Raw genomic sequence first — 69,770 nt, 5'->3', positions numbered from 1 at the left:
GGGTCAGTCTGCTCTTTCCTGGGTGTGTTACATTGACAGAGTGGGGTCAGTCTGCTCTTTTATGGGTGGGTTACATTGACTGAGTGGGGTCAGTCTGCTCTTCCCTGGGTGTGTTACATTGACAGAGTGGGGTCAGTCTGATCTTGCCTGGGAGGGTTACATTGACAGAGTGGGGTCAGTCTTCTCTTCCCTGGGTGTGTTACATTGACTGATTGGGGTCAGTCTGCTCTTCCCTTGGTGTGTTACAATGACAGAGTGGGGTCAGTGCGCACTTCCCTGGGTGTGTTACATTGACAGAGTGGGGGTCAGTCTGCTCTTCCCAGGGCGTGTCACATTGATAGAGTGGGGTCAGTCTGCTCTTTTATGGGTGCGTTACATTGACTGAGTGGGGTCAGTCTGCTCTTCCCTGGGTGTTTTACATTGACAGAGTGTGGTCAGTGTGTTCTTCCCTGGGGGTGTTACATTGACTGAGTGGGTTCAGTCTGCTCTTCCCTGGGTGTGTTACATTGACAGCGTGGGGACAGTCTTATCTCCCAGGGTTTGTTACATTGACAGAGTGGGGTCAGTCTGCTCTTCCCTTGCTGTGTTACAATGACAGAGTGGGGTCAGTGTACACTTCCCTGTGTGTGTTACATTGACAGAGTGGGGGTCAGTCTGCTCTTCCCAGGGTGTGTTACATTGACAGAGTGTGGTCAGTCTGCTCTTCCCAGGGCGAGTCACATTGACAGAGTGGGGTCAGTCTGCTCTTTTATGGGTGGGTTACATTGACAGAATGAATTCAGTCTGCTCTACCCTGCGGATGTTGCATTGACAGAGTGGGGTCAGTCTGATCTTCCCTGGTTGTGTTACATTGAGAGAGTCAGTTCAGTCTGCTCTTCCCTGGGTGTGTTACATTGACAGAGTGGGGTCAGTCTGCTCTTCCCTGGGTGTGTTACATTGACAGAGTGAGGTCAGTCTGCTCTTCCCTGGGTTTGTTACATTGACAGAGTGGGCTCAGTCTGTTATTCCCTGAGTGTGTTACATTGACAGAGTGGGGTCAGTCTGTTCTTCCTTGGGTGTGATAAATTGACTGTGTTGGGTCAGTCTGCTCTTCCCTGGGTGAGTTACATTGACAGAGTGGCGTCAGTCTGTTCATCCCTGGGAGTGTTACAGTGACAGGGTGGTGTCAGTCTGCTCTGCCCTGGTTGTGTTCCATTGACAGAGTGGGGTCAGTCTGCTCTTCCCTGGGTGTGTTAAATTGACAGAGTGGGGTCAGTCTGTTCTTCCCTTGGTGAACTACATTGACAGAGTGGTATGTGTCTGCTCTTCCCTGTGTGTGTTACAATGACAGAGTGGGGTCAATGTGCACTTTACTGGGTGGGTTACATTGACAGAGTGGTGTAAGTCTGCAGTTCACTGTGTGAGTAACTTTGCAGAAGAGGTCATTCTGCTCTTCTCTGGGTGTGTTACATTGACAGAGTGAGGTCAGTCTGCTCTTCCCTGGGTTTGTTACATTGACAGAGTTTGGTCAGTGTGCTCTTCCCAGGGCGTGTCACATTGACAGAGTGGGGACAGTCTGCTCTTTTATGGGTGGGTTACATTGAAAGAGTGGGGTCAGTCTGTTCTTCCCTGGGTGTGTTACATTGACAGCGTGGGGACAGTCTTATCTCCCAGGGTTTGTTACATTGACAGAGTGGGGACAGTCTGCTCTTTTATGGGTGGGTTACATTGACAGAGTGGGGTCAGTCTGTTCTTCCCTGGGTGTGTTACATTGACAGAGTGGGGTCAGTCTGTTCTCCCAGGGTTTGTTACATTGCAAGAATCGGGTCAGTCTGCTCTTCCCTTGCTGTGTTACAATGACAGAGTGGGGTCAGTGTGCACTTCCCTGTGTGTGTTACATTGACAGAGTGGGGGTCAGTCTGCTCTTCCCAGGGAGTGTTACATTGACAGAGTGAGGTCAGTCTGCTCTTCCCTGGGTGAGTTACATTGACAGGGTTGGTTCAGTCTGCTCTCCCCTGGGTGTGATACATTGACAGAGTGGGGTCAGACTGCTATTCCCTGAGTATGATACATTGACAGAGTGGGGTGTGTCTGCTCTTCCCAGGGTGTGTTACATTGACAGAGTGAGGTCAGTCTGCTCTTCCCTGGGTTTGTTACATTGACAGAGTGGGGTCAGTCTGCTCTTCCCTGGGTGTGTTACATTGACAGAGTTGGGTCAGTGTGCTCTTCCCAGGGCGTGTCACATTGACAGAGTGGGGACAGTCTGCTCTTTTATGGGTGGGTTACATTGACAGAGTGGGGTCAGTCTGCTCTTCCCTGGGTGTGTTACATTGACAGAGTGGGGTCAGTCTGATCTTCCCTGGTTGTGTTACATTGACAGAGTGAGTTCAGTCTGTTCTTCCCTGGGTGTGTTACATTGACAGAGTGGGGTCAGTCTGCTTTTCCCTGGGAGGGTTACATTGACAGAGTGGGGTCAGTCTTCTCTTCCCTGGGTGTGTAACATTGACAGATTGGGGTCAGTCTGCTCTTCCCCAAGTTTGTTACATTGACACAGTGGGGTCAGTCATTTCTTCCCTGGGTGTGTTACATTGACAGAGTGGGGTCAGTCTGCTCTTCCCTGGCTATGTTACATTGACAGAGTGGGGTCAGTCTGCTCTTCCCTGGGTGTGTTACATTGACAGAGTGGGGTCAATCTGCTCTTCCCTGGGTGGGTAACATTGACAGAGTGGGGTGAGTCTGCTCTTCCCTGGGTGTGTTTCATTGACAGAGTGGGGTCAGTTTGCTCTTCACTGGGTGCGTTACATTGACAGAGTGGGGTCAGTCTGCTCTTCCCAGAATGTGTTACATTGACAGAGTGGGGTCATCTGTTCTCCCAGGGTTTGTTACATGGACAGAGTGGGGTCAGTCTGTTTTTCCCTGGGTGTGCTACATTGACAGAGTGAGGTCAGTCTGCTCTTCCCAGAGCGTGTCACATTGACAGAGTGGGGTCAATCTGCTCTTCCCTGGATGGGTAACATTGACAGAGTGTGGTCAGTCTTCCTCTTCGCAGGGCGTGACACATTGACAGAGAGGGGCCAATCTGCTCTTTTATGGGTGGGTTACATTGACAGAGTGGGGTAAGTCTGCTATTCCCTGGGTGTGTTACATTGACAGAGTGGGGTCAGTCTGCTCTTCCCTTGGGGGGGTTACATTGACAGAGTGGAGTCAGTCTGTTCTTCCCTGGGTGTGTTACATTGACAGAGTGGGGTCAGTCTGCTCTTCCCTGGGTGAGTTACATTGACTGAGTGGGGTCAGTCTGTTCTTCCCTGGGTGTATTACATTGACAGAGTGGGGTCAGTCTGTTCTTCACTGGGTGTGTTACATTGACAGAGTGGGTTCAGTCTGCTCTTCCCTGGGTGTGTTACATTGACAGAGTGAGGTCTGTCTGTTCTCCCAGAGTGTGTTACATTGACAGAGTGGGGTCAGTCTGCTCTTCCCTGGGTGTATTACATTGACAGAGTGGGGTCAGTCTGTTCTTCCCTGGGTGTGTTACATTAATTGAGTGGGTTCAGCCTGCACTTCCCAGGGTGTGTTACATTGACAGAGTGGGGTCAGTCTGTTCTCCCAGGGTTTGTTGCATTGCAAGAGTGGGGTCAGTCTGCTCTTCCCTTGCTGTGTTACAATGACAGAGTGGGGTCAGTGTGCACTTCCCTGTGTGTGTTACATTGACAGAGTGGGGGTCAGTCTGCTCTTCCCAGGGTGTGTTACATTGACAGAGTGAGGTCAGTCTGCTCTTCCCTGGGTGAGTTCCATTGACAGGGTTGGTTCAGTCTGCTCTCCCCTGGGTGTGATACATTGACAGAGTGGGGTCAGACTGCTATTCCCTGAGTATGTTACATTGACAGAGAGGGGTGTGCCTGCTCTTCCCAGGGTGTGTTACATTGACAGAGTGAGGTCAGTCTGCTCTTCCCTGGGTTTGTTACATTGACAGAGTTTGGTCAGTCTGCTCTTCCCTGGGTGTGTTACATTGACAGAGCTGGGTCAGTGTGCTCTTCCCAGGGCGTGTCACATTGACAGAGTGGGGACAGTCTGCTCTTTTATGGGTGGGTTACATTGACAGAGTGGGGTCAGTCTGCTCTTCCCTGGGTGTGTTACATTGACAGAGTGGGGTCAGTCTGATCTTCCCTGGTTGTGTTACATTGCCAGAGTGAGTTCAGTCTGCTCTTCCCTGGGTGTGTTACATTGACAGAGTGGGGTCAGTCTGCTTTTCCCTGGGAGGGTTACATTGACAGAGTGGGGTCAGTCTTCTCTTCCCTGGGTGTGTAACATTGACAGATTGGTGTCAGTCTGCTCTTCCCAAAGTTTGTTACATTGACACAGTGGGGTCAGTCAGTTCTTCCCTGGGTGTGTTACTTTGACAGAGTGGGGTCAGTCGGCTCTTCCCTGGCTATGTTACATTGACAGAGTGGGGTCAGTCTGCTCCTCCCTGAGTGTGTTACATTGGCAGAGTGGGGTCAGTCTGTTCTTCCCTGGGTGTTTTACATTGACAGAGTGGGATCAGTCTGCTCTTCTCTGTGTGTGTAACATTGACAGAGTGGGGTCAGTCTGCTCTTCCCCAAGTTTGTTACATTGACACAGTGGGGTCAGTCTGTTCTTCCCTGGGTGTGTTACATTGACAGAGTGGGGTCAGTCTGCTCTTCCCTGGCTGTGTTACATTGACAGAGTGGTGTAAGTCTGCTCTTCCCTGCGTGTGTTACATTGACAGAGTGAGGTTAGTCTGCCCTTCCCTATTGTGTTCCTTTGACAGAGTGGCGTCAGTCTGTTCTCCCAGTGTTTGTTACATTGACAGAGTGGGGTCAGTCTGTTCTTCCCTGGGTATTTTACATTGACAGAGTGGGGACAGTCTGCTCTTTTATGGGTGGGTTACATTGACAGAGTGGGGTCAGTCTGCTCTTCCCTGGGTGGGTTACATTGACAGAGTGGGATCAGTCTGATCTTCCCTGGTTGTGTTACATTGACAGAGTGAGTTCAGTCTGCTCTTCCCTGGGTGTGTTACATTGACAGAGCGGTGTCAGTCTGCTCTTCCCTGGGAGGGTTACATTGACAGAGTGGGGTCAGTCTTCTCTTCCCTGGGTGTGTTACATTGACAGATTGGGGTCAGTCTGCTCTTCCCCAAGTTTGTTACATTGACACAGTGGGGTCAGTCTGTTCTTCCCTGGGTGTGTTACATTGACAGAGTGTGGTCAGTCTGCTCTTCCCTGGCTGTGTTACATTGACAGAGTGGGGTCAGTCTGCTCTTCCCTGGGTGTGTTACATTGACAGAGTGGGGTCAGTCTGCTCTTCCCTGGGTGTGTTACATTGACAGAGTGGGGTCAGTCTGCTCTTCCCTGGGTGTGTTACATTGACAGAGTGGGGTCAATCTGCTCTTCCCTGGGTGGGTAACATTGACAGAGTGGGGTCGGTCTGCTCTTCCCTGGATGTGTTTCATTGACAGAGTGGGGTCAGTTTGCTCTTCCCTGGGTGTGTAACATTGACAGAGTGGTGTCAGTCTGCTCTTCCCTGGGTGTGTTATATTGACAGAGTGGGGTCAGTCTGCCCTTCCCTCGGTGTGTTCCATTGACAGAGTGGGGTCAGTCTGTTCTCCCAGGGTTTGTTACATTGACAGAGTGGGGTCAGTCTGTTCTTCCCTGGGTGTGTTACATTGACAGAGTGAGGTCAGTCTGCTCTTCCCTGGGTGTGTTACATTGACAGAGTGGGGTCAATCTGCTCTTCCCTGGGTGGGTAACATTGACAGAGTGTGGTCAGTCTGCTCTTCCTAGGGCGTGTCACATTGACAGAGTGGGGCCAGTCTGCTCTTTTATGGGTGGGTTACATTGACAGAGTGGGGTAAGTCTGCTATTCCCTGGGTGTGTTACATTGACAGAGTCGGGTCAGTCTGCTCTTCCCTGGGGGGGTTACATTGCCAGAGTTGAGTCAGTCTGTTCTTCCCTGGGTGTGTTACATTGACAGAGTTGGGTCAGTCTGCTCTTCCCTGGGTGTGTTACATTGACTGAGTGGGGTCAGTCTGTTCTTCCCTGGGTGTATTACATTGACAGAGTGGAGTCAGTCTGTTCTTCCCTGGGTGTGTTACATTGACAGAGTGGGTTCAGTATGCTCTTCCCTGGGTGTGTAACATTGACAGAGTGGGGTCAGTCTGTTCTCCCAGGGTTTGTTGCATTGACAGAGTGGGGTCAGTCTGCTCTTCCCTTGCTGTGTTACAATGACAGAGTGGGGTCAGTGTGCACTTCCCTGTGTGTGTTACATTGACAGAGTGGGGGTCAGTCTGCTCATCCCAGGGTGTGTTACATTGACAGAGTGTGGTCAGTCTGCTCTTCTCAGGGCGTGTCACATTGACAGAGTGGGGTCAGTCTGCTCTTTTATGGGTGGGTTACATTGACAGAATGAATTCAGTCTGCTCTTCCCTGCGTGTGTTACATTGACAGAGTGTGGTCAGTCTGATCTTCCCTGGTTGTGTTACATTGACAGAGTGAGTTCAGTCTGCTCTTCCCTGGGTGTGTTACATTGTCAGAGTGGGGTCAGTCTGCTCTTCCCTGGGTGTGTTACATTGACAGAGTGAGGTCAGTCTGCTCTTCCCTGGGTTTGTTACATTGACAGAGTGGGGTCAGTCTTCTCTTCCCAGGGTGTGTTACATTGACAGAGTGAGTTCAGACTGCTCTTCCCTGGGTGTGTTACATTGACAGAGTGTGGTCAGTCTGATCTTCCCTGGTTGTGTTACATTGACAGAGTGAGTTCAGTCTGCTCTTCCCTGGGTGTGTTACATTGACAGAGTGGGTTCAGTATGCTCTTCCCTGGGTGTGTAACATTGACAGAGTGGGGTCAGTCTGTTCTCCCAGGGTTTGTTACATTGACAGAGTGGGGTCAGTCTGCTCTTCCCTTGCTGTGTTACAATGACAGAGTGGGGTCAGTGTGCACTTCCCTGTGTGTATTACATTGACAGAGTGGGGGTCAGTCTGCTCTTCCCAGGGTGTGTTACATTGACAGAGTGTGGTCAGTCTGCTCTTCTCAGGGCGTGTCACATTGACAGAGTGGGGTCAGTCTGCTCTTTTTTGGGTGGGTTACATTGACAGAATGAATTCAGTCTGCTCTTCCCTGCGTGTGTTACATTGACAGAGTGTGGTCAGTCTGATCTTCCCTGGTTGTGTTACATTGACAGAGTGAGTTCAGTCTGCTCTTCCCTGGGTGTGTTACATTGTCAGAGTGGGGTCAGTCTGCTATTCCCAGGGTGTTTTACATTGACAGAGTGAGGTCAGTCTGCTCTTCCCTGGGTTTGTTACATTGACAGAGTGGGGTCAGTCTTCTCTTCCCTGGGTGTGTTACATTGACCGATTGGGGTCAGTCTGCTCTTCCATGCGTGTGTTACATTGACAGAGTGGGGTCAGTCTGTTCTTCCTTGGGTGTGTTATATTGACAGAGTGAGTTCAGTCTGCTCTTCCCTGGGTGTGTTACATTGACAGAGTGGGGTCAGTCTGCTCTTCCCTGGCTGTGTTACATTGACAGAGTGGTGTAAGTCTGCTCTTCCCTGCGTGTGTTACATTGACAGAGTGAGGTTAGTCTGCCCTTCCCTATTGTGTTCCTTTGACAGAGTGGCGTCAGTCTGTTCTCCCAGTGTTTGTTACATTGACAGAGTGGGGTCAGTCTGTTCTTCCCTGGGTATTTTACATTGACAGAGTGGGGACAGTCTGCTCTTTTATGGGTGGGTTACATTGACAGAGTGGGGTCAGTCTGCTCTTCCCTGGGTGGGTTACATTGACAGAGTGGGATCAGTCTGATCTTCCCTGGTTGTGTTACATTGACAGAGTGAGTTCAGTCTGCTCTTCCCTGGGTGTGTTACATTGACAGAGCGGTGTCAGTCTGCTCTTCCCTGGGAGGGTTACATTGACAGAGTGGGGTCAGTCTTCTCTTCCCTGGGTGTGTTACATTGACAGATTGGGGTCAGTCTGCTCTTCCCCAAGTTTGTTACATTGACACAGTGGGGTCAGTCTGTTCTTCCCTGGGTGTGTTACATTGACAGAGTGTGGTCAGTCTGCTCTTCCCTGGCTGTGTTACATTGACAGAGTGGGGTCAGTCTGCTCTTCCCTGGGTGTGTTACATTGACAGAGTGGGGTCAGTCTGCTCTTCCCTGGGTGTGTTACATTGACAGAGTGGGGTCAGTCTGCTCTTCCCTGGGTGTGTTACATTGACAGAGTGGGGTCAATCTGCTCTTCCCTGGGTGGGTAACATTGACAGAGTGGGGTCGGTCTGCTCTTCCCTGGATGTGTTTCATTGACAGAGTGGGGTCAGTTTGCTCTTCCCTGGGTGTGTAACATTGACAGAGTGGTGTCAGTCTGCTCTTCCCTGGGAGTGTTATATTGACAGAGTGGGGTCAGTCTGCCCTTCCCTCGGTGTGTTCCATTGACAGAGTGGGGTCAGTCTGTTCTCCCAGGGTTTGTTACATTGACAGAGTGGGGTCAGTCTGTTCTTCCCTGGGTGTGTTACATTGACAGAGTGAGGTCAGTCTGCTCTTCCCTGGGTGTGTTACATTGACAGAGTGGGGTCAATCTGCTCTTCCCTGGGTGGGTAACATTGACAGAGTGTGGTCAGTCTGCTCTTCCTAGGGCGTGTCACATTGACAGAGTGGGGCCAGTCTGCTCTTTTATGGGTGGGTTACATTGACAGAGTGGGGTAAGTCTGCTATTCCCTGGGTGTGTTACATTGACAGAGTCGGGTCAGTCTGCTCTTCCCTGGGGGGGTTACATTGCCAGAGTTGAGTCAGTCTGTTCTTCCCTGGGTGTGTTACATTGACAGAGTTGGGTCAGTCTGCTCTTCCCTGGGTGTGTTACATTGACTGAGTGGGGTCAGTCTGTTCTTCCCTGGGTGTATTACATTGACAGAGTGGAGTCAGTCTGTTCTTCCCTGGGTGTGTTACATTGACAGAGTGGGTTCAGTATGCTCTTCCCTGGGTGTGTAACATTGACAGAGTGGGGTCAGTCTGTTCTCCCAGGGTTTGTTGCATTGACAGAGTGGGGTCAGTCTGCTCTTCCCTTGCTGTGTTACAATGACAGAGTGGGGTCAGTGTGCACTTCCCTGTGTGTGTTACATTGACAGAGTGGGGGTCAGTCTGCTCATCCCAGGGTGTGTTACATTGACAGAGTGTGGTCAGTCTGCTCTTCTCAGGGCGTGTCACATTGACAGAGTGGGGTCAGTCTGCTCTTTTATGGGTGGGTTACATTGACAGAATGAATTCAGTCTGCTCTTCCCTGCGTGTGTTACATTGACAGAGTGTGGTCAGTCTGATCTTCCCTGGTTGTGTTACATTGACAGAGTGAGTTCAGTCTGCTCTTCCCTGGGTGTGTTACATTGTCAGAGTGGGGTCAGTCTGCTCTTCCCTGGGTGTGTTACATTGACAGAGTGAGGTCAGTCTGCTCTTCCCTGGGTTTGTTACATTGACAGAGTGGGGTCAGTCTTCTCTTCCCAGGGTGTGTTACATTGACAGAGTGAGTTCAGACTGCTCTTCCCTGGGTGTGTTACATTGACAGAGTGTGGTCAGTCTGATCTTCCCTGGTTGTGTTACATTGACAGAGTGAGTTCAGTCTGCTCTTCCCTGGGTGTGTTACATTGACAGAGTGGGTTCAGTATGCTCTTCCCTGGGTGTGTAACATTGACAGAGTGGGGTCAGTCTGTTCTCCCAGGGTTTGTTACATTGACAGAGTGGGGTCAGTCTGCTCTTCCCTTGCTGTGTTACAATGACAGAGTGGGGTCAGTGTGCACTTCCCTGTGTGTATTACATTGACAGAGTGGGGGTCAGTCTGCTCTTCCCAGGGTGTGTTACATTGACAGAGTGTGGTCAGTCTGCTCTTCTCAGGGCGTGTCACATTGACAGAGTGGGGTCAGTCTGCTCTTTTATGGGTGGGTTACATTGACAGAATGAATTCAGTCTGCTCTTCCCTGCGTGTGTTACATTGACAGAGTGTGGTCAGTCTGATCTTCCCTGGTTGTGTTACATTGACAGAGTGAGTTCAGTCTGCTCTTCCCTGGGTGTGTTACATTGTCAGAGTGGGGTCAGTCTGCTATTCCCAGGGTGTTTTACATTGACAGAGTGAGGTCAGTCTGCTCTTCCCTGGGTTTGTTACATTGACAGAGTGGGGTCAGTCTTCTCTTCCCTGGGTGTGTTACATTGACCGATTGGGGTCAGTCTGCTCTTCCATGCGTGTGTTACATTGACAGAGTGGGGTCAGTCTGTTCTTCCTTGGGTGTGTTATATTGACAGAGTGAGTTCAGTCTGCTCTTCCCTGGGTGTGTTACATTGACAGAGTGTGGTCAGTCTGATCTTCCCTGGTTGTGTTACATTGACAGAGTGAGTTCAGTCTGCTCTTCCCTGGGTGTGTTACATTGACAGAGTGGGGTCAGTCTGCTCTTCCCTGGGAGGGTTACATTGACAGAGTGGGGTCAGTCTTCTCTTCCCTGGGTGCGTTACATTGACAAAGTGGTGTCAGTCTGCTCTTCCCTGGGTGTGTTCCATTGACGGAATGGGGTCAGTCTGTTCTCCCAGGGTTTGTTACATTGACAGAGTGGGGTCAGTCTGTTCTTCCCTGGGTGTGCTACATTGACAGAGTGGGGTCAGTCTGCTCTTCCCTGGGTGTGTTACATTGACTGAGTGGGGACAGTCTGTTCTTCCCTGTGTGTATTACATTGACAGAGTGGGTTCAGTCTGCTCTTCCCTTGCTGTGTTACAATGACAGAGTGGGGTCAGTGTGCACTTCCTTGTGTGTGTTACATTGACAGAGTGGGGGTCAGTCTGCTCTTCCCAGGGTGTGTTACATTGACAGAGTGTGGTCAGTCTGCTCTTCCCAGGGCGTGTCACTTTGACAGAGTGGGGTCAGTCTGCTCTTTTATGGGTGGGTTACATTGACAGAATGAATTCAGTCTGCTCTTCCCTGCGTGTGTTACATTGACAGAGTGTGGTCAGTCTGATCTTCCCTGGTTGTGTTACATTGACAGAGTGAGTTCAGTCTGCTCTTCCCTGGGTGTGTTACATTGACAGAGTGGGGTCAGTCTGCTCTTCCCTGGGTGCGTTACATTGACAGAGTGAGGTCAGTCTGCTCTTCCCTGGGTTTGTTACATTGAAGAGTGGGGTCAGTCTTCTCTTCCCTGGGTGTGTTACATTGACCGATTGGGGTCAGTCTGCTCTTCCCTGAGTGTGTTACATTGACAGAGTGGGGTCAGTCTGTTCTTCCTTGGTTGTGTTAAATTGACAGTGTTGGGTCAGCCTGCTCTTCCCTGGGTGTGTTACATTGACAGAGTGGGGTCAGTTTGCTCTTCCCTGGGTGTGTTTCATTGACAGAGTGGGGTCAGTTTGCTCTTCCCTGGGTGTGTTACATTGACAGAGTGGGGTCAGTCTTCTCTTCCCTGGGTGTGTTACATTGACAGAGTGGTGTCAGTCTGCTCTTCCCTGGGTGTGTTTCATTGACAGAGTGGGGTCAGTTTGCTCTTCCCTGGGTGTGTTACATTGACAGAGTGGTGTCAGTCTGCTCTTCCCTGGGTGTGTTACATTGACAGAGTGGGGTCAGTCTGCTCTTCCCTGGGTGTGTTACATTGACAGTGTGAGGTTAGTCTGCCCTTCCCTGGGTGTGTTCCATTGACAGAGTGGGGTCAGTCTGTTCTTCCCTGGGTGTTTTACATTGACAGAGTGGGATCAGTCTGCTCTTCTCTGTGTGTGTAACATTGACAGAGTGGGGTCAGTCTGCTCTTCCCTGGAGGGTTACATTGACAGAGTGGGGTCTGTCTTCTCTTCCCTGGGTGTGTTACATTGACAGATTGGGGTCAGTCTGCTCTTCCCTGGGAGGGTTACATTGACCGAGTGGGGTCAGTCTTCTCTTCCCTGGTTGTATTACATTGACAGAGTGGGGTCACTCTGCTCTTCTCTGTGTGTGTAACATTGACAGAGTGGGGTCAGTCTGCACTTCCCTGGAGGGTTACATTGACAGAGTGTGGTCAGTCTTCTCTTCCCTGGCTGCGTTACATTGACAGAGTGGTGTCAGTTTGCTCTTCCCTGGGTGTGTTACATTGACAGAGTGGGGTCAGTCTGCTCTTCCCTGGGTGTGTTACATTGACAGAGTGGGGTCAGTCTGCTCTTCCCTGGTTGTGTTACATTGACAGAGTGAGTTCAGTCTGCTCTTCCCTGGGTGTGTTACATTGACAGAGTGGGGTCAGTCTGCGCTTCCCTGTGAGGGTTACATTAACAGAGTGGGGTCAGTCTACTCTTCCCTGGGTGTGTTACATTGACAGAGTGGGGTCAGTCTGCTCTTCCCTGGGTGTGTTACATTGACAGAGTGGGGTCAGTCTTCTCTTCCCTAGGTGTGTTCCATTGACAGAGTGGGGTCAGTCTGTTCTCCCAGGGTTTGTTACATTGACAGTGTGGGGTAAGTCTGTTCTTCCCTGGGTGTGTTACATTGACAGAGTGAGGTCAGTCTGCTCTTCCCTGTGAGGGTTACATTGACAGAGTGGGGTCAGCTTGCTCTTCCCTGGGTGTGTTACATTGGCAGAGTGGGGTCAGTCTGTTCTTCCCTGGGTGTTTTACATTGACAGAGTGGGATCAGTCTGCTCTTCTCTGTGTGTGTAACATTGACAGAGTGGGGTCAGTCTGCTCTTCCCTGGTTGTGTTACATTGACAGAGTGAGTTCAGTCTGCTCTTCCCTGGGTGTGTTACATTGACAGAGTGGGGTCAGTCTGCGCTTCCCTGTGAGGGTTACATTAACAGAGTGGGGTCAGTCTACTCTTCCCTGGGTGTGTTACATTGACAGAGTGGGGTCACTCTGCTCTTCTCTGTGTGTGTAACATTGACAGAGTGGGGTCAGTCTGCACTTCCCTGGAGGGTTACATTGACAGAGTGTGGTCAGTCTTCTCTTCCCTGGCTGCGTTACATTGACAGAGTGGTGTCAGTTTGCTCTTCCCTGGGTGTGTTACATTGACAGAGTGGGGTCAGTCTGCTCTTCCCTGGGTGTGTTACATTGACAGAGTGGGGTCAGTCTGCTCTTCCCTGGTTGTGTTACATTGACAGAGTGAGTTCAGTCTGCTCTTCCCTGGGTGTGTTACATTGACAGAGTGGGGTCAGTCTGCGCTTCCCTGTGGGGGTTACATTAACAGAGTGGGGTCAGTCTACTCTTCCCTGGGTGTGTTACATTGACAGAGTGGGGTCAGTCTGCTCTTCCCTGGGTGTGTTACATTGACAGAGTGGGGTCAGTCTTCTCTTCCCTAGGTGTGTTCCATTGACAGAGTGGGGTCAGTCTGTTCTCCCAGGGTTTGTTACATTGACAGTGTGGGGTAAGTCTGTTCTTCCCTGGGTGTGTTACATTGACAGAGTGAGGTCAGTCTGCTCTTCCCTGTGAGGGTTACATTGACAGAGTGGGGTCAGCTTGCTCTTCCCTGGGTGTGTTACATTGGCAGAGTGGGGTCAGTCTGTTCTTCCCTGGGTGTTTTACATTGACAGAGTGGGATCAGTCTGCTCTTCTCTGTGTGTGTAACATTGACAGAGTGGGGTCAGTCTGCTCTTCCCCAAGTTTGTTACATTGACACAGTGGGGTCAGTCTGTTCTTCCCTGGGTGTGTTACATTGACAGAGTGGGGTCAGTCTGCTCTTCCCTGGATGTGTTACATTGACAGAGTGGTGTCAGTCTGCTCTTCCCTGCGTGTGTTACATTGACAGAGTGAGGTTTGTCTGCCCTTCCCTATTGTGTTCCTTTGACAGAGTGGCGTCAGTCTGTTCTCCCAGTGTTTGTTACATTGACAGAGTGGGGTCAGTCTGTTCTTCCCTGGGTGTTTTACATTGACAGAGTGGGGACAGACTGCTCTTTTATGGGTGGGTTACATTGACAGAGTGGGGTCAGTCTGCTCTTCCCTGGGTGTGTTACATTGACAGAGTGGGATCAGTCTGATCTTCCCTGGTTGTGTTATTTTGATAGAGTGAGTTCAGTCTGCTCTTCCCTGGGTGTGTTACATTGACAGAGTGGTGTCAGTCTGCTCTTCCCTGGGATTGTTACATTGACAGAGTGGGGTCAGTCTTCTCTTCCCTGGGTGTGTTACATTGACAGATTGGGGTCAGTCTGCTCTTCCCCAAGTTTGTTACATTGACACAGTGGGGTCAGTCTGTTCTTCCCTGGGTGTGTTACATTGACAGAGTGGGGTCAGTCTGCTCTTCCCTGGCTGTGTTACATTGACAGAGTGGGGTCAGTCTGCTCTTCCCTGGGTGTGTTACATTGACAGAGTGGGGTCAGTCTGCTCTTCCCTGGGTGTGTTACATTGACAGAGTGGGGTCAGTCTGCTCTTCCCTGGGTTTGTTACATTGACAGAGTGGGGTCAATCTGCTCTTCCCTGGGTGGGTAACATTGACAGAGTGGGGTCGGTCTGCTCTTCCCTGGATGTTTTTCATTGACAGAGTGGGGTCAGTTTGCTCTTCCCTGGGTGTGTTACATTGACAGAGTGGTGTCAGTCTGCTCTTCCCTGGGTGTGTTATATTGACAGAGTGGGGTCAGTCTGCCCTTCCCTGGGTGTGTTCCATTGACAGAGTGGGGTCAGTCTGTTCTCCCAGGGTTTGTTACATTGATAGAGTGGGGTCAGTCTGTCCTTCCCTGGGTGTGTTACATTGACAGAGTGAGGTCAGTCTGCTCTTCCCTGGGTGTGTTACATTGACAGAGTGGGGTCAATCTGCTCTTCCCTGGGTGGGTAACATTGACAGAGTGTGGTCAGTCTGCTCTTCCCAGGGCGTGTCACATTGACAGAGTGGGGCCAGTCTGCTATTTTATGGGTGGGTTACATTGACAGAGTGGGGTAAGTCTGCTATTCCCTGGGTGTGTTACATTGACAGAGTGGGGTCAGTCTGCTCTTCCCTGGGGGGGTTACATTGCCAGAGTTGAGTCAGTCTGTTCTTCCCTGGGTGTGTTACATTAACAGAGTGGGGTCAGTCTGCTCTTCCCTGGGTGTGTTACATTGACTGAGTGGGGTCAGTCTGTTCTTCCCTGGGTGTATTACATTGACAGAGTGGAGTCAGTCTGTTCTTCCCTGGGTGTGTTACATTGACAGAGTGGGTTCAGTATGCTCTTCCCTGGGTGTGTAACATTGACAGAGTGGGGTCAGTCTGTTCTCCCAGGGTTTGTTACATTGACAGAGTGGGGTCAGTCTGCTCTTCCCTTGCTGTGTTACAATGACAGAGTGGGGTCAGTGTGCACTTCCCTGCGTGTGTTACATTGACAGAGTGGGGGTCAGTCTGCTCTTCCCAGGGTGTGTTACATTGACAGAGTGTGGTCAGTCTGCTCTTCTCAAGGCGTGTCACATTGACAGAGTGGGGTCAGTCTGCTCTTTTATGGGTGGGTTACATTGACAGAATGAATTCAGTCTGCTCTTCCCTGCGTGTGTTACATTGACAGAGTGTGGTCAGTCTGATCTTCCCTGGTTGTGTTACATTGACAGAGTGAGTTCAGTCTGCTCTTCCCTGGGTGTGTTACATTGTCAGAGTGGGGTCAGTCTGCTCTTCCCTGGGTGTGTTACATTGACAGAGTGAGGTCAGTCTGCTCTTCCCTGGGTTTGTTACATTGACAGAGTGGGGTCAGTCTTCTCTTCCCAGGGTGTGTTACATTGACCGATTGGGGTCAGTCTGCTCTTCCCTGCGTGTGCTACATTGACAGAGTGGGGTCAGTCTGTTCTTCCTTGGGTGTGTTAAATTGACAGAGTGAGTTCAGTCTGCTCTTCCCTGGGTGTGTAACATTGACAGAGTGTGGTCAGTCTGATCGTCCCTGGTTGTGTTACATTGACAGAGTGAGTTCAGTCTGCTCTTCCCTGGGTATGTTACATTGACAGAGTGGGTTCAGTATGCTCTTCCCTGGGTGTGTTACATTGACAGAGTGGGGTCAGTCTGTTCTCCCAGGGTTTGTTACATTGACAGAGTGGGGTCAGTCTGCTCTTCCCTTGCTGTGTTACAATGACAGAGTGGGGTCAGTGTGCACTTCCCTGTGTGTATTACATTGACAGAGTGGGGGTCAGTCTGCTCTTCCCAGGGTGTGTTACATTGACAGAGTGTGGTCAGTCTGCTCTTCTCAGGGCGTGTCACATTGACAGAGTGGGGTCAGTCTGCTCTTTTATGGGTGGGTTACATTGACAGAATGAATTCAGTCTGCTCTTCCCTGCGTGTGTTACATTGACAGAGTGTGGTCAGTCTGATCTTCCCTGGTTGTGTTACATTGACAGAGTGAGTTCAGTCTGCTCTTCCCTGGGTTTGTTACATTGTCAGAGTGGGGTCAGTCTGCTCTTCCCTGGGAGGGTTACATTGACAGAGTGGGGTCAGTCTTCTCTTCCCTGGGTGTGTTACATTGACAGATTGGGGTCAGTCTGCTCTTCCCCAAGTTTGTTACATTGACACAGTGGGGTCAGTCTGTTCTTCCCTGGGTGTGTTACATTGACAGAGTAGGGTCAGTCTGCTCTTCCCTGGCTGCGTTACATTGACAGAGTGGGGTCAGTCTGCTCTCCCCTGGGTGTGTTACATTGACAGAGTGGGGTCAGTCTGCTCTTCCCTGGGTGTGTTACATTGACAGAGTGGGGTCAATCTGCTCTTCCCTGGTTGTGTTTCATTGACAGAGTGGGGTCGGTCTGCTCTTCCCTGGGTGTGTTACATTGACAGAGTTCGGTCAGTGTGCTCTTCCCAGGGCGTGTCACATTGACAGAGTGGGGACAGTCTGCTCTTTTATGGGTGGGTTACATTGACAGAGTGGGGTCAGTCTGCTCTTCCCTGGGTGTGTTCCATTGACGGAGTGGCGTCAGTCTGCTCTTCCCTGTGAGGGTTACATTGACAGAGTGGGGTCAGCTTGCTCTTCCCTGGGTGGGTTACATTGACAGAGTGGGGTCAGTCTGCTCTTCCCTGGGTGTTTTACATTGACAGAGTGGGATCAGTCTGCTCTTCTCTGTGTGTGTAACATTGACAGAGTGGGGTCAGTCTGCTCTTCCCCAAGTTTGTTACATTGACACAGTGGGGTCAGTCTGTTCTTCCCTGGGTGTGTTACATTGACAGAGTGGGGTCAGTCTGCTCTTCCCTGGCTGTGTTACATTGACAGAGTGGTGTCAGTCTGCTCTTCCCTGGGTGTGTTACATTGACAGAGTGAGGTTAGTCTGCCCTTCCCTATTGTGTTCCATTGACAGAGTGGCGTCAGTCTGTTCTCCCAGGGTTTGTTACATTGACAGAGTGGGGTCAGTCTGTTCTTCCCTGGGTGTTTTACATTGACAAAGTGGGGACAGTCTGCTCTTTTATGGGTGGGTTACATTGACAGAGTGGGGTCAGTCTGCTCTTCCCTGGGTGTGTTACATTGACAGAGTGGGGTCAGTCTGATCTTCCCTGGTTGTGTTACATTGACAGAGTGAGTTCAGTCTGCTCTTCCCTGGGTGTGTTACATTGACAGAGTGGTGTCAGTCTGCTCTTCCCTGGGAGGGTGACATTGACAGAGTGGGGTCAGTCTTCTCTTCCCTGGGTGTGTTACATTGACAGATTGGGGTCAGTCTGCTCTTCCCCAAGTTTGTTACATTGACACAGTGGGGTCAGTCTGTTCTTCCCTGGGTGTGCTACATTGACAGAGTGGGGTCAGTCTGCTCTTCCCTGGCTGTGTTACATTGACAGGGTGGGGTCAGTCTGCTCTTCCCTGGGTGTGTTACATTGACAGAGTGGGGTCAGTCTGCTCTTCCCTGGGTGTGTTACATTGACAGAGTGGTGTAAGTCTGCTCTTCCCTGGGTGTGTTACAGTGACAGGGTGGGGTCAATCTGCTCTTCCCTGGGTGTGTTTCATTGACAGATTGGGGTCAGTTTGCTCTTCCCTGGGTGTGTTACATTGACAGAGTGAGGTCAGTCTGCTCTTCCCTGGGTGTGTTACATTGACAGAGTGGGGTCAATCTGCACTTCCCTGGGTATGTTACATTGACAGAGTGTGGTCAGTCTGCTCTTCCCTGGGTGTGTTACATTGACAGAGTGAGGTCAGTCTGCTCTTCCCTGGGTGTGTTACATTGACAGAGTGGGGTCAATCTGCTCTTCCCTGGGTGTGTTTCATTGACAGAGTGGGGTCAGTCTGCTCTTCCCTGGGTGTGTTTCATTGACAGAGTGAGGTTAGTCTGCCCTTCCCTGGGTGTGTTCCATTTACAGAGTGGCGTCAGTCTGTTCTCCCAGGATTTGTTTCATTGACAGAGTGGGGTTAGTCTGTTCTTCCCTGGGTGTGTTACATTGACAGAGTGGGGTCAGCTTGCTCCTCCCTGAGTGTGTTACATTGACAGAGTGGGGTCAGTCTGCTCTTCCCTGGGTGTTTTACATTGACAGAGTGGGATCAGTCTGCTCTTCTCTGTGTGTGTAACATTGACAGAGTGGGGTCAGTCTGCTCTTCCCTGGGTGGGTTACATTGACAGAGTGGGGTCAGTCTGCCCTTCCCTGGGTGTGTTACATTGACAGAGTGAACTCAGTCTGCTCTTCCCTGGGTGTGTTCCAATGACAGAGTGGCGTCAGTCTGTTCTCCCAGGGTTTGTTACATTGACAGAGTGGGGTCAGTCTGTTCTTCCCTGGGTGTGTTACATTGACAGAGTGGGGTCAGTCTGCTCTTCCCTGGGTGTGTTTCATTGACAGAGTGAGGTTAGTCTGCCCTTCCCTGGGTGTGTTCCATTTACAGAGTGGCGTCAGTCTGTTCTCCCAGGGTTTGTTTCATTGACAGAGTGGGGTCAGTCTGTTCTTCCCTGGGTGTGTTACATTGACAGAGTGGGGTCAGCTTGCTCCTCCCTGAGTGTGTTACATTGACAGAGTGGGGTCAGTCTGCTCTTCCCTGGGTGTTTTACATTGACAGAGTGGGATCAGTCTGCTCTTCTCTGTGTGTGTAACATTGACAGAGTGGGGTCAGTCTGCTCTTCCCTGGGTGGGTTACATTGACAGAGTGGGGTCAGTCTGCCCTTCCCTGGGTGTGTTACATTGACAGAGTGAACTCAGTCTGCTCTTCCCTGGGTGTGTTCCAATGACAGAGTGGCGTCAGTCTGTTCTCCCAGGGTTTGTTACATTGACAGAGTGGGGTCAGTCTGTTCTTCCCTGGGTGTGTTACATTGACAGAGTGGGGACAGTCTGCTCTTTTATGGGTGGGTTACATTGACACAGTGGGGTCAGTCTGCTCTTCCCTGGTTGTGTTACATTGACAGAGTGAGTTCAGTCTGCTCTTCCCTGGGTGTGTTACATTGACAGAGTGGGGTCAGTCTGCTCTTCCCTGGGAGGGTGACATTGACAGAGTGGGGTCAGTCTTCTCTTCCCTGGGTGTGTTACATTGACAGAGTGGGGTCAGTCTGCTCTTCCCTGAGTGTGTTACATTGACAGAGTGGGGTCAGTCTTCTCTTCCCTGGGAGGGTGACATTGACAGAGTGGGGTCAGTCTTCTCTTCCCTGGGTGTGTTACATTGACAGATTGGGGTCAGTCTGCTCTTCCCCAAGTTTGTTACATTGACACAGTGGGGTCAGTCTGTTCTTCCCTGGGTGTGTTACATTGACAGAGTGGGGTCAGTCTGCTCTTCCCTGGCTGTGTTACATTGACAGAGTGTGGTCAGTCTGCTCTTCCCTGGGTGGGTAACATTGACAGAGTGTGGTCAGTCTGCTCTTCCCAGGGCGTGTCACATTGACAGAGTGGGGCCAGTCTGCTCTTTTATGGGTGTGTTACATTGACAGAGTGGGGTCAGTCTGCTATTCCCTGGGTGTGTTACATTGACAGAGTGGGATCAGTCTGCTCTTCCCTGGGTGTGTTACATTGACAGATTGGGGTCAGTCTGCTCTTCCCTGGGTGTGTTACATTGACTGAGTGGGGTCAGTCTGTTCTTCCCTGGGTGTATTACATTGACAGAGTGGAGTCAGTCTGTTCTTCCCTGGGTGTGTTACATTGACAGAGTGGGTTCAGTATGCTCTTCCCTGGGTGTGTAACATTGACAGAGTGGGGTCAGTCTGTTCTCCCAGGGTTTGTTACATTGACAGAGTGGGGTCAGTCTGCTCTTCCCTTGCTGTGTTACAATGACAGAGTGGGGTCAGTGTGCACTTCCCTGTGTGTGTTACATTGACAGAGTGGGGGTCAGTCTGCTCTTCCCAGGGTGTGTTACATTGACAGAGTGTGGTCAGTCTGCTCTTCTCAGGGCGTGTCACATTGACAGAGTGGGGTCAGTCTGCTCTTTTATGGGTGGGTTACATTGACAGAATGAATTCAGTCTGCTCTTCCCTGCATGTGTTACATTGACAGAGTGTGGTCAGTCTGATCTTCCCTGGTTGTGTTACATTAACAGAGTGAGTTCAGTCTGCTCTTACCTGGGTGTGTTACATTGTCAGAGTGGGGTCAGTCTGCTCTTCCCTGGGTGTGTTACATTGACAGAGTGAGGTCAGTCTGCTCTTCCCTGGATTTGTTACATTGACAGAGTGAGGTCAGTCTTCTCTTCCCAGGGTGTGTTACATTGACCGATTCGGGTCAGTCTGCTCTTCCCTGCGTGTGTTACATTGACAGAGTGGGGTCAGTCTGTTCTTCCTTGGGTGTGTTAAATTGACAGAGTGAGTTCAGTCTGCTCTTCCCTGGGTGTGTTACATTGACAGAGTGTGGTCAGTCTGATCGTCCCTGGTTGTGTTACATTGACAGAGTGAGTTCAGTCTGCTCTTCCCTGGGTGTGTTACATTGACAGAGTGGGTTCAGTATGCTCTTCCCTGGGTGTGTAACATTGACAGAGTGGGGTCAGTCTGTTCTCCCAGGGTTTGTGACATTGACAGAGTGGGGTCAGTCTGCTCTTCCCTTGCTGTGTTACAATGACAGAGTGGGGTCAGTGTGCACTTCCCTGTGTGTATTACATTGACAGAGTGGGGGTCAGCCTGCTCTTCCCAGGGTGTGTTACATTGACAGAGTGTGGTCAGTCTGCTCTTCTCAGGGCGTGTCACATTGACAGAGTGGGGTCAGTCTGCTCTTTTATGGGTGGGTTACATTGACAGAATGAATTCAGTCTGCTCTTCCCTGATTGTGTTACATTGACAGAGTGTGGTCAGTCTGATCTTCCCTGGTTGTGTTACATTGACAGAGTGAGTTCAGTCTGCTCTTCCCTGGCTGTGTTACATTGACAGAGTGGTGTCAGTCTGCTCTTCCCTGGGTGTGTTACATTGACAGAGTGTGGTCAGTCTGATCTTCCCTGGTTGTGTTACATTGACAGAGTGAGTTCAGTCTGCTCTTCCCTGGGTGTGTTACATTGACAGAGTGGGGTCAGTCTGCTCTTCCCTGGGAGGGTTACATTGACAGAGTGGGGTCAGTCTTCTCTTCCCTGGGTGTGTTACATTGACAGATTGGGGTCAGTCTGCTCTTCCCCAAGTTTGTTACATTGACACAGTGGGGTCAGTCTGTTCTTCCCTGGGTGTGTTACATTGACAGAGTAGGGTCAGTCTGCTCTTCCCTGGCTGCGTTACATTGACAGATTGGGGTCAGTCTGCTCTTCCCTGGGTGTGTTACATTGACAGAGTGCGGTCAATCTGCTCTTCCCTGGGTGTGTTTCATTGACAGAGTGGGGTCGGTCTGCTCTTCCCTGGGTGTGTTACATTGACAGAGTTGGGTCAGTGTGCTCTTCTCAGGGCGTGTCACATTGACAGAGTGGGGACAGTCTGCTCTTTTATGGGTGGGTTACATTGACAGAGTGGGGTCAGCTTGCTCTTCCCTGGGTGTGTTACATTGACAGAGTGGGGTCAGTCTGCTCTTCCCTGGGTGTTTTACATTGACAGAGTGGGATCAGTCTGCTCTTCTCTGTGTGTGTAACATTGACAGAGAGGGGTCAGTCTGCTCTTCCCCAAGTTTGTTACATTGACACAGTGGGGTCAGTCTGTTCTTCCCTGGGTGTGTTACATTGACAGAGTGGGGTCAGTCTGCTCTTCCCTGGCTGTGTTACATTGACAGAGTGGTGTCAGTCTGCTCTTCCCTGGGTGTGTTACATTGACAGAGTGAGGTTAGTCTGCCCTTCCCTATTGTGTTCCATTGACAGAGTGGCGTCAGTCTGTTCTCCCAGGGTTTGTTACATTGACAGAGTGGGGTCAGTCTGTTCTTCCCTGGGTGTTTTACATTGACAAAGTGGGGACAGTCTGCTCTTTTATGGGTGGGTTACATTGACAGAGTGGGGTCAGTCCGCTCTTCCCTGGGTGTGTTACATTGACAGAGTAGGGTCAGTCTGATCTTCCCTGGTTGTGTTACATTGACAGAGTGAGTTCAGTCTGCTCTTCCCTGGGTGTGTTTCATTGACAGAGTGGTGTCAGTCTGCTCTTCCCTGGGTGTGTTCCATTGACAGAGTGGTGTCAGTCTGTTCTCCCAGGGTTTGTGACATTGACAGAATGGGGTCAGTCTGCTCTTCCCTGGGTGTGTTACATTGACAGAGTGGGGTCAGAATGCTCTTCCCTGGGTGTGTTACATTGACAGAGTGGGGTCAGTCTGCTCTTCCCTGGGTGTGTTAAATTGACAGAGTGGGGTCAGTCTGCTCTTCCCTGGGTGTATTACATTGACAGAGTGGGGTCAGTCTGCTCTTCCCTCGGAGGGTTACATTGACAAGTGGGGTCAGTCTTCTCTTCCCTGGGTGTGTTACATTGACAGATTGGGGTCAGTCTGCTCTTCCCCAAGTTTGTTTCATTGACATAGTGGGGTCAGTCTGTTCTTCCCTGGGTGTGTTACATTGACAGAGTGGGGTCAGTCTGCTCTTCCCTGGGTATGTTACATTGACAGAGTGGGGTCAGTCTGCTCTTCCCTGGGTGTGTTACATTGACAGAGTGAGGTCAGTCTGCTCTTCCCTGGGTGTGTTACATTGACAGAGTGGGGTCAATCTGCACTTCCCTGGGTATGTTACATTGACAGAGTGGGGTCAGTCTGCTCTTCCCTGGGTGTGTTACATTGACAGAGTGAGGTCAGTCTGCTCTTCCCTGGGTGTGTTACATTGACAGAGTGGGGTCAATCTGCTCTTCCCTGGGTGTGTTTCATTGACAGAGTGGGGTCAGTTTGCTCTTCCCTGGGTGTGTTACATTGACAGAGTGGTGTCAGTCTGCTCTTCCCTGGGTGTGTTACAGTGACAGGGTGGGGTCAATCTGCTCTTCCCTGGGTGTGTTTCATTGACAGATTGGGGTCAGTCTGCTCTTCCCTGGGTGTGTTACATTGACAGAGTGAGGTCAGTCTGCTCTTCCCTGGGTGTGTTACATTGACAGAGTGGGGTCAATCTGCACTTCCCTGGGTATGTTACATTGACAGAGTGTGGTCAGTCTGCTCTTCCCTGGGTGTGTTACATTGACAGAGTGAGGTCAGTCTGCTCTTCCCTGGGTGTGTTACATTGACAGAGTGGGGTCAATCTGCTCTTCCCTGGGTGTGTTTCATTGACAGAGTGGGGTCAGTCTGCTCTTCCCTGGGTGTGTTTCATTGACAGAGTGAGGTTAGTCTGCCCTTCCCTGGGTGTGTTCCATTTACAGAGTGGCGTCAGTCTGTTCTCCCAGGGTTTGTTTCATTGACAGAGTGGGGTCAGTCTGTTCTTCCCTGGGTGTGTTACATTGACAGAGTGAGGTCAGTCTGCTCTTCCCTGTGAGGGTTACATTGACAGAGTGGGGTCAGCTTGCTCCTCCCTGAGTGTGTTACATTGACAGAGTGGGGTCAGTCTGCTCTTCCCTGGGTGTTTTACATTGACAGAGTGGGATCAGTCTGCTCTTCTCTGTGTGTGTAACATTGACAGAGTGGGGTCAGTCTGCTCTTCCCTGGGTGGGTTACATTGACAGAGTGGGGTCAGTCTGCCCTTCCCTGGGTGTGTTACATTGACAGAGTGAACTCAGTCTGCTCTTCCCTGGGTGTGTTCCAATGACAGAGTCGCGTCAGTCTGTTCTCCCAGGGTTTGTTACATTGACAGAGTGGGGTCAGTCTGTTCTTCCCTGGGTGTGTTACATTGACAGAGTGGGGACAGTCTGCTCTTCCCTGGGTGTGTTACATTGACAGAGTGGGGTCAGTCTGCTCTTCCCTGGTTGTGTTACATTGACAGAGTTAGTTCAGTCTGCTCTTCCCTGGGTGTGTTACATTGACAGAGTGGGGTCAGTCTTCTCTTCCCTGGGAGGGTGACATTGACAGAGTGGGGTCAGTCTTCTCTTCCCTGGGTGTGTTACATTGACAGATTGGGGTCAGTCTGCTCTTCCCCAAGTTTGTTACATTGACACAGTGGGGTCAGTCTGTTCTTCCCTGGGTGTGTTACATTGACAGAGTGGGGTCAGTCTGCTCTTCCCTGGCTGTGTTACATTGACAGAGTGGGGTCAGTCTGCTCTTCCCTGGGTGTTTTACATTGACAGAGTGGGGTCAGTCTGCTCTTCCCTGGGTGTGTTACATTGACAGAGTGTGGTCAATCTGCTCTTCCCTGGGTGGGTAACATTGACAGAGTGTGGTCAGTCTGCTCTTCACTGGGTGTGTTTCATTGACAGAGTGGGGTCAGTTTGCTCTTCCCTGGGTGTGTTACATTGACAGAGTGGTGTCAGTCTGCTCTTCCCTGGGTGTGTTACATTGACAGTGTGGGGTCAGTCTGTTCTCCCAGGGTTTGTTACATTGACAGAGTGGGGTCAGTCTGTTCTTCCCTGGGTGTGTTACATTGACAGAGTGAGGTGAGTCTGCTCTTCCCAGGGCGTGTCACATTGACAGAGTGAGGTCAATCTGCTCTTCCCTGGGTGGGTAACATTGACAGAGTGTGTTTTCAGTCTGCTCTTCCCAGGGCGTGTCACATTGACAGAGTGGGGCCAGTCTGCTCTTTTATGGGTGTGTTACATTGACAGAGTGGGGTCAGTCTGCTATTCCCTGGGTGTGTTACATTGACAGAGTGGGATCAGTCTGCTCTTCCCTGGGTGTGTTACATTGACAGAGTGGAGTCAGTCTGTTCTTCCCTGGGTGTGTTACATTGACAGAGTGGGGTCAGTCTGCTCTTCCCTGGGTGTGTTACATTGACTGAGTGGGGTCAGTCTGTTCTTCCCTGGGTGTATTACATTGACAGAGTGGGGTCAGTCTGTTCTTCCCTGGGTGTGTTACATTGACAGAGTGGGTTCAGTCTGCTCTTCCCTGGGTGTGTTACATTGACAGAGTGGGGTCAGTCTGTTCTCCCAGGGTTTGTTACATTGACAGAGTGGGGTCAGTCTGCTCTTCCCTTGCTATGTTACAATGACAGAGTGGGGTCAGTGTGCACTTCCCTGTGTGTGTTACATTGACAGAGTGGGGGTCAGTCTGCTCTTCCCAGGGTGTGTTACATTGACAGAGTGTGGTCAGTCTGCACTTCCCAGGGCGTGTCACATTGACAGAGTGAGGTCAATCTGCTCTTCCCTGGGTGGGTAACATTGACAGAGTGTGGTCAGTCTGCTCTTCCCAGGGCGTGTCACATTGACAGAGTGGGGCCAGTCTGCTCTTTTATGGGTGTGTTACATTGACAGAGTGGGGTCAGTCTGCTATTCCCTGGGTGTGTTACATTGACAGAGTGGGATCAGTCTGCTCTTCACTGGGTGTGTTACATTGACAGATTGGGGTCAGTCTGCTCTTCCCTGGGTGTATTACATTGACAGAGTGGAGTCAGTCTGTTCTTCCCTGGGTGTGTTACATTGACAGAGTGGGTTCAGTATGCTCTTCCCTGGGTGTGTAACATTGACAGAGTGGGGTCAGTCTGTTCTCCCAGGGTTTGTTACATTGACAGAGTGGGGTCAGTCTGCTCTTCCCTTGCTGTGTTACAATGACAGAGTGGGGTCAGTGTGCACTTCCCTGTGTGTGTTACATTGACAGAGTGGGGGTCAGTCTGCTCTTCCCAGGGTGTGTTACATTGACAGAGTGTGGTCAGTCTGCTCTTCTCAGGGCGTGTCACATTGACAGAGTGGGGTCAGTCTGCTCTTTTATGGGTGGGTTACATTGACAGAATGAATTCAGTCTGCTCTTCCCTGCATGTGTTACATTGACAGAGTGTGGTCAGTCTGATCTTCCCTGGTTGTGTTACATTGACAGAGTGAGTTCAGTCTGCTCTTACCTGGGTGTGTTACATTGTCAGAGTGGGGTCAGTCTGCTCTTCCCTGGGTGTGTTACATTGACAGAGTGAGGTCAGTCTGCTCTTCCCTGGATTTGTTACATTGACAGAGTGGGGTCAGTCTTCTCTTCCCAGGGCGTGTTACATTGACCGATTGGGGTCAGTCTGCTCTTCCCTGCGTGTGTTACATTGACAGAGTGGGGTCAGTCTGTTCTTCCTTGGGTGTGTTAAATTGACAGAGTGAGTTCAGTCTGCTCTTCCCTGGGTGTGTTACATTGACAGAGTGTGGTCAGTCTGATCGTCCCTGGTTGTGTTACATTGACAGAGTGAGTTCAGTCTGCTCTTCCCTGGGTGTGTTACATTGACAGAGTGGGTTCAGTATGCTCTTCCCTGGGTGTGTAACATTGACAGAGTGGGGTCAGTCTGTTCTCCCAGGGTTTGTGACATTGACAGAGTGGGGTCAGTCTGCTCTTCCCTTGCTGTGTTACAATGACAGAGTGGGGTCAGTGTGCACTTCCCTGTGTGTATTACATTGACAGAGTGGGGGTCAGTCTGCTCTTCCCAGGGTGTGTTACATTGACAGAGTGTGGTCAGTCTGCTCTTCTCAGGGCGTGTCACATTGACAGAGTGGGGTCAGTCTGATCTTCCCTGGTTGTGTTACATTGACAGAGTGAGTTCAGTCTGCTCTTCCCTGGGTGTGTTACATTGTCAGAGTGGGGTCAGTCTGCTATTCCCTGGGTGTTTTACATTGACAGAGTGAGGTCAGTCTGCGCTTCCCTGGGTTTGTTACATTGACAGAGTGGGGTCAGTCTTCTCTTCCCTGGGTGTGTTACATTGACCGATTGGGGTCAGTCTGCTCTTCCCTGCGTGTGTTACATTGACAGAGTGGGGTCAGTCTGTTCTTCCTTGGGTGTGTTATATTGACAGAGTGAGTTCAGTCTGCTCTTCCCTGGGTGTGTTACATTGACAGAGTGTGGTCAGTCTGATCTTCCCTGGTTGTGTTACATTGACAGAGTGAGTTCAGTCTGCTCTTCCCTGGGTGTGTTACATTGACAGAGTGGGGTCAGTCTGCTCTTCCCTGGGAGGGTTACATTGACAGAGTGGGGTCAGTCTTCTCTTCCCTGGGTGTGTTACATTGACAGATTGGGTCAGTCTGCTCTTCCCCAAGTTTGTTACATTGACACAGTGGGGTCAGTCTGTTCTTCCCTGGGTGTGTTACATTGACAGAGTAGGGTCAGTCTGCTCTTCCCTGGCTGCGTTACATTGACAGAGTGGGGTCAGTCTGCTCTCCCCTGGGTGTGTTACATTGACAGAGTGGGGTCAGTCTGCTCTTCCCTGGGTGTGTTACATTGACAGATTGGGGTCAGTCTGCTCTTCCCTGGGTGTGTTACATTGACAGAGTGCGGTCAATCTGCTCTTCCCTGGGTGTGTTTCATTGACAGAGTGGGGTCGGTCTGCTCTTCCCTGGGTGTGTTACATTGACAGAGTTGGGTCAGTGTGCTCTTCTCAGGGCGTGTCACATTGACAGAGTGGGGACAGTCTGCTCTTTTATGGGTGGGTTACATTGACAGAGTGGGGTCAGTCTGCTCTTCCCTGGGTGTTTTACATTGACAGAGTGGGATCAGTCTGCTCTTCTCTGTGTGTGTAACATTGACAGAGAGGGGTCAGTCTGCTCTTCCCCAAGTTTGTTACATTGACAGATTGGGGTCAGTCTGCTCTTCCCTGGGTGTGTTACATTGACAGAGTGGGGTCAGTCTGCTCTTCCCTGGCTGTGTTTCATTGACAGAGTGGTGTCAGTCTGCTCTTCCCTGGGTGTGTTACATTGACAGAGTGAGGTTAGTCTGCCCTTCCCTATTGTGTTCCATTGACAGAGTGGCGTCAGTCTGTTCTCCCAGGGTTTGTTACATTGACAGAGTGGGGTCAGTCTGTTCTTCCCTGGGTGTGTTACATTGACAGAGTGGGGTCAGTCTGCTCTTCCCTGGCTGTGTTACATTGACAGAGTGGGGTCAGTCTGCTCTTCCCTGGGTGTTTTACATTGACAGAGTGGGGTCAGTCTGCTCTTCCCTGGGTGTGTTACATTGACAGAGTGTGGTCAATCTGCTCTTCCCTGGGTGGGTAACATTGACAGAGTGGGGTCAGTCTGCTCTTCACTGGGTGTGTTTCATTGACAGAGTGGGGTCAGTTTGCTCTTCCCTGGGTGTGTTACATTGACAGAGTGGTGTCAGTCTGCTCTTCCCTGGGTGTGTTACATTGACAGTGTGGGGTCAGTCTGTTCTCCCAGGGTTTGTTACATTGACAGAGTGGGGTCAGTCTGTTCTTCCCTGGGTGTGTTACATTGACAGAGTGAGGTGAGTCTGCTCTTCCCAGGGCGTGTCACATTGACAGAGTGAGGTCAATCTGCTCTTCCCTGGGTGGGTAACATTGACAGAGTGTGGTCAGTCTGCTCTTCCCAGGGCGTGTCACATTGACAGAGTGGGGCCAGTCTGCTCTTTTTTGGGTGTGTTACATTGACAGAGTGGGGTCAGTCTGCTATTCCCTGGGTGTGTTACATTGACAGAGTGGGATCAGTCTGCTCTTCCCTGGGTGTGTTACATTGACAGAGTGGGGCCAGTCTGCTCTTTTATGGGTGTGTTACATTGACAGAGTGGAGTCAGTCTGTTCTTCCCTGGGTGTGTTACATTGACAGAGTGGGGTCAGTCTGCTCTTCCCTGGGTGTGTTACATTGACTGAGTGGGGTCAGTCTGTTCTTCCCTGGGTGTATTACATTGACAGAGTGGGGTCAGTCTGTTCTTCCCTGGGTGTGTTACATTGACAGAGTGGGTTCAGTCTGCTCTTCCCTGGGTGTGTTACATTGACAGAGTGGGGTCAGTCTGTTCTCCCAGGGTTTGTTACATTGACAGAGTGGGGTCAGTCTGCTCTTCCCTTGCTATGTTACAATGACAGAGTGGGGTCAGTGTGCACTTCCCTGTGTGTGTTACATTGACAGAGTGGGGGTCAGTCTGCTCTTCCCAGGGTGTGTTACATTGACAGAGTGTGGTCAGTCTGCACTTCCCAGGGCGTGTCACATTGACAGAGTGAGGTCAATCTGCTCTTCCCTGGGTGGGTAACATTGACAGAGTGTGGTCAGTCTGCTCTTCCCAGGGCGTGTCACATTGACAGAGTGGGGCCAGTCTGCTCTTTTATGGGTGTGTTACATTGACAGAGTGGGGTCAGTCTGCTATTCCCTGGGTGTGTTACATTGACAGAGTGGGATCAGTCTGCTCTTCACTGGGTGTGTTACATTGACAGATTGGGGTCAGTCTGCTCTTCCCTGGGTGTGTTACATTGACTGAGTGGGGTCAGTCTGTTCTTCCCTGGGTGTATTACATTGACAGAGTGGAGTCAGTCTGTTCTTCCCTGGGTGTGTTAAATTGACAGAGTGGGTTCAGTATGCTCTTCCCTGGGTGTGTAACATTGACAGAGTGGGGTCAGTCTGTTCTCCCAGGGTTTGTTACATTGACAGAGTGGGGTCAGTCTGCTCTTCCCTTGCTGTGTTACAATGACAGAGTGGGGTCAGTGTGCACTTCCCTGTGTGTGTTACATTGACAGAGTGGGGGTCAGTCTGCTCTTCCCAGGGTGTGTTACATTGACAGAGTGTGGTCAGTCTGCTCTTCTCAGGGCGTGTCACATTGACAGAGTGGGGTCAGTCTGCTCTTTTATGGGTGGGTTACATTGACAGAATGAATTCAGTCTGCTCTTCCCTGCATGTGTTACATTGACAGAGTGTGGTCAGTCTGATCTTCCCTGGTTGTGTTACATTGACAGAGTGAGTTCAGTCTGCTCTTACCTGGGTGTGTTACATTGTCAGAGTGGGGTCAGTCTGCTCTTCCCTGGGTGTGTTACATTGACAGAGTGAGGTCAGTCTGCTCTTCCCTGGATTTGTTACATTGACAGAGTGGGGTCAGTCTTCTCTTCCCAGGGCGTGTTACATTGACCGATTGGGGTCAGTCTGCTCTTCCCTGCGTGTGTTACATTGACAGAGTGGGGTCAGTCTGTTCTTCCTTGGGTGTGTTAAATTGACAGAGTGAGTTCAGTCTGCTCTTCCCTGGGTGTGTTACATTGACAGAGTGTGGTCAGTCTGATCGTCCCTGGTTGTGTTACATTGACAGAGTGAGTTCAGTCTGCTCTTCCCTGGGTGTGTTACATTGACAGAGTGGGTTCAGTATGCTCTTCCCTGGGTGTGTAACATTGACAGAGTGGGGTCAGTCTGTTCTCCCAGGGTTTGTGACATTGACAGAGTGGGGTCAGTCTGCTCTTCCCTTGCTGTGTTACAATGACAGAGTGGGGTCAGTGTGCACTTCCCTGTGTGTATTACATTGACAGAGTGGGGGTCAGTCTGCTCTTCCCAGGGTGTGTTACATTGACAGAGTGTGGTCAGTCTGCTCTTCTCAGGGCGTGTCACATTGACAGAGTGGGGTCAGTCTGCTCTTTTATGGGTGGGTTACATTGACAGAATGAATTCAGTCTGCTCTTCCCTGCGTGTGTTACATTGACAGAGTGTGGTCAGTCTGATCTTCCCTGGTTGTGTTACATTGACAGAGTGAGTTCAGTCTGCTCTTCCCTGGGTGTGTTACATTGTCAGAGTGGGGTCAGTCTGCTATTCCCTGGGTGTTTTACATTGACAGAGTGAGGTCAGTCTGCTCTTCCCTGCGTGTGTTACATTGACAGAGTGGGGTCAGTCTTCTCTTCCCTGGGTGTGTTACATTGACCGATTGGGGTCAGTCTGCTCTTCCCTGCGTGTGTTACATTGACAGAGTGGGGTCAGTCTGTTCTTCCTTGGGTGTGTTATATTGACAGAGTGAGTTCAGTCTGCTCTTCCCTGGGTGTGTTACATTGACAGAGTGTGGTCAGTCTGATCTTCCCTGGTTGTGTTACATTGACAGAGTGAGTTCAGTCTGCTCTTCCCTGGGTGTGTTACATTGACAGAGTGGGGTCAGTCTGCTCTTCCCTGGGAGGGTTACATTGACAGAGTGGGGTCAGTCTTCTCTTCCCTGGGTGTGTTACATTGACAGATTGGGGTCAGTCTGCTCTTCCCCAAGTTTGTTACATTGACACAGTGGGGTCAGTCTGTTCTTCCCTGGGTGTGTTACATTGACAGAGTAGGGTCAGTCTGCTCTTCCCTGGCTGCGTTACATTGACAGAGTGGGGTCAGTCTGCTCTCCCCTGGGTGTGTTACATTGACAGAGTGGGGTCAGTCTGCTCTTCCCTGGGTGTGTTACATTGACAGATTGGGGTCAGTCTGCTCTTCCCTGGGTGTGTTACATTGACAGAGTGCGGTCAATCTGCTCTTCCCTGGGTGTGTTTCATTGACAGAGTGGGGTCGGTCTGCTCTTCCCTGGGTGTGTTACATTGACAGAGTTGGGTCAGTCTGCTCTTCCCTGGCTGCGTTACATTGACAGAGTGGGGTCAGTCTGCTCTCCCCTGGGTGTGTTACATTGACAGAGTGGGGTCAGTCTGCTCTTCCCTGGGTGTGTTACATTGACAGATTGGGGTCAGTCTGCTCTTCCCTGGGTGTGTTACATTGACAGAGTGCGGTCAATCTGCTCTTCCCTGGGTGTGTTTCATTGACAGAGTGGGGTCGGTCTGCTCTTCCCTGGGTGTGTTTCATTGACAGAGTGGGGTCAGTCTGCTCTTCCCTGGCTGCGTTACATTGACAGAGTGGGGTCAGTCTGCTCTCCCCTGGGTGTGTTACATTGACAGAGTGAGGTCAGTCTGCTCTTCTCAGGGCGTGTCACATTGACAGAGTGGGGACAGTCTGCTCTTTTATGGGTGGGTTACATTGACAGAGTGGGGTCAGTCTGCTCTTCCCTGGGTGTGTTCCATTGACGGAGTGGCGTCAGTCTGCTCTTCCCTGGGTGTTTTACATTGACAGAGTGGGATCAGTCTGCTCTTCCCCAAGTTTGTTACATTGACAGATTGGGGTCAGTCTGCTCTTCCCTGGGTGTGTTACATTGACAGAGTGGGGTCAGTCTGCTCGTCCCTGGCTGTGTTACATTGACAGAGTGGTGTCAGTCTGCTCTTCCCTGGGTGTGTTACATTGACAGAGTGAGGTTAGTCTGCCCTTCCCTATTGTGTTCCATTGACAGAGTGGCGTCAGTCTGTTCTCCCAGGGTTTGTTACATTGACAGAGTGGGGTCAGTCTGTTCTTCCCTGGGTGTTTTACATTGACAAAGTGGGGACAGTCTGCTCTTTTATGGGTGGGTTACATTGACAGAGTGGGGTCAGTCTGCTCTTCCCTGGGTGTGTTACATTGACAGAGTGGGGTCAGTCTGATCTTCCCTGGTTGTGTTACATTGACAGAGTGAGTTCAGTCTGCTCTTCCCTGGGTGTGTTACATTGACAGAGTGGTGTCAGTCTGCTCTTCCCTGGGTGGGTAACATTGACAGAGTGGGGTCGGTCTGCTCTTCCCTGGGTGTGTTTCATTGACAGAGTGGGGTCAGTTTGCTCTTCCCTGGGTGTGTTACATTGACAGAGTGGTGTCAGTCTGCTTTTCCCTGCGTGTGTTACATTGACAGAGTGTGGTCAGTCTGATCTTCCCTGGTTGTGTTACATTGACAGAGTGAGTTCAGTCTGCTCTTCCCTGGGTGTGTTACATTGTCAGAGTGGGGTCAGTCTGCTATTCCCTGGGTGTTTTACATTGACAGAGTGAGGTCAGTCTGCTCTTCCCTGGGTTTGTTACATTGACAGAGTGGGGTCAGTCTTCTCTTCCCTGGGTGTGTTACATTGACCGATTGGGGTCAGTCTGCTCTTCCCTGCGTGTGTTACATTGACAGAGTGAGGTCAGTCTGTTCTTCCTTGGGTGTGTTATATTGACAGAGTGAGTTCAGTCTGCTCTTCCCTGGGTGTGTTACATTGACAGAGTGTGGTCAGTCTGATCTTCCCTGGTTGTGTTACATTGACAGAGTGAGTTCAGTCTGCTCTTCCCTGGGTGTGTTACATTGACAGAGTGGGGTCAGTCTGCTCTTCCCTGGGAGGGTTACATTGACAGAGTGGGGTCAGTCTTCTCTTCCCTGGGTGTGTTACATTGACAGATTGGGGTATGTCTGCTCTTCCCCAAGTTTGTTACATTGACACAGTGGGGTCAGTCTGTTCTTCCCTGGGTGTGTTACATTGACAGAGTGGGGTCAGTCTGCTCTTCCCTGGCTGTGTTACATTGACAGAGTGGTGTCAGTCTGCTCTTCCCTGGGTGTGTTACATTGACAGAGTGAGGTTAGTCTGCCCTTCCCTATTGTGTTCCATTGACAGAGTGGCGTCAGTCTGTTCTCCCAGTGTTTGTTACATTGACAGAGTGGGGTCAGTCTGTTCTTCCCTGGGTGTTTTACATTGACAAAGTGGGGACAGTCTGCTCTTTTATGGGTGGGTTACATTGACAGAGTGGGGTCAGTCTGCTCTTCCCTGGGTGTGTTACATTGACAGAGTGGGGTCAGTCTGATCTTCCCTGGTTGTGTTTCATTGACAGAGTGAGTTCAGTCTGCTCTTCCCTGGGTGTGTTACATTGACAGAGTGGTGTCAGTCTGCTCTTCCCTGGGTGGGTAACATTGACAGAGTGGGGTCGGTCTGCTCTTCCCTGGGTGTGTTTCATTGACAGAGTGGGGTCAGTTTGCTCTTCCCTGGGTGTGTTACATTGACAGAGTGGTGTCAGTCTGCTCTTCCCTGGGTGTGTTACATTGACAGAGTGTGGTCAGTCTGATCTTCCCTGGTTGTGTTACATTGACAGAGTGAGTTCAGTCTGCTCTTCCCTGGGAGGGTTACATTGACAGAGTGGGGTCAGTCTTCTCTTCCCTGGGTGTGTTACATTGACAGATTGGGGTCAGTCTGCTCTTCCCCAAGTTTGTTACATTGACACAGTGGGGTCGGTCTGCTCTTCCCTGGGTGTGTTACATTGACAGAGTTGGGTCAGTGTGCTCTTCCCAGGGCGTGTCACATTGACAGAGTGGTGGACTTCTGCTCTTTTATGGGTGGGTTACATTGACAGAGTGGGGTCAGTCTGCTCTTCCCTGGGTGTGTTCCATTGATGGAGTGGCGTCAGTCTGCTCTTCCCTGTGAGGGTTACATTGACAGAGTGGGGTCAGCTTGCTCTTCCCTGGGTGTGTTACGTTGACAGAGTGGGGTCAGTCTGCTCTTCCCTGGGTGTTTTACATTGACAGAGTGGGATCAGTCTGCTCTTCTCTGTGTGTGTAACATTGACAGAGTGGGGTCAGTCTGCTCTTCCCCAAGTTTGTTACATTGACATAGTGGGGTCAGTCTATTCTTCCCTGGGTGTGTTACATTGACAGAGTGGGGTCAGTCTGCTCTTCCCTGGCTGTGTTACATTGACAGAGTGGTGTCAGTCTGCTCTTCCCTGGGTGTGTTACATTGACAGAGTGAGGTTAGTCTGCCCTTCCCTATTGTGTTCCATTGACAGAGTGGCGTCAGTCTGTTCTCCCAGGGTTTGTTACATTGACAGAGTGGGGTCAGTCTGTTCTTCCCTGGGTGTTTTACATTGACAAAGTGGGGACAGTCTGCTCTTTTATGGGTGGGTTACATTGACAGAGTGGGGTCAGTCTGATCTTCCCTGGTTGTGTTACATTGACAGAGTGAGTTCAGTCTGCTCTTCCCTGGGAGTGTTACATTGACAGAGTGGTGTCAGTCTGCTCTTCCCTGGGAGGGTGACATTGACAGAGTGGGGTCAGTCTTCTCTTCCCTGGGTGTGTTACATTGACAGATTGGGGTCAGTCTGCTCTTCCCCAAGTTTGTTACATTGACACAGTGGGGTCAGTCTGTTCTTCCCTGGGTGTGCTACATTGACAGAGTGGGGTCAGTCTGCTCTTCCCTGGGTGTGTTACATTGACAGAGTAGGGTCAGTCTGATCTTCCCTGGTTGTGTTACATTGACAGAGTGAGTTCAGTCTGCTCTTCCCTGGGTGTGTTACATTGACAGAGTGGTGTCAGTCTGCTCTTCCCTGGGTGGGTAACATTGACAGAGTGGGGTCGGTCTGCTCTTCCCTGGGTGTGTTTCATTGACAGAGTGGGGTCAGTTTGCTCTTCCCTGGGTGTGTTACATTGACAGAGTGGTGTCAGTCTGCTCTTCCCTGCGTGTGTTACATTGACAGAGTGTGGTCAGTCTGATCTTCCCTGGTTGTGTTACATTGACAGAGTGAGTTCAGTCTTCTCTTCCCTGGGTGTGTTACATTGTCAGAGTGGGGTCAGTCTGCTATTCCCTGGGTGTGTTACATTGACAGAGTGAGGTCAGTCTGCTCTTCCCTGGGTTTGTTACATTGACAGAGTGGGGTCAGTCTTCTCTTCCCTGGGTGTGTTACATTGACCGATTGGGGTCAGTCTGCTCTTCCCTGCGTGTGTTACATTGACAGAGTGAGGTCAGTCTGTTCTTCCTTGGGTGTGTTATATTGACAGAGTGAGTTCAGTCTGCTCTTCCCTGGGTGTGTTACATTGACAGAGTGTGGTCAGTCTGATCTTCCCTGGTTGTGTTAAAATTAACAGAGTGGGGTCAGTCTGCTCTTCCCTGGGTGTGTTCCATTGACAGAGTGGGGTCAGTCTGTTCTCCCAGGGTTTGTTACATTGACAGAGTGGGGTCAGTCTGTTCTTCCCTGGGTGTGTTACATTGACAGAGTGAGGTCAGTCTGCTCTTCCCTGGGTGTGTTACATTGACAGAGTGGGGTCAATCTGCTCTTCCCTGGGTGGGTAACATTGACAGAGTGTGGTCAGTCTGCTCTTCCCAGGGCGTGTCACATTGACAGAGTGGGGCCAGTCTGCTCTTTTATGGGTGGGTTACATTGACAGAGTGGGGTAAGTCTGCTATTCCCTGGGTGTGTTACATTGACAGAGTGGGGTCAGTCTGGTCTTCCCTGGGGGGGTTACATTGACAGAGTGGGGTCAGTCTGCTCTTCCCTGGGTGTGTTACATTGAAAGATTGGGGTCAGTCTGCTCTTCCCTGGGTGTGTTACATTGACTGAGTGGGGTCAGTCTGTTCTTCCCTGGGTGTATTACATTGACAGAGTGGAGTCAGTCTGTTCTTCCCTGGGTGTGTTACATTGACAGAGTGAGTTCAGTCTGCTCTTCCCTGGGTGTGTTACATTGACAGAGTGGGGTCAGTCTGTTCTCCCAGGGTTTGTTACATTGACAGAGTGGGGTCAGTCTGCTCTTCCCTTGCTGTGTTACAATGACAGAGTGGGGTCAGTGTGCACTTCCCTGTGTGTGTTACATTGACAGAGTGGGGGTCAGTCTGCTCTTACCAGGGTATGTTACATTGTCAGAGTGTGGTCAGTCTGCTCTTCTCAGGGCGTGTCACATTGACAGAGTGGGTTCAGTCTGCTCTTTTATGGGTGGGTTACATTGACAGAATGAATTCAGTCTGCTCTTCCCTGCGTGTGTTACATTGACAGAGTGTGGTCAGTCTGATCTTCCCTGGTTGTGTTACATTGACAGAGTGAGTTCAGTCTGCTCTTCCCTGGGTGTGTTACATTGACAGAGTGGTGTCAGTCTGCTCTTCCCTGGGAGGGTGACATTGACAGAGTGGGGTCAGTCTTCTCTTCCCTGGGTGTGTTACATTGACAGATTGGGGTCAGTCTGCTCTTCCCCAAGTTTGTTACATTGATACAGTGGGGTCAGTCTGTTCTTCCCTGGGTGTGCTACATTGACAGAGTGGGGTCAGTCTTCTCTTCCCTGGCTGTGTTACATTGACAGAGTGGGGTCAGTCTGCTCTTCCCTGGGTGTGTTACATTGACAGAGTGGGGTCAGTCTGCTCTTCCCTGGGTGTGTTACAATGACAGAGTGGGGTCAGTCTGCTCTTCCCTGGGTGTGTTACATTGACAGAGTGGGGTCAATCTGCTCTTCCCTGGGTGGGTAACATTGACAGAGTGGGGTCGGTCTGCTCTTCCCTGGGTGTGTTTCATTGACAGAGTGGGGTCAGTTTGATCTTCCCTGGGTGTGTTACATTGACAGAGTGGTGTCAGTCTGCTCTTCCCTGGGTGTGTTATATTGACAGAGTGGGGTCAGTCTGCCCTTCCCTCGGTGTGTTCCATTGACAGAGTGGGGTCAGTCTGTTCTCCCAGGGTTTGTTACATTGACAGAGTGGGGTCAGTCTGTTCTTCCCTGGGTGTGTTACATTGACAGAGTGAGGTCAGTCTGCTCTTCCCTGGGTGTGTTACATTGACAGAGTGGGGTCAATCTGCTCTTCCCTGGGTGGGTAACATTGACAGTGTGTGGTCAGTCTGCTCTTCCCAGGGCGTGTCACATTGACAGAGTGGGGCCAGTCTGCTCTTTTATGGGTGGGTTACATTGACAGAGTGGGGTAAGTCTGCTATTCCCTGGGTGTGTTACATTGACAGAGTGGGGTCAGTCTGGTCTTCCCTGGGGGGGTTACATTGACAGAGTGGGGTCAGTCTGTTCTTCCCTGGGTGTGTTACATTGAAAGATTGGGGTCAGTCTGCTCTTCCCTGGGTGTGTTACATTGACAGAGTGGAGTCAGTCTGTTCTTCCCTGAGTGTGTTACATTGACAGAGTGGGTTCAGTCTGCTCTTCCCTGGGTGTGTTACATTGACAGAGTGGGGTCAGTCTGTTCTCCCAGGGTTTGTTACATTGACAGAGTGGGGTCAGTCTGCTCTTCCCTTGCTGTGTTACAATGACTGAGTGGGGTCAGTGTGCACTTCCCTGTGTGTGTTACATTGACAGAGTGGGGGTCAGTCTGCTCTTACCAGGGTATGTTACATTGTCAGAGTGTGGTCAGTCTGCTCTTCTCAGGGCGTGTCACATTGACAGAGTGGGTTCAGTCTGCTCTTTTATGGGTGGGTTACATTGACAGAATGAATTCAGTCTGCTCTTCCCTGCGTGTGTTACATTGACAGAGTGTGGTCAGTCTGATCTTCCCTGGTTGTGTTACATTGACAGAGTGAGTTCAGTCTGCTCTTCCCTGGGTGTGTTACATTGTCAGAGTGGGGTCAGTCTGCCCTTCCCTCGGTGTGTTCCATTGACAGAGTGGGGTCAGTCTGTTCTCCCAGGGTTTGTTACATTGACAGAGTGGGGTCAGTCTGTTCTTCCCTGGGTGTGTTACATTGACAGAGTGAGGTCAGTCTGCTCTTCCCTGGGTGTGTTACATTGACAGAGTGGTGTCAATCTGCTCTTCCCTGGGTGGGTAACATTGACAGTGTGTGGTCAGTCTGCTCTTCCCAGGGCGTGTCACATTGACAGAGTGGGGCCAGTCTGCTCTTTTATGGGTGGGTTACATTGACAGAGTGGGGTAAGTCTGCTATTCCCTGGGTGTGTTACATTGACAGAGTGGGGTCAGTCTGGTCTTCCCTGGGGGGGTTACATTGACAGAGTGGGGTCAGTCTGTTCTTCCCTGGGTGTGTTACATTGAAAGATTGGGGTCAGTCTGCTCTTCCCTGGGTGTGTTACATTGACAGAGTGGAGTCAGTCTGTTCTTCCCTGAGTGTGTTACATTGACAGAGTGGGTTCAGTCTGCTCTTCCCTGGGTGTGTTACATTGACAGAGTGGGGTCAGTCTGTTCTCCCAGGGTTTGTTACATTGACAGAGTGGGGTCAGTCTGCTCTTCCCTTGCTGTGTTACAATGACTGAGTGGGGTCAGTGTGCACTTCCCTGTGTGTGTTACATTGACAGAGTGGGGGTCAGTCTGCTCTTACCAGGGTATGTTACATTGTCAGAGTGTGGTCAGTCTGCTCTTCTCAGGGCGTGTCACATTGACAGAGTGGGTTCAGTCTGCTCTTTTATGGGTGGGTTACATTGACAGAATGAATTCAGTCTGCTCTTCCCTGCGTGTGTTACATTGACAGAGTGTGGTCAGTCTGATCTTCCCTGGTTGTGTTACATTGACAGAGTGAGTTCAGTCTGCTCTTCCCTGGGTGTGTTACATTGTCAGAGTGGGGTCAGTCTGCTCTTCCCTGGGTGTGTTACATTGACAGAATGAGGTCAGTCTGCTCTTCCCTGGTTTTGTTACATTGACAGAGTGGGGTCAGTCTTCTCTTCCCAGGGTGTGTTACATTGACCGATTGGAGTCAGTCTGCTCTTCCCTGGGTGTGTTACATTGACAGAGTGGGGTCAGTCTGTTCTTCCTTGGGTGTGTTAAATTGACAGAGTGAGTTCAGTCTGCTCTTCCCTGGGTGTTTTACATTGACAGAGTGGGGTCAGTCTGCTCTTCCCTGGGAGGGTTACATTGACAGAGTGGGGTCAGTCTTCTCTTCCCTGGGTGTGTTACATTGACAGATTGGGGTCAGTCTGCTCTTCCCCAAGTTTGTTACATTGACACAGTGGGGTCAGTCTGTTCTTCCCTGGGTGTGTTACATTGACAGAGTAGGGTCAGTCTGCTCATCCCTGGCTGTGTTACATTGACAGAGTGGGTTCAGTCTGCTCTTCCCTGGGTGTGTTACATTGACAGAGTGGGGTCAGTCTGCACTTCCCTGGGTGTGTTTCATCGACAGAGTGGGGTCGGTCTGCTCTTCCCTGGGTGTGTTACATTGACAGAGTGGGGTCAGACTGCTCTTCCCTGGGTGTGTTACATTGACAGAGTGGGGTCAGTCTGCTCTTCCCTGGGTGTGTTACATTGACAGAGTGGGGTCAGTCTGCTCTTCCCAGGGTGTGTTACATTGACAGAGTGGAGCCAGTCTGCTCTTCCATGGGTGTGTTTCATTGACAGAGTGGGGTCAGTCTGCTCTTCCCAGGGTGTGTTACATTGACAGAGTGGAGTCAGTCTGCTCTTCCATGGGTGTGTTACATTGACAGAGTGGGGTCAGTCTGCCCTTCCCTGGGTGTGTTCCATTGACAGAGTGGAGTCAGTCTGTTCTCCCTGGGTTTGTTACATTGACAGAGTGGGGTCAGTCTGCTCTTCCCTGGGTTTTTTAAATTGACAGAGTGGGCTCAGTCTGTTCTTCCCTTGGTGTGTTACATTGACAGAGTGCGGTCAGTCTGCTCTTCCCTGTGTGTGTTACAATGACAGAGTGGTGTCAGTGTGCACATCACTGGGTGGGTTACATTGACAGAGTGGGGTAAGTCTGCAGTTCACTGTGTGAGTAATTTTGCAGAAGAGGTCATTCTGCTCTTCTCTGGGTGGGTTACATTGAAAGAGTGCGGTCAGTCTGCTCTTCCCTGGGTGTGTTACAATGACAGAGTGGGGTCAGTGTGCACATCACTGGGTGGGTTACATTGACAGAGTTGGGTAAGTCTGCAGTTCACTGCGTGAGTAATTTTGCAGAAGAGGACATTCTGCTCTTCTCTGGGTGGGTTACATTGAAAGAGTGAGGTCAGTCTGCTCTTCCCTGGGTTTGTTACATTGACAGAGTTTGGTCAGTCTGCTCTTCCCTGGGTGTGTTACATTGACAGAGTTGGGTCAGTGTGCTCTTCCCAGGGCGTGTCACATTGACAGAGTGGCGACAGTCTGCTCTTTTTGAGTGGGTTACATTGACAGAGTGGGGTCAGTCTGCTCTTCCCTGGGTGTGTTACATTGACAGAGTAGGGTCAGTCTGCTCTTCCCTGGCTGTGTTACATTGACAGAGTGGGGTCAGTCTGCTCTTCCCTGGGTGTGTTACATTGACAGAGTGGGGTCAGTCTGCTCTTCCCTGGGTGTGTTACATTGACAGAGTGGGGTCAGTCTGCTCTTCCCTGGGTGTGTTACATTGACTGAGTGGGGTCAGTCTGCTCTTCCCTGTGTGTGTTACATTGACAGAGTGGGGTCAGTCTGCTCTTCCCTGGGTGTGTTACATTGACAGAGTGGGGTCAGTCTGCTCTTCCCTGGGTGTGTTACATTGACAGAGTGGTGTCAGTCTGCTCTTCCCTGGGTGTGTTACATTGACAGAGTGGTGTCAGTCTGCTCTTCCCTGGGTGTGTTACATTGACAGAGTGGGGTCAGTCTGCCCTTCCCTGGGTGTGTTCCATTGACAGAGTGGCGTCAGTCTGTTCTCCCAGGGTTTGTTACATTGACAGAGTGGGGTCAGTCTGCTCTTCCCTGGGAGGGTTACATTGACAGAGTGGGGTCAGTCTTCTCTTCCCTGGGTGTGTTACATTGACAGATTGGGGTCAGTCTGCTCTTCCCCAAGTTGGTAACATTGACAGAGTGGGGTCAGTCTGTTTTTCCCTGGGTGTGTTCCATTGACAGAGTGGCGTCAGTCTGTTCTCCCTGGGTATGTTACATTGACAGAGTGAGGTCAGTCTGCTCTTCCCTGGGAGGGTTACATTGACAGAGTGGGGTCAGTCTTCTCTTCCCTGGGTGTGTTACATTGACAGATTGGGGTCAGTCTGCTCTTCCCCAAGTTGGTAACATTGACACAGTGGGGTCAGTCTGTTTTTCCCTGGGTGTGTTACATTGACAGATTGGGGTCAGTCTGCTCTTCCCGGGCTGTGTTACATTGACAGAGTGGGGTCAGTCTGATCTTCCCTGGTTGTGTTACATTGACAGAGTGAGTTCAGTCTGCTCTTCCCTGGGTGTGTTTCATTGACAGAGTGGGGTCAGTCTGCTCTTCCCTGGGTGTGTTACATTGACAGAGTGGGGTCAGTCTGCTCTTCCCTGGGTGTGTTACATTGACAGAGTGGGGTCAGTCTGCTCTTCCCTGGGTGTGTTACATTGACTGAGTGGGGTCAGTCTGCTCTTCCCTGGGTGTGTTACATTGACAGAGTGGGGTCAGTCTGATCTTCCCTGGTTGTGTTACATTGACAGAGTGAGTTCAGTCTGCTCTTCCCTGGGTGTGTTACATTGACAGAGTGGTGTCAGTCTGCTCTTCCCTGGGAGGGTGACATTGACAGAGTGGGGTCAGTCTTCTCTTCCCTGGCTGTGTTACATTGACAGAGTGGGGTCAGTCTGCTCTTCCCTGGGTGTGTTACATTGACAGAGTGGGTTCAGTCTGCTCTTCCCTGGGTGTGTTACATTGACAGAGTGGGGTCAATCTGCTCTTCCCTGGGTGGGTAACATTGACAGAGTGGGGTCGGTCTGCTCTTCCCTGGGTGTGTTTCATTGACAGAGTGGGGTCAGTTTGATCTTCCCTGGGTGTGTTACATTGACAGAGTGGTGTCAGTCTGCTCTTCCCTGGGTGTGTTATATTGACAGAGTGGGGTCAGTCTGCCCTTCCCTCGGTGTGTTCCATTGACAGAGTGGGGTCAGTCTGTTCTCCCAGGGTTTGTTACATTGACAGAGTGGGGTCAGTCTGTTCTTCCCTGGGTGTGTTACATTGACAGAGTGAGGTCAGTCTGCTCTTCCCTGGGTGTGTTACATTGACAGAGTGGGGTCAATCTGCTCTTCCCTGGGTGGGTAACATTGACAGAGTGTGGTCAGTCTGCTCTTCCCAGGGCGTGTCACATTGACAGAGTGGGGCCAGTCTGCTCTTTTATGGGTGGGTTACATTGACAGAGTGGGGTAAGTCTGCTATTCCCTGGGTGTGTTACATTGACAGAGTGGGGTTAGTCTGGTCTTCCCTGGGGGGGTTACATTGACAGAGTGGGGTCAGTCTGTTCTTCCCTGGGTGTGTTACATTGAAAGATTGGGGTCAGTCTGCTCTTCCCTGGGTGTGTTACATTGACAGAGTGGAGTCAGTCTGTTCTTCCCTGAGTGTGTTACATTGACAGAGTGGGTTCAGTCTGCTCTTCCCTGGGTGTGTTACATTGACAGAGTGGGGTCAGTCTGTTCTCCCAGGGTTTGTTACATTGACAGAGTGGGGTCAGTCTGCTCTTCCCTTGCTGTGTTACAATGACTGAGTGGGGTCAGTGTGCACTTCCCTGTGTGTGTTACATTGACAGAGTGGGGGTCAGTCTGCTCTTACCAGGGTATGTTACATTGTCAGAGTGTGGTCAGTCTGCTCTTCTCAGGGCGTGTCACATTGACAGAGTGGGTTCAGTCTGCTCTTTTATGGGTGGGTTACATTGACAGAATGAATTCAGTCTGCTCTTCCCTGCGTGTGTTACATTGACAGAGTGTGGTCAGTCTGATCTTCCCTGGTTGTGTTACATTGACAGAGTGAGTTCAGTCTGCTCTTCCCTGGGTGTGTTACATTGTCAGAGTGGGGTCAGTCTGCTCTTCCCTGGGTGTGTTACATTGACAGAATGAGGTCAGTCTGCTCTTCCCTGGTTTTGTTACATTGACAGAGTGGGGTCAGTCTTCTCTTCCCAGGGTGTGTTACATTGACCGATTGGAGTCAGTCTGCTCTTCCCTGGGTGTGTTACATTGACAGAGTGGGGTCAGTCTGTTCTTCCTTGGGTGTGTTAAATTGACAGAGTGAGTTCAGTCTGCTCTTCCCTGGGTGTTTTACATTGACAGAGTGGGGTCAGTCTGCTCTTCCCTGGGAGGGTTACATTGACAGAGTGGGGTCAGTCTTCTCTTCCCTGGGTGTGTTACATTGACAGATTGGGGTCAGTCTGCTCTTCCCCAAGTTTGTTACATTGACAGAGTGGGGTCAGTCTGTTCTTCCCTGGGTGTGTTACATTGACAGAGTAGGGTCAGTCTGCTCATCCCTGGCTGTGTTACATTGACAGAGTGGGTTCAGTCTGCTCTTCCCTGGGTGTGTTACATTGACAGAGTGGGGTCAGTCTGCACTTCCCTGGGTGTGTTTCATCGACAGAGTGGGGTCGGTCTGCTCTTCCCTGGGTGTGTTACATTGACAGAGTGGGGTCAGACTGCTCTTCCCTGGGTGTGTTACATTGACAGAGTGGGGTCAGTCTGCTCTTCCCTGGGTGTGTTACATTGACAGAGTGGGGTCAGTCTGCTCTTCCCAGGGTGTGTTACATTGACAGAGTGGAGCCAGTCTGCTCTTCCATGGGTGTGTTTCATTGACAGAGTGGGGTCAGTCTGCTCTTCCCAGGGTGTGTTACATTGACAGAGTGGAGTCAGTCTGCTCTTCCATGGGTGTGTTACATTGACAGAGTGGGGTCAGTCTGCCCTTCCCTGGGTGTGTTCCATTGACAGAGTGGGGTCAGTCTGTTCTCCCTGGGTTTGTTACATTGACAGAGTGGGGTCAGTCTGCTCTTCCGTGGGTTTTTTAAATTGACAGAGTGGGCTCAGTCTGTTCTTCCCTTGTTGTGTTACATTGACAGAGTGCGGTCAGTCTGCTCTTCCCTGTGTGTGTTACAATGACAGAGTGGTGTCAGTGTGCACATCACTGGGTGGGTTACATTGACAGAGTGGGGTAAGTCTGCAGTTCACTGTGTGAGTAATTTTGCAGAAGAGGTCATTCTGCTCTTCTCTGGGTGGGTTACATTGAAAGAGTGCGGTCAGTCTGCTCTTCCCTGGGTGTGTTACAATGACAGAGTGGGGTCAGTGTGCACATCACTGGGTGGGTTACATTGACAGAGTTGGGTAAGTCTGCAGTTCACTGCGTGAGTAATTTTGCAGAAGAGGACATTCTGCTCTTCTCTGGGTGGGTTACATTGAAAGAGTGAGGTCAGTCTGCTCTTCCCTGGGTTTGTTACATTGACAGAGTTTGGTCAGTCTGCTCTTCCCTGGGTGTGTTACATTGACAGAGTTGGGTCAGTGTGCTCTTCCCAGGGCGTGTCACATTGACAGAGTGGCGACAGTCTGCTCTTTTTGAGTGGGTTACATTGACAGAGTGGGGTCAGTCTGCTCTTCCCTGGGTGCGTTACATTGACAGAGTAGGGTCAGTCTGCTCTTCCCTGGCTGTGTTACATTGACAGAGTGGGGTCAGTCTGCTCTTCCCTGGGTGTGTTACATTGACAGAGTGGGGTCAGTCTGCTCTTCCCTGGGTGTGTTACATTGACAGAGTGGGGTCAGTCTGCTCTTCCCTGGGTGTGTTACATTGACTGAGTGGGGTCAGTCTGCTCTTCCCTGTGTGTGTTACATTGACAGAGTGGGGTCAGTCTGCTCTTCCCTGGGTGTGTTACATTGACAGAGTGGGGTCAGTCTGCTCTTCCCTGGGTGTGTTACATTGACAGAGTGGTGTCAGTCTGCTCTTCCCTGGGTGTGTTACATTGACAGAGTGGTGTCAGTCTGCTCTTCCCTGGGTGTGTTACATTGACAGAGTGGGGTCAGTCTGCCCTTCCCTGGGTGTGTTCCATTGACAGAGTGGCGTCAGTCTGTTCTCCCAGGGTTTGTTACATTGACAGAGTGGGGTCAGTCTGCTCTTCCCTGGGAGGGTTACATTGACAGAGTGGGGTCAGTCTTCTCTTCCCTGGGTGTGTTACATTGACAGATTGGGGTCAGTCTGCTCTTCCCCAAGTTGGTAACATTGACAGAGTGGGGTCAGTCTGTTTTTCCCTGGGTGTGTTCCATTGACAGAGTGGCGTCAGTCTGTTCTCCCTGGGTATGTTACATTGACAGAGTGAGTTCAGTCTGCTCTTCCCTGGGTTTGTTACATTGACAGAGTGGGGTCAGTCTTCTCTTCCCTGGGTGTGTTACATTGACAGATTGGGGTCAGTCTGCTCTTCCCCAAGTTGGTAACATTGACACAGTGGGGTCAGTCTGTTTTTCCCTGGGTGTGTTACATTGACAGATTGGGGTCAGTCTGTTCTCTCAGGGTTTGTTACATTGACAGAGTGGGGTCAGTCTGCTCTTCCCTGGGTGTGTTACATTGACAGAGTGGGGTCAGACTGCTCTTCCCTGGGTGTGTTACATTGACAGAGTGGGGTCAGTCTGCTCTTCCCTGGGTGTGTTACATTGACAGAGTGGGGTCAGTCTGCTCTTCCCTGGGTGTGTTACATTGACAGAGTGGTGTCAGTCTGCTCTTCCCTGGGAGGGTTACATTGACAAGTGGGGTCAGTCTTCTCTTCCCTGGGTGTGTTACATTGACAGATTGGGGTCAGTCTGCTCTTCCCCAAGTTTGTTTCATTGACATAGTGGGGTCAGTCTGTTCTTCCCTGGGTGTGTTACATTGACAGAGTGGGGTCAGTCTGCTCTTCCCTGGGTATGTTACATTGACAGAGTGGTGTCAGTCTGTTCTCCCAGGGTTTGTTACATTGACAGAGTGGGGTCAGTCTGCTCCCTGGGTGTGTTACATTGACAGAGTGGGGTCAGTTTGCTCTTCCCTGGGTGTGTTACATTGACAGAGTGGTGTCAGTCTGCTCTTCCCTGGGTGTGTTACAGTGACAGGGTGGGGTCAATCTGCTCTTCCCTGGGTGTGTTTCATTGACAGAGTGGGGTCAGTCTGCTCTTCCCTGGGTGTGTTACATTGACAGAGTGGGGTCAGACTGCACTTCCCTGGGTATGTTACATTGACAGGGTGGGGTCAGTCTGCTCTTCCCTGGGTGTGTTACATTGACAGAGTGAGATCAGTCTGCTCTTCCCTGGGTGTGTTACATTGCCAGAGTGGGGTCAATCTGCTCTTCCCTGGGTGTGTTTCATTGACAGAGTGGGGTCAGTCTGCTCTTCCCTGGGTGTGTTTCATTGACAGAGTGAGGTTAGTCTGCCCTTCCCTGGGTGTGTTCCATTTACAGAGTGGCGTCAGTCTGTTCTCCCAGGGTTTGTTTCATTGACAGAGTGGGGTCAGTCTGTTCTTCCCTGGGTGTGTTACATTGACAGAGTGAGGTCAGTCTGCTCTGCGCTGTGAGGGTTACATTGACAGAGTGGGGTCAGCTTGCTCCTCCCTGAGTGTGTTACATTGACAGAGTGGGGTCAGTCTGCTCTTCCCTGGGTGTTTTACATTGACAGAGTGGGATCAGTCTGCTCTTCTCTGTGTGTGTAACATTGACAGAGTGGGGTCAGTCTGCTCTTCCCTGGGTGGGTTACATTGACAGAGTGGGGTCAGTCTGCCCTTCCCTGGGTGTGTTACATTGACAGAGTGAACTCAGTCTGCTCTTCCCTGGGTGTGTTCCAATGACAGAGTGGCGTCAGTCTGTTCTCCCAGGGTTTGTTACATTGACAGAGTGGGGTCAGTCTGTTCTTCCCTGGGTGTGTTACATTGACAGAGTGGGGACAGTCTGCTCTTTTATGGGTGGGTTACATTGACACAGTGGTGTCAGTCTGCTCTTCCCTGGTTGTGTTACATTGACAGAGTGCGGTCAGTCTGTTCTTCCCTGGGTGTGTTACATTGACAGAGTGAGGTCAGTCTGCTCTTCCCTGTGAGGGTGACATTGACAGAGTGGGGTCAGTCTTCTCTTCCCTGGGTGTGTTACATTGACAGATTGGGGTCAGTCTGCTCTTCCCCAAGTTTGTTACATTGACACAGTGGGGTCAGTCTGTTCTTCCCTGGGTGTGTTACATTGACAGAGTGGGGTCAGTCTGCTCTTCCCTGGCTGTGTTACATTGACAGAGTGGGGTCAGTCTGCTCTTCCCTGGGTGTTTTACATTGACAGAGTGGGGTCAGTCTGCTCTTCCCTGGGTGTGTTACATTGACAGAGTGTGGTCAATCTGCTCTTCCCTGGGTGGGTAACATTGACAGAGTGGGGTCAGTCTGCTCTTCCCTGGTTGTGTTTCATTGACAGAGTGGGGTCAGTTTGCTCTTCCCTGGGTGTGTTACATTGACAGAGTGGTGTCAGTCTGCTCTTCCCTGGGTGTGTTACATTGACAGTGTGGGGTCAGTCTGTTCTCCCAGGGTTTGTTACATTGACAGAGTGGGGTCAGTCTGTTCTTCCCTGGGTGTGTTACATTGACAGAGTGAGGTGAGTCTGCTCTTCCCAGGGCGTGTCACATTGACAGAGTGAGGTCAATCTGCTCTTCCCTGGGTGGGTAACATTGACAGAGTGTGGTCAGTCTGCTCTTCCCAGGGCGTGTCACATTGACAGAGTGGGGCCAGTCTGCTCTTTTATGGGTGTGTTGCATTGACAGAGTGGGGTCAGTCTGCTATTCCCTGGGTGTGTTACATTGACAGAGTGGGATCAGTCTGCTCTTCCCTGGGTGTGTTACATTGACAGAGTGGAGTCAGTCTGTTCTTCCCTGGGAGGGTGACATTGACAGAGTGGGGTCAGTCTTCTCTCCCTGGGTGTGTTACATTGACAGATTGGGGTCAGTCTGCTCTTCCCCAAGTTTGTTACATTGACACAGTGGGGTCAGTCTGTTCTTCCCTGGGTGTGTTACATTGACAGAGTGGGGTCAGTCTGCTCTTCCCTGGCTGTGTTACATTGACAGAGTGTGGTCAATCTGCTCTTCCCTGGGTGGGTAACATTGACAGAGTGGGGTCAGTCTGCTCTTCCCTGGGTGTGTTTCATTGACAGATTGGGGTCAGTTTGCTCTTCCCTGGGTGTGTTACATTGACAGAGTGGTGTCAGTCTGCTCTTCCCTGGGTGTGTTACATTGACAGTGTGGGGTCAGTCTGTTCTCCCAGGGTTTGTTACATTGACAGAGTGGGGTCAGTCTGTTCTTCCCTGGGTGTGTTACATTGACAGAGTGAGGTGAGTCTGCTCTTCCCAGGGCGTGTCACATTGACAGAGTGAGGTCAATCTGGTCTTCCCTGGGTGGGTAACATTGACAGAGTGTGGTCAGTCTGCTCTTCCCAGGGCGTGTCACATTGACAGAGTGGGGCCAGTCTGCTCTTTTATGGGTGTGTTACATTGACAGAGTGGGGTCAGTCTGCTATTCCCTGGGTGTGTTACATTGACAGAGTGGGATCAGTCTGCTCTTCCCTGGGTGTGTTACATTGACAGAGTGGAGTCAGTCTGTTCTTCCTTGAGTGTGTTACATTGACAGAGTGGAGTCAGTCTGTTCTTCCTTGGGTGTGTTACATTGACAGAGTGTGGTCAGTCTGCTCTTCCCAGGGCGTGTCACATTGACAGAGTGGGGCCAGTCTGCTCTTTTATGGGTGTGTTGCATTGACAGAGTGGGGTCAGTCTGCTATTCCCTGGGTGTGTTACATTGACAGAGTGGGATCAGTCTGCTCTTCCCTGGGTGTGTTACATTGACAGAGTGGAGTCAGTCTGTTCTTCCCTGGGAGGGTGACATTGACAGAGTGGGGTCAGTCTTCTCTTCCCTGGGTGTGTTACATTGACAGATTGGGGTCAGTCTGCTCTTCCCCAAGTTTGTTACATTGACACAGTGGGGTCAGTCTGTTCTTCCCTGGGTGTGTTACATTGACAGAGTGGGGTCAGTCTGCTCTTCCCTGGGTGTGTTACATTGACAGAGTGTGGTCAATCTGCTCTTCCCTGGGTGGGTAACATTGACAGAGTGGGGTCAGTCTGCTCTTCCCTGGGTGTGTTTCATTGACAGAGTGGGGTCAGTTTGCTCTTCCCTGGGTGTGTTACATTGACAGAGTGGTGTCAGTCTGCTCTTCCCTGGGTGTGTTACATTGACAGTGTGGGGTCAGTCTGTTCTCCCAGGGTTTGTTACATTGACAGAGTGGGGTCAGTCTGCTATTCCCTGGGTGTGTTACATTGACAGAGTGAGGTGAGTCTGCTCTTCCCAGGGCGTGTCACATTGACAGAGTGAGGTCAATCTGGTCTTCCCTGGGTGGGTAACATTGACAGAGTGGGGTCAGTCTGTTCTTCCCTGGGTGTGTTACATTGACAGAGTGGGTTCAGTCTGCTCTTCCCTGGGTGTGTTACATTGACAGAGTGGGGTCAGACTGCTCTTCCCTGGGTGTGTTACATTGACAGAGTGGGGTCAGTCTGCTCTTCCCTGGGTGTGTTACATTGACAGAGTGGGGTCAGTCTGCTCTTCCCTGGGTGTGTTACATTGACAGAGTGGGGTCAGTCTGCTCTTCCCTGGGAGGGTTACATTGACAGAGAGGGGTCATTCTGTTCTTCCTTGGGTGTGTTAAATTGACAGTGTTTGGTCAGTCTGCTCTTCCCTGGGTGTGTTACATTGACAGAGTGGCGTCAGTCTGTTCTTCCCTGGGAGTGTTACAGTGACAGGGTGGTGTCAGTCTGCTCTCCCCTAGGTGTGTTATATTGACAGACTGAGTTCAGTCTGCTCTTCCCTGGGTGTGTTACATTGACAGAGTGGGGTCAGTCTGCTCTTCCCTGGGAGGGTTACATTGACAAGTGGGGTCAGTCTTCTCTTCCCTGGGTGTGTTACATTGACAGATTGGGGTCAGTCTGCTCTTCCTCAAGTTTGTTTCATTGACATAGTGGGGTCAGTCTGTTCTTCCCTGGGTGTGTTACATTGACAGAGTGGGGTCAGTCTGCTCTTCCCTGGGTATGTTACATTGACAGAGTGGGGTCAGTCTGCTCTTCCCTGGGTGTGTTACATTGACAGAGTGAGGTCAGTCTGCTCTTACCTGGGTGTGTTACATTGACAGAGTGGGGTCAGTTTGCTCTTCCCTGGGTGTGTTACATTGACAGAGTGGTGTCAGTCTGCTCTTCCCTGGGTGTGTTACAGTGACAGGGTGGGGTCAATCTGCTCTTCCCTGGGTGTGTTTCATTGACAGAGTGGGGTCAGTCTGCTCTTCCCTGGGTGTGTTACATTGACAGAGTGAGGTCAGTCTGCTCTTCCCTGGGTGTGTTACATTGACAGAGTGGGGTCAATCTGCTCTTCCCTGGGTGTGTTTCATTGACAGAGTGGGGTCAATCTGCTCTTCCCTGGGTGTGTTTCATTGACAGAGTGAGGTTAGTCTGCCCTTCCCTGGGTGTGTTCCATTTACAGAGTGGCGTCAGTCTGCTCTTCCCTGGGTGGGTTACGTTGACAGAGTGGGGTCAGTCTGCCCTTCCCTGGGTGTGTTACATTGACATAGTGAACTCAGTCTGCTCTTCCCTGGGTGTGTTCCAATGACAGAGTGGCGTCAGTCTGTTCTCCCAGGATTTGTTACATTGACAGAGTGGGGTCAGTCTGTTCTTCCCTGGGTGTGTTACATTGACAGAGTGGGGACAGTCTGCTCTTTTATGGGTGGGTTACATTGACACAGTGGGGTCAGTCTGCTCTTCCCTGGTTGTGTTACATTGACAGAGTGAGTTCAGTCTGCTCTTCCCTGGGTGTGTTACATTGACTGAGTGGGGTCAGTCTGCTCTTCCCTGGGAGGGTGACATTGACAGAGTGGGGTCAGTGTTCTCTTCCCTGGGTGTGTTACATTGACAGATTGGGGTCAGTCTGCTCTTCCCCAAGTTTGTTACATTGACACAGTGGGGTCAGTCTGTTCTTCCCTGGGTGTGTTACTTTGACAGAGTGGGGTCAGTCTGCTCTTCCCTGGCTGTGTTACATTGACAGAATGGGGTCAGTCTGCTCTTCCCTGGGTGTTTTACATTGACAGAGTGGGGTCAGTCTGCTCTTCCCTGGGTGTGTTACATTGACAGAGTGTGGTCAATCTGCTCTTCCCTGGGTGGGTAACATTGACAGAGTGGGGTCAGTCTGCTCTTCCCTGGGTGTGTTTCATTGACAGAGTGGGGTCAGTTTGCTCTTCCCTGGGTGTGTTACATTGACAGAGTGGTGTCAGACTGCTCTTCCCTGGGTGTGTTACATTGACAGTGTGGGGTCAGTCTGTTCTCCCAGGGTTTGTTACATTGACAGAGTGGGGTCAGTCTGTTCTTCCCTGGGTGTGTTACATTGACAGAGTGAGGTGAGTCTGCTCTTCCCAGGGCGTGTCACATTGACAGAGTGAGGTCAATCTGGTCTTCCCTGGGTGGGTAACATTGACAGAGTGTGGTCAGTCTGCTCTTCCCAGGGCGTGTCACATTGACAGAGTGGGGACAGTCTGCTCTTTTATGGGTGTGTTACATTGACAGAGTGGGGTCAGTCTGCTATTCCCTGGGTGTGTTACATTGACAGAGTGGGATCAGTCTGCTCTTCCCTGGGTGTGTTACATTTACAGAGTGGAGTCAGTCTGTTCTTCCCTGGGTGTGTTACATTGACAGAGTTTGGTCAGTCTGCTCTTCCCTGGTTGTGTTACATTGACTGAGTGGGGTCAGTCTGTTCTTCCCCGGGTGTATTACATTGACAGAGTGGGGTCAGTCTGTTCTTCCCTGGGGGTGTTACATTGACAGAGTGGGTTAAGTCTGCTCTTCCCTGGGTGTGTTACATTGACAGAGTGGGGTCAGACTGCTCTTCCCTGGGTGTGTTACATTGACAGAGTGGGGTCAGTCTGCTCTTCCCTGGGTGTGTTACATTGACAGAGTGGGGTCAGTCTGCTCTTCCCTGGGTGTGTTACATTGACAGAGTGGGGTCAGTCTGCTCTTCCCTGGGAGGGTTACATTGACAGAGAGGGGTCAGTCTGTTCTTCCTTGGGTGTGTTAAATTGACAGTGTTTGGTCAGTCTGCTCTTCCCTGGGTGTGTTACATTGACAGAGTGGCGTCAGTCTGTTCTTCCCTGGGAGTGTTACAGTGACAGGGTGGTGTCAGTCTGCTCTCCCCTAGGTGTGTTATATTGACAGACTGAGTTCAGTCTGCTCTTCCCTGGGTGTGTTACATTGACAGAGTGGGGTCAGTCTGCTCTTCCCTGGGAGGGTTACATTGACAAGTGGGGTCAGTCTTCTCTTCCCTGGGTGTGTTACATTGACAGATTGGGGTCAGTCTGCTCTTCCTCAAGTTTGTTTCATTGACATAGTGGGGTCAGTCTGAACTTCCCTGGGTGTGTTACATTGACAGAGTGGGGTCAGTCTGCTCTTCCCTGGGTATGTTACATTGACAGAGTGGGGTCAGTCTGCTCTTCCCTGGGTGTGTTACATTGACAGAGTGAGGTCAGTCTGCTCTTACCTGGGTGTGTTACATTGACAGAGTGGGGTCAGTTTGCTCTTCCCTGGGTGTGTTACATTGACAGAGTGGTGTCAGTCTGCTCTTCCCTGGGTGTGTTACAGTGACAGGGTGGGGTCAATCTGCTCTTCCCTGGGTGTGTTTCATTGACAGGGTGGGGTCAGTCTTCTCTTCCCTGGCTGTGTTACATTGACAGAGTGAGGTCAGTCTGCTCTTCCCTGGGTGTGTTACATTGACAGAGTGGGGTCAATCTGCTCTTCCCTGGGTATGTTACATTGACAGAGTGGGGTCCGTCTGCTCTTCCCTGGGTGTGTTACATTGACAGAGTGAGGTCAGTCTGCTCTTCCCTGGGTGTGTTACATTGACAGAGTGGGGTCAATCTGCTCTTCCCTGGGTGTGTTTCATTGACAGAGTGGGGTCAGTCTGCTCTTCCCTGGGTATGTTTCATTGACAGAGTGAGGTTAGTCTGCCCTTCCCTGGGTGTGTTCCATTTACAGAGTGGCGTCAGTCTGTTCTCCCAGGGTTTGTTTCATTGACAGAGTGGGGTCAGTCTGTTCTTCCCTGGGTGTGTTACATTGACAGAGTGAGGTCAGTCTGCTCTTCCCTGTGAGGCTTACATTGACAGAGTGGGGTCAGCTTGCTCCTCCCTGAGTGTGTTACATTGACAGAGTGGGGGCAGTCTGCTCTTCCCTGGGTGTTTTACATTGACAGAGTGGGATCAGTCTGCTCTTCTCTGTGTGTGTAACATTGACAGAGTGGGGTCAGTCTGCTCTTCCCTGGGTGGGTTACATTGACAGAGTGGGGTCAGTCTGCCCTTCCCTGGGTGTGTTACATTGACAGAGTGAACTCAGTCTGCTCTTCCCTGGGTGTGTTCCAATGACAGAGTGGCGTCAGTCTGTTCTCCCAGGGTTTGTTACATTGACAGAGTGGGGTCAGTCTGTTCTTCCCTGGGTGTGTTACATTGACAGAGTGGGGACAGTCTGCTCTTTTATGGGTGGGTTACATTGACACAGTGGGGTCAGTCTGCTCTTCCCTGGTTGTGTTACATTGACAGAGTGAGTTCAGTCTGCTCTTCCCTGGGTGTGTTACATTGACAAGAGTGGGGTCAGTCTGCTCTTCCCTGGGAGGGTGACATTGACAGAGTGGGGTCAGTCTTCTCTTCCCTGGGTGTGTTACATTGACAGATTGGGGTCAGTCTGCTCTTCCCCAAGTTTGTTACATTGACACAGTGGGGTCAGTCTGTTCTTCCCTGGGTGTGTTACATTGACAGAGTGGGGTCAGTCTGCTCTTCCCTGGCTGTGTTACATTGACAGAATGGGGTCAGTCTGCTCTTCCCTGGGTGTTTTACATTGACAGAGTGGGGTCAGTCTGCTCTTCCCTGGGTGTGTTACATTGACAGAGTGTGGTCAATCTGCTCTTCCCTGGGTGGGTAACATTGACAGAGTGGGGTCAGTCTGCTCTTCCCTGGGTGTGTTTCATTGACAGAGTGGGGTCAGTTTGCTCTTCCCTGGGTGTGTTACATTGACAGAGTGGTGTCAGTCTGCTCTTCCCTGGGTGTGTTACATGGCCAGTGTGGGGTCAGTCTGTTCTCCCAGGGTTTGTTACATTGACAGAGTGGGGTCAGTCTGTTCTTCCCTGGGTGTGTTACATTGACAGAGTGAGGTGAGTCTGCTCTTCCCAGGGCGTGTCACATTGACAGAGTGAGGTCAATTTGGTCTTCCCTGGGTGGGTAACATTGACAGAGTGTGGTCAGTCTGCTCTTCCCAGGGCGTGTCACATTGACAGAGTGGGGCCAGTCTGCTCTTTTATGGGTGTGTTACATTGACAGAGTGGGGTCAGTCTGCTATTCCCTGGGTGTGTTACATTGACAGAGTGAATCAGTCTGCTCTTCCCTGGGTGTGTTACATTGACAGAGTGGAGTCAGTCTGTTCTTCCCTGGGTGTGTTACATTGACAGAGTGGGGTCAGTCTGCTCTTCCCTGGGTGTGTTACATTGACTGAGTGGGGCAGTCTGTTCTTCCCTGGGTGTATTACATTGACAGAGTGGGGTCAGTCTGTTCTTCCCTGGGTGTGTTACATTGACAGAGTGGGTTCAGTCTGCTCTTCCCTGGGTGTGTTACATTGACAGAGTGGGGTCAGTCTGTTCTCCCAGGGTTTGTTACATTGACAGAGTGGGGTCAGTCTGCTCTTCCCTTGCTATGTTACAATGACAGAGTGGGGTCAGTGTGCACTTCCCTGTGTGTGTAACATTGACAGAGTGGGGGTCAGTCTGCTCTTCCCAGGGTGTGTTACATTGACAGAGTGTGGTCAGTCTGCTCTTCTCAGGGCGTGTCACATTGACAGAGTGGGGTCAGTCTGCTCTTTTATGGGTGGGTTACATTGACAGAATGAATTCAGTCTGCTCTTCCCTGCGTGTGTTACATTGACAGAGTGTGGTCAGTCTGATCTTCCCTGGTTGTGTTACATTGACAGAGTGAGTTCAGTCTGCTCTTCCCTGGGAGGGTTACATTGACAGAGTGGGGTCAGCTTGCTCCTCCCTGGGTGTGTAACATTGACAGAGTGGGGTCAGTCTGCTCTTCCATGGGTGTGTTTCATTGACAGAGTGGGGTCAGTCTGCTCTTCCCTGGGTGTGTTACATTGACAGAGAGGGGTCAGTCTGATCTTCCCAGGGTGTGTTAAATTGACAGATTGGGGTCAGTCTGCTCTTCCATGGGTGTGTTTCATTGACAGAGTGGGGTCAGACTTCTCTCCCCTGGGTGTGTTACATTGACAGAGTGAGGTCAGTCTGCTCTTCCCAGGGCGTGTCACATTGACAGAGTGGGGCCAGTCTGCTCTTTTATCGGTGTGTTACTTTGACAGAGTGGGGTCAGTCTGCTCTTCCCTGGGTGTGTTACATTGACAGAGTGGGGTCAGTCTGCTCTTCCCTGGGTGTGTTACATTGACAGATTGTGGTCAGTCTGCTCTTCCCTGAGTGTGTTACATTGACAGAGAGGGGTCAGTCTGTTCTTCCTTGGGTGTGTTAAATTGACAGTGTTTGGTCAGTCTGCTCTTCCCTGGGTGTGTTACATTGACAGAGTGGCGTCAGTCTGTTCTTCCCTGGGAGTGTTACAGTGACAGGGTGGTGTCAGTCTGCTCTCCCCTAGGTGTGTTATATTGACAGACTGAGTTCAGTCTGCTCTTCCCTGGGTGTGTTACATTGACAGAGTGGGGTCAGTCTGTTCTTCCCTTGGTGTGTTACATTGACAGAGTGGTATCTGTCTGCTCTTCCCTGGGTGTGTTACATTGACACAGTGGGGTCAGTCTGCTCTTCCCTGGGTGTGTTACATTGACAGAGAGGGGTCAATCTGCTCTTCCCTGGGTGTGTTTCATTGACAGTGTGGGGTCAGTTTGCTCTTCCTTGGGTGTGTTACATTTACAGAGTGGTGTCAGTCTGCTCTTCCCTGGGTGTGTTACATTGACAGAGTAGCGTCAGTCTGTTCTCCCAGGGTTTGTTACATTGACAGAGTGGAGTCAGTCTGTTCTTCCCTGGGTGTGTTACATTGACAGAGTGAGGTCAGTCTGCTCTTCCCTGGGAGGGTTACATTGACAGAGTGGGGTCAGTCTTCTCTTCCTTGGGTGTGTTCCATTGACAGAGTGGCGTCAGTCTGTTCTCCCAGGGTTTGTTACATTGACAGAGTGGAGTCAGTCTGTTCTTCCCTGGGTGTGTTACATTGACAGAGTGTGTTCAGCCTGCTCTTCCCTGGGTGTGTTTCATTGACAGAGTGGGGTCAGTCTGTTCTCCCAGTGTTTGTTACATTGACAGAGTGGGGTCAGTCTGGTCTTCCCTTGCGATGTTACAATGACAGAGTGGGGTCAGTGTGCACTTCCCTGTGTGTGTTACATTGACAGAGTGGGGGTCAGTCTGCTCTTCCCAGGGTGTGTTACATTGACAGAGTGTGGTCAGTCTGCTCTTCTCAGGGCTTGTCACATTGACAGAGTGGGGTCAGTCTGCTCTTTTATGGGAGGGTTACATTGACAGAGTGGGGTCAGCTTGCTCCTCCCTGGGTGTGTTACATTGACAGAGTGGGGTCAGTCTGTTCTTCCCTGGGTGTTTTACATTGACAGAGTGGGATCAGTCTGCTCTTCTCTGTGTGTGTAACATTGACAGAGTGGGGTCAGTCTGCTCTTCCCTGGAGGGTTACATTGACAGAGTGGGGTCAGTCTTCTCTTCCCTGGGTGTGTTACATTGACAGAGTGGGGTCAGTCTGCTCTTCCCTGGGTGTTTTACATTGACAGAGTGGGGACAGTCTGCTCTTTTATGGGTGGGTTACATTGACAGAGTGGGGTCAGTCTGATCTTCCCTGGTTGTGTTACATTGACAGAGTGAGTTCAGTCTGCTCTTCCCTGGGTGTGTTACATTGACAGAGTGGGGTCTGTCTGCTCTTCCCTGGGAGGGTGACATTGACAGAGTGGGGTCAGTCTTCTCTTCCCTGGGTGTATTACATTGTCAGATTGGGGTCAGTCTGCTCTTCCCCAAGTTTGTTACATTGACACAGTGGGGTCAGTCTGCTCTTCCCAGGGTGTGTTACATTGACAAAGTGGGTTCAGTCTGCTCTTCCCTGGGTGTGTTACATTGACAGAGTGGGGTCAATCTGCTCTTCCCTGGGTGGGTAACATTGACAGAGTGTGGTCAGTCTGCTCTTCCCAGGGCGTGTCACATTGACAGAGTGGGGCCAGTCTGCTCTTTTATGGGTGTGTTACATTGACAGAGAGGGCTCAGTCTGCTCTTCCCTGGGTGTGTTACATTGACAGAGTGGGGTCAGTCTGTTCTCCCAGGGTTTGTTACATTGACAGAGGGGGGTCAGTCTGCTCTTCCCTGTGTGTGTTACATTGACAGAGTGTGGTCAGTCTGCTCTTCTCAGGGCGTGTCACATTGACAGAGTGGGGTCAGTCTGCTCTTTTATGGGTGCGTTACATTGACAGAGTGGGGTCAGTCTGCTCTTCCCTGGGTGTGTTACATTGACAGAGTGTGGTCCGTCTGATCTTCCCTGGTTGTGTTACATTGACAGAGTGAGTTTAGTCTGCGCTTCCCTGGGTATGTTACATTGTCAGAGTGGGGTCAGTCTGCTCTTCCCTGGGTGTGTTACATTGACAGAGTGAGGTCAGTCTGCTCTTCCCTGGGTGTGTTTCATTGACAGAGTGGGGTCGGTCTGCTCTTCCCTGGGTGTGTTACATTGACAGAGTTGGGTCAGTGTGCTCTTCCCAGGGCGTGTCACATTGACAGAGTGGGGTCAGTCTGCTCTTTTATGGGTGCGTTACATTGACAGAGTGGTTTCAGTCTGCTCTTCCCTGGGTGTGTTACTTTGACAGAGTGTGGTCAGTCTGATCTTCCCTCGTTGTGTTACATTGACAGAGTGAGTTTAGTCTGCGCTTCCCTGGGTGTGTTACATTGTCAGAGTGGGGTCAGTCTGCTCTTCCCTGGGTGTGTTACATTGACAGATTGGGGTCAGTCTGCTCTTCCCTGAGTGTGTTACATTGACAGAGTTGTGTCAGTCTGTTCTTCCTTGGGTGTGTTAAATTGACAGTGTTGGGTCAGTCTGCTCTTCCCTGGGTTTGTTACATTGACAGAGTGGGGTCAGTCTTCTCTTCCCTGGGTGTGTTACATTGTCAGATTGGGGTCAGTCTGCTCTTCCCCAAGTTTGTTACATTGACACAGTGGGGTCAGTCTGCTCTACCCTGGGTGAGTTACATTGACAGAGAGGGGTTAATCTGCTCTTCCCTGGGTGTGTTTCATTGACAGTGTGGGGTCAGTTTGCTCTTCCCTGGGTGTGTTACATTGACAGATTGGTGTCAGTCTGCTCTTCCCTGGGTGTGTTACATTGACAGAGTGGCGTCAGTCTGTTCTCCCTGGGTTTGTTACATTGACAGAGTGGAGTCAGTCTGTTCTTCCCTGGGTGTGTTACATTGACAGAGTGAGGTCAGTCTGCTCTTCCCTGGGAGGGTTACATTGACAGAGTGGGGTCAGTCTTCTCTTCCTTGGGTGTGTTCCATTGACAGAGTGGCGTCAGTCTGTTCTCCCAGGGTTTGTTACATTGACAGAGTGGAGTCAGTCTGTTCTTCCCTGGGTGTGTTACATTGACAGAGTGTGTTCAGTCTGCTCTTCCCTGGGTGTGTTTCATTGACAGAGTGGGGTCAGTCTGTTTCCCAGGGTTTGTTACATTGACAGAGTGGGGTCAGTCTGCTCTTCCCTTGCGATGTTACAATGACAGAGTGGGGTCAGTGTGCACTTCCCTGTGTGTGTTACATTGACAGAGTGGGGGTCAGTCTGCTCTTCTCAGGGCGTGTCACATTGACAGAGTGGGGTCAGTCTGCTCTTTTATGGGTGGGTTACATTGACAGAATGAATTCAGTCTGCTCTTCCCTGCGTGTGTTACATTGACAGAGTGTGGTCAGTCTGATCTTCCCTGGTTGTGTTACATTGACAGAGTGAGTTCAGTCTTCTCTTCCCTGGGAGGGTTACATTGACAGAGTGGGGTCAGCTTGCTCCTCCCTGGGTGTGTTACATTGACAGAGTGGGGTCAGTCTGTTCTTCCCTGGGTGTTTTACATTGACAGAGTGGGATCAGTCTGCTCTTCTCTGTGTGTGTAACATTGACAGAGTGGGGTCAGTCTGCTCTTCCCTGGAGGGTTACATTGACAGAGTGGGGTCAGTCTTCTCTTGCCTGGGTGTGTTACATTGACAGAGTGGGGTCAGTCTGCTCTTCCCTGGGTGTTTTACATTGACAGAGTGTGGTCAGTCTGCTCTTCTCAGGGCGTGTCACATTGACAGAGTGGGGTCAGTCTGATCTTCCCTGGATGTGTTACATTGACAGAGTGAGTTCAGTCTGCTCTTCCCTGGGTGTGTTACATTGACAGAGTGGGGTCAGTCTGCTCTTCCCTGGGAGGGTGACATTGACAGAGTGGGGTCAGTCTTCTCTTCCCTGGGTGTGTTACATTGTCAGATTGGGGTCAGTCTGCTCTTCCCCAAGTTTGTTACATTGACACAGTGGGGTCAGTCTGTTCTTCCCTGGGTGTGTTACATTGACAGAGTGGGGTCAGTCTGCTCTTCCCTGGCTGTGTTACATTGACAGAGTGGGGTCAGTCTGCTCTTCCCTGGGTGTGTTACATTGACAGAGTGGGGTCAGTCTGCTCTTCCCAGGGTGTGTTACATTGACAAAGTGGGTTCAGTCTGCTCTTCCCTGGGTGTTTTACATTGACAGAGTGTGGTCAATCTGCTCTTCCCTGGGTGGGTAACATTGACAGAGTGTGGTCAGTCTGCTCTTCCCAGGGCGTGTCACATTGACAGAGTGGGGCCAGTCTGCTCTTTTATGGGTGTGTTACATTGACAGAGTGGGGTCAGTCTGCTCTTCCCTGGGTGTGTTACATTGACAGAGTGGGGTCAGTCTGTTCTCCCAGGGTTTGTTACATTGACAGAGTGGGGTCAGTCTGCTCTTCCCTGTGTGTGTTACATTGACAGAGAGGGGGTCAGTCTGCTCTTCCCAGGGTGTGTGACATTGACAGAGTGTGGTCAGTCTGCACTTCTCAGGGCGTGTCACATTGACAGAGTGGGGTCAGTCTGCTCTTTTATGGGTGCGTTACATTGACAGAGTGGGGTCAGTCTGCTCTTCCCTTCGTGTGTTACATTGACAGAGTGTGGTCAGTCTGATCTTCCCTGGTTGTGTTAGATTGACAGAGTGAGTTTAGTCTGCGCTTCCCTGGGTGTGGAACTTTGTCAGAGTGGGGTCAGTCTGCTCTGCCCTGGGTGTGTTACATTGACAGAGTGAGGTCAGTCTGCTCTTCCCTGGGTGTGTTTCATTGACAGAGTGGGGTCGGTCTGCTCTTCCCTGGGTGTGTTACATTGACAGAGTTGGGTCAGTGTGCTCTTCCCAGGGCGTGTCACATTGACAGTGTGGGGTCAGTCTGCTCTTTTATGGGTGCGTTACATTAACAGAGTGGGGTCAGTCTGCTCTTCCCTGGGTGTGTTACATTGACAGAGTGTGGTCAGTCTGATCTTCCCTAGTTGTGTTACATTGACAGAGTGAGTTTAATCTGCGCTTCCCTGGGTGTGTCACATTGTCAGAGTGGGGTCAGTCTGCTCTTCCCTGGGTGTGTTACTTTGACAGAGTGAGGTCAGTCTGCTCATCCCTGGTTTTGTTACATTGACAGAGTGGGGTCAGTCTTCTCTTCCCTGGGTGTGTTAAATTGACAGTGTTGGGTCAGTCTGCTCTTCCCTGGGTGTGTTACATTGACAGATTGGGGTCAGTCTGCTCTTCCCTGAGTGTGTTACATTGACAGAGTTGTGTCAGTCTGTTCTTCCTTGGGTGTGTTAAATTGACAGTGTTGGGTCAGTCTGCTCTTCCCTGGGTGTGTTACATTGACAGAGTGGCGTCAGTCTGTTCTTCCCTGGGAGTGTTACAGTGACACGGTGGTGTCAGTCTGCTCTCCCCTGGGTGTGTTACATTGACAGAGTGGGGTCAGTCTGCTCTTCCCTGGGTGTTTTAAATTGACAGAGTGGGGTCAGTATGTTCTTCCCTTGGTGTGTTACATTGACAGAGTGGTATCTGTCTGCTCTTCCCTGGGTGTGTTACATTGACAGAGTGGGGTCAGTCTGTTCTCCCATTGTGTGTTACATTGACAGAGTGCGGTCAGTCTGCTCTTCCCTGGGTGTGTTACAATGACAGAGTGGTGTCAGTGTGCACATCACTGGGTGGGTTACATTGACAGAGTGGGGTAAGTCTGCAGTTCACTGTGTGAGTAATTTTGCAGAAGAGGACATTCTGCTCTTCTCTGGGTGGGTTACATTGAAAGAGTGAGGTCAGTCTGCTCTTCCCTGGGTTTGTTACATTGACAGAGTTTGGTCAGTCTGCTCTTCCCTGGGTGTGTTACATTGACAGATTGGGGTCAGTCTGCTCTTCCCCAAGTTTGTTACATTGACACAGTGGGGTCAGTCTGCTCTTCCCTGGGTGTGTTACATTGACAGAGTGGGGTCAATCTGCTCTTCCCTGGGTGTGTTTCATTGACAGTGTGGGGTCAGTTTGCTCTTCCCTGGGTGTGTTACATTGACAGAGTGGTGTCAGTCTGCTCTTCTCTGGGTGTGTTACATTGACAGAGTGAGGTTAGTCTGCCCTTCCCTAGCTGTGTTCCATTGACAGAGTGGCGTCAGTCTGTTCTCCCAGGGTTTGTTACATTGACAGAGTGGGGTCAGTCTGTTCTTCCCTGGGTGTGTTACATTGACAGAGTGAGGTCAGTCTGCTCTTCCCTGGGAGGGTTACATTGACAGAGTGGGGTCAGTCTTCTCTTCCCTGGGTGTGTTACATTGACAGATTGGGGTCAGTCTGCTCTTCCCCAAATTGGTTACATTGACACAGTGGGGTCAGTCTGTTTTTCCCTGGGTGTGTGACATTGACAGATTGGGGTCAGTCTACTCTTCCCTGGCTGTGTGACATTGACAGAGTGAGGTCAGTCTGCTCTTTTATGGGTGGGTTACATTGACAGAGTGGGGTCAATCTGCTCTTCCCTGGGTGTGTTACATTGTCAGAGTGGGGTCAGTCTGCCCTTCCCTGGGAGGGTTACATTGACAGAGTGCGGTCAGTCTTCTCTTCCCTGGGTGTGTTACATTGACTGATTGGGGTCAGTCTGCTCTTCCCCAAGTGTGTTACATTGACACTGTGGTGTCATTCTGCTCTTCCCTTGGTGTGTTACAATGACAGAGTGGGGTCAGTGCGCACTTCCCTGGGTGTGTTACATTGACAGAGTGGGGGTCAGTCTGCTCTTCCTTGGGTGTGTTAAATTAACAGTGTTGGGTCAATCTGCTCTTCCCTGGGTGTGTTACATTGACAGAGTGGCGTCAGTCTGTTCTTCCCTGGGAGTTTTACAGTAACAGGGTGGTGTCAGTCTGCTCTCCCCTAGGTGTGTTATATTGACAGAGTGGGGTCAGTCTGCTCTTCCCTGGGTGTGTTAAATTGACAGAGTGGGGTCAGTCTGTTCTTCCCTTGGTGTGTTACATTGACAGAGTGGTATCTGTCTGCTCTTCCCTGGGTGTGTTACATTGACACAGTGGGGTCAGTCTGCTCTTCCCTGGGTGTGTTACATTGACAGAGAGGGGTCAATCTGCTCTTCCCTGGGTGTGTTTCATTGACAGTGTGGGGTCAGTTTGCTCTTCCCTGGGTGTGTTACATTGACAGAGTGGTGTCAGTCTGCTCTTCCCTGGGTGTGTTACATTGACAGAGTGGCGTCAGTCTGTTCTCCCAGGGTTTGTTACATTGACAGAGTGGAGTCAGTCTGTTCTTCCCTGGGTGTGTTACATTGACAGAGTGTGGTCAGTCTGCTCTTCACTGGGAGGGTTACATTGACAGAGTGGGGTCAGTCTTCTCTTCCTTGGGTGTGTTCCATTGACAGAGTGGCGTCAGTATGTTCTCCCTGGGTTTGTTACATTGACAGAGTGGAGTCAGTCTGTTCTTCCCTGGGTGTGTTACATTGACAGAGTGGGTTCAGTCTGCTCTTCCCTTGCGATGTTACAATGACAGAGTGGGGTCAGTGTGCACTTCCCTGTGTGTGTTACATTGACAGAGTGGGGGTCAGTCTGCTCTTCCCAGGGTGTGTTACATTGACAGAGTGTGGTCAGTCTGCTCTTCTCAGGGCGTGTCACATTGACAGAGTGGGGTCAGTCTGCTCTTTTATGGGTGGGTTACATTGACAGAATGAATTCAGTCTGCTCTTCCCTGCGTGTGTTACATTGACAGAGTGTGGTCAGTCTGATCTTCCCTGGTTGTGTTACATTGACAGAGTGAGTTCAGTCTGCTCTTCCCTGGGAGGGTTACATTGACAGAGTGGGGTCAGCTTGCTCCTCCCTGGGTGTGTAACATTGACAGAGTGGGGTCAGCTTGCTCCTCCCTGGGTGTGTTACATTGACAGAGTGAGGTCAGTCTGCTCTTCCCTGGGAGGGTTACATTGACAGAGTGGGGTCTGTCTTCTCTTCCCTGGGTGTGTTACATTGACAGATTGGGGTCAGTCTGCTCTTCCCCAAATTGGTTACATTGACACAGTGGGGTCAGTCTGTTTTTCCCTGGGTGTGTGACATTGACAGATTGGGGTCAGTCTGCTCTTCCCTGGCTGTGTGACATTGACAGAGTGAGGTCAGTCTGCTCTTTTATGGGTGGGTTACATTGACAGAGTGGGGTCAATCTGCTCTTCCCTGGGTGTGTTACATTGACAGAGTGGGGTCAGTCTGCCCTTCCCTGGGAGGGTTACATTGACAGAGTGCGGTCAGTCTTCTCTTCCCTGGGTGTGTTACATTGACTGATTGGGGTCAGTCTGCTCTTCCCCAAGTGTGTTACATTGACACTGTGGGGTCATTCTGCTCTTCCCTTGGTGTGTTACAATGACAGAGTGGGGTCAGTGCGCACTTCCCTGGGTGTGTTACATTGACAGAGTGGGGGTCAGTCTGCTCTTCCTTGGGTGTGTTAAATTAACAGTGTTGGGTCAATCTGCTCTTCCCTGGGTTTGTTACATTGACAGAGTGGCGTCAGTCTGTTCTTCCCTGGGAGTTTTACAGTAACAGGGTGGTGTCAGTCTGCTCTCCCCTAGGTGTGTTATATTGACAGAGTGGGGTCAGTCTGCTCTTCCCTGGGTGTGTTAAATTGACAGAGTGGGGTCAGTCTGTTCTTCCCTTGGTGTGTTACATTGACAGAGTGGTATCTGTCTGCTCTTCCCAGGGTGTGTTACATTGACACAGTGGGGTCAGTCTGCTCTTCCCTGGGTGTGTTACATTGACAGAGAGGGGTCAATCTGCTCTTCCCTGGGTGTGTTTCATTGACAGTGTGGGGTCAGTTTGCTCTTCCCTGGGTGTGTTACATTGACAGAGTGGTGTCAGTCTGCTCTTCCCTGGGTGTGTTACATTGACAGAGTGGCGTCAGTCTGTTCTCCCAGGGTTTGTTACATTGACAGAGTGGAGTCAGTCTGTTCTTCCCTGGGTGTGTTACATTGACAGAGTGAGGTCAGTCTGCTCTTCACTGGGAGGGTTACATTGACAGAGTGGGGTCAGTCTTCTCTTCCTTGGGTGTGTTCCATTGACAGAGTGGCGTCAGTCTGTTCTCCCAGGGTTTGTTACATTGACAGAGTGGAGTCAGTCTGTTCTTCCCTGGGTGTGTTACATTGACAGAGTGGGTTCAGTCTGCTCTTCCCTTGCGATGTTACAATGACAGAGTGGGGTCAGTGTGCACTTCCCTGTGTGTGTTACATTGACAGAGTGGGGGTCAGTCTGCTCTTCCCAGGGTGTGTTACATTGACAGAGTGTGGTCAGTCTGCTCTTCTCAGGGCGTGTCACATTGACAGAGTGGGGTCAGTCTGCTCTTTTATGGGTGGGTTACATTGACAGAATGAATTCAGTCTGCTCTTCCCTGCGTGTGTTACATTGACAGAGTGTGGTCAGTCTGATCTTCCCTGGTTGTGTTACATTGACAGAGTGAGGTCAGTCTGCTCTTCCCTGGGTTTGTTACATTGACAGATTGGGGTCAGTCTTCTCTTCCCTGGGTGTGTTACATTGACAGATTGGGGTCAGTGTGCACTTCCCTGGGAGTGTTACAGTGACAGAGTGGGGTCAGTCTGTTCTTCCTTGGGTGTGTTAAATTGACAGTGTTGGGTCAGTCTGCTCTTCCCTGGGTGTGTTACATTGACAGAGTGGCGTCAGTCTGTTCTTCCCTGGGAGTTTTACAGTGACAGGGTGGTGTCAGTCTGCTCTCCCCTGGGTGTGTTAAAGTGACAGAGTGGGGTCAGTCTGCTATTCCCTGGGTGTGTTACATTGACAGAGTGGGGTCAGTCTGCTCTTCCCTGAGTGTGTTACATTGACAGAGTGATGTCAGTCTGTTCTTCCTTGGGTGTGTTAAATTGACAGTGTTGGGTCAGTCTGCTCTTCCCTGGGTGTGTTACATTGACAGAGTGGCGTCAGTCTGTTCTTCCCTGGGAGTGTTACAGTGACAGGGTGGTGTCAGTCTGCTCTCCCCTGGGTGTGTTACAATGACAGAGTGGGGTCAGTGTGCACATCACTGGGTGGGTTACATTGACAGAGTGGGGTAAGTCTGCAGTTCACTGTGTGAGTAATTTTGCGGAAGAGGACATTCTGCTCTTCTCTGGGTGGGTGACATTGACAGAGTGAGGTCAGTCTGCTCTTCCCTGGGTTTGTTACATTGACAGAGTTTGGTCAGTCTGCTCTTCCCTGGGTGTGTTACATTGACAGAGTTGTGTCAGTGTGCTCTTCCCAGGGCGTGTCACATTGACAGAGTGGGGTCAGTCTGCTCTTTTATGGGTGTGTTACATTTTCAGAGTGAGGTTAGTCTGCTCTTCCCAGGGCGTGTCACATTGACAGAGTGGGTTCAGTCTGCTCTTCCCTGGGTTTGTAACATTGGCAGAGTGAGGTCAGTCTGCTCTTCCCTGGGTTTGTTACATTGACACAGTGGGATCAGTCTGCTCTTCCCTGGGTGTGTTACATTGAGAGATTGGGGTTAGTCTGCTCTTCCCCAAGTTTGTTACATTGACAGAGTGGGGTAAGTCTGCAGTTCACTGTGTGATTAATTTTGCAGAAGAGGACATTCTGCTCTTCTCTGGGTGGGTTACATTGACAGAGTGAGGTCAGTCTGCTCTTCCCTGGGTTTGTTACTTTGACAGAGTTGGGTCAGTCTGCTCTTCCCTGGGTGTGTTACATTGACAGAGTTGGGTCAGTGTGCTCTTCCAGGGCGTGTCACATTGACAGAGTGGTGTCAGTCTGCGCTTCCCTGGGTGTGTTACATTGACAGAATGAGGTTAGTCTGCTCTTCCCAGGGCGTGTCACATTGACAGAGTGGGGTCAGTCTGCTCTTTTATGGGTGGGTTACATTGACAGAGTGGTGTCAGTCTGCTCTTCCCTGGGTGTGTTGCATTTGCAGAGTGAGGTCAGTCTGCTCTTCCCTGGGTTTGTTACATTGACACAGTGGGGTCAGTCTGCACTTCCCTGGGTGTGTTACATTGACAGAGTGGGGTCAGTCTGCTCTTCCCTGGGTGTGTTACATTGACAGAGTGGGATCAGTCTGCAATTCTCTGGGTGTGTTACATTGACAGAGTGGGGTCAGTCTGCTCTTCCCTGGGTTTGTTACATTTACAGAGTGTGGTCAGTCTGCTCTTCCCTGGGTGTGTTACAAAGACAGAGTGAGGTCAGTCTGCTCTTCCCTGGGTTTGTTACATTTACAGAGTGTGGTCAGTCTACTCTTCCCTGGGTGTGTTACATTGACAGAGTGGGGTAAGACTGCAGTTGACTGTGCGAGTAATTTTGCAGAAGCGGTTATTCTGCTCTTCTCTGGGTGGGTTACATTGACAGAGTGAGGTCAGTCTGCTCTTCCCTGGGTTTGTTAAATTGACAGAGTGGGGACAGTCTGCTCTTCCCTGGGTGTGTTACAGTGACAGGGTGGGTTCAGTCTGCTCCTCCATGGGTGTGATACATTGACAGAGTTGGGTTAGACTGCAGTTGACTGTGTGAGTAATTTTGCAGAACCGGTCATTCTGCTCTTCTCTAGGTGGGTTACATTGACAGAGTGAGGTCAGTCTGCTCTTCCCTGGGTGTGTTACAGTGACAGGGTGAGTTCAGTCTGCTCTTCCCTGGGTGTGTTACATTGACAGAGTGGGGTCAGTTTGCTCTTCCCTGGGTGTGTTACATTGACAGAGTGAGTTCAGTCTGCTCTTCCCTGGGTGTGTTACATTGACAGAGTGGGGTCAGTTTGCTCTTCCCTGGGTGTGTTACATTGACAGAGTGAGGTCAGTCTGCTCTTCCCTGGGTTTGTTACATTGACAGATTGGGGTCAGTCTTCTCTTCCCTGGGTGTGTTACATTGACAGATTGGGGTCAGTCTGCTCTTCCCTGAGTGTGTTACATTGACAGAGTGGGGTCAGTCTGTTCTTCCTTGGGTGTGTTAAATTGATAGTGTTGGGTCAGTCTGCTCTTCCCTGGGTGTGTTACATTGACAGAGTGGCGTCAGTCTGTTCTTCCCTGGGAGTTTTACAGTAACAGGGTGGTGTCAGTCTGCTCTCCCCTGGGTGTGTTAAAGTGACAGAGTGGGGTCAGTCTGCTCTTCCCTGGGTGTGTTACATTGACAGAGTGCGGTCAGTCTGCTCTTCCCTGAGTGTGTTACATTGACAGAGTGATGTCAGTCTGTTCTTCCTTGGGTGTGTTAAATTGACAGTGTTGGGTCAGTCTGCTCTTCCCTGGTTATGTTACATTGACAGAGTGGCGTCAGTCTGTTCTTCCCTGGGAGTGTTACAGTGACAGGGTGGTGTCAGTCTACTCTCCCCTGGGTGTGTTACATTGACCGAGTGGTATCTGTCTGCTCTTCCCTGGGTGTGTTACAATGACAGAGTGGGGTCAGTGTGCACATCACTGGGTGGGTTACATTGACAGAGTGGGGTAAGTCTGCAGTTCACTGTGTGAGTAATTTTGCGGAAGAGGACATTCTGCTCTTCTCTGGGTGGGTTACATTGACAGAGTGAGGTCAGTCTGCTCTTCCCTGGGTTTGTTACATTGACAGAGTTTGGTCAGTCTGCTCTTCCCTGGGTGTGTTACATTGACAGAGTTGGGTCAGTGTGCTCTTCTCAGGGCGTGTCACATTGACAGAGTGGGGTCAGTCTGCTCTTTTATGGGTGTGTTACATTGACAGAGTGAGGTTAGTCTGCTCTTCCCAGGGCGTTTCACATTGACAGAGTGGGGTCAGTCTGCTCTTCCCTGGGTGTGTAACATTGGCAGAGTGAGGTCAGTCTGCTCTTCCCTGGGTTTGTTACATTGACACAGTGGGGTCAGTCTGCTCTTCCCTGGGTGTGTTACATTGAGAGATTGGGGTTAGTCTGCTCTTCCCCAAGTTTGTTACATTGACAGAGTGGGGTCAGTCTGCACTTCCCTGGGTGTGTTACATTGACAGAGTGAGGTCAGTCTGCTCTTCCCTGGGTGTGTTACATTGACAGAGTGAGGTCAGTCTGCTCTTCCCTGGGTTTGTTACATTTACAGAGTATGGTCTGTCAACTCTTCCCTGGGTGTGTTACATTGACAGAGTGGGGTAAGACTGCAGTTGACTGTGTGAGTAATTTTTCAGAAGCGGTCATTCTTCTCTTCTCTGGGTCGGTTACATTGACAGAGTGAGTTCAGTCTGCTCTTCCCTGGGTGGGTTACATTGACAGAGTGGGGTCAGTCTGCTCTTCCCTGGGTGTGTTACATTGACAGAGTAGGGTCAGTCTGATCTTCCCTGGTTGTGTTACATTGACAGAGTGGGGTCAGTTTGCTCTTCCCTGGGTGTGTTACATTGACAGAGTGGTGTCAGTCTGCTCTTCCCTGGGTGTGTTACATTGACAGAGTGAGGTCAGTCTGCTCTTCCCTGGGTGTGTTACATTGACAGAGTGGGGTCAGTCTGCTCTTCCCTGGGTGGGTTACATTGACAGAGTGAGGTCAGTCTGCTCTTCCCTGGGTTTGTTACATTGACAGAGTGGGGTCAGTCTGCTCTTCCCTGGGTGTGTTACATTGACAGAGTGGGGTCAGTCTGTTCTTCCTTGGGTGTGTTAAATTGACAGTGTTGGGTCAGTCTGCTCTTCCCTGGGTGTGTTACATTGACAGAGTGGCGTCAGTCTGTCCTTCCCTGGGAGTTTTACAGTGACAGGGTGGTGTCAGTCTGCTCTCCCCTGGGTGTGTTACATTGACAGAGTGGGGTCAGTCTGCTCTTCCCTGGGTGTCTTAAATTGACAGAGTGGGGTCAGTCTGTTCTTCCCTTGGTGTGTTACATTGACAGAGTGGTATCTGTCTGCTCTTCCCTGGGTGTGTTAAATTGACAGAGTGGGGTCAGTCTGTTCTCCCATTGTGTGTTACATTGACAGAGTGGGGTCAGTCTGCTCTTCCCTGGGTGTGTTACAATGACAGAGTGGGGTCAATGTGCACTTCACTGGGTGGGTTACATTGACAGAGTGGGGAAGTCTGCAGTTCACTGTGTGAGTAACTTTGCAGAAGAGGTCATTCTGCTCTTCTCTGGGTGTGTTACATTGACAGAGTGAGGTTAGTCTTCTCTTCCCTGGGTTTGTTACATTGACAGAGTTGGGTCAGTGTGCTCTTCCCAGGGCGTGTCACATTGACAGAGTGGGGACAGTCTGCTCTTTTATGGGTGGGTTACATTGACAGAGTGGG

Source organism: Chiloscyllium punctatum, chromosome 50 (genome assembly GCF_047496795.1).
Source record: "Chiloscyllium punctatum isolate Juve2018m chromosome 50, sChiPun1.3, whole genome shotgun sequence".
Classification (NCBI taxonomy): domain Eukaryota; kingdom Metazoa; phylum Chordata; class Chondrichthyes; order Orectolobiformes; family Hemiscylliidae; genus Chiloscyllium; species Chiloscyllium punctatum.
The sequence above is the reverse complement of the archived record's forward strand: the minus strand, read 5'-3'. Positions refer to the sequence as shown.